Here is a 71,373-nt window from a genome sequence, read left to right on the forward strand (position 1 = left end):
GAACAAAAATGTTCGTTTTGGAGATCAAGGAAGAGAGCAAATCAAACGAGGACTGGCACGAAATCATCGCGTTCCAGTGCGGACAAATATTCAAGGGGAAACCAGATGCCAGAGCGCAGTGTAGCCTATCAGCGTCGTCAAAGGCCTCATCCTGGCGATAAACCAGTCTGCGGTGAAACGTATCTCGTACACCCAGCACAAGCTTGACATTGCCGGTGAGTGCATAACAGCACAGTGGTGGATAAACCTGAGTGAATCAAGTTTGTCATAGCTAGATGACACGTAGCACTTATCCTGAGCAAGAATACATGGAACAAGTTGAACTTTATTAAAAGAGCGACATAGTAGAAACCATTGACGACATTGACTTGTATGGAGGCCTCGGATGCATATGAGGGTTTGTCTATGAGGCTGCACTCAAAGACAATGTCGATATTGGCGAGAACAGGGCACCCAGGAAAGTGCCTTCTGCCCTCATAGATGACGCACAAAAAAAGAGCTGTACAGCATGCAACGAGGGGGAATTATCAGAAAAAACAGTAATCCAACTACATAATGCAGTTAAATGGTGATTATAAAATGAAGAAGCAAGCTGAGAAATTGTTTGCACCCAACATACTTGAACAAGGTCTTGATGAGAAGACACTTTCCACAACACTGCAAGAAACCGCAGCTTAAGTTAGTGTAACCAAAGTATTCACATTGCTTCACCTAAGAATTTCTAAGTATTTCTGCCTTCTCAGTGTCTGAGAAGGCAGAAACCTAGCAATTAGTACACTATGGTGGAGACACATTTTCGTTTGTGTTACATTCGGAATTGCGGCAGCGCCTTAAATATTCCAAAAGTAATCACAGAACTCTGGAATGCTATCACTAACGTTACTTACTAAATTGTAGTGGCGACGAGGGCTAAAACAGTTCTTTTCATATGTTACTTTGCAGTTAATGTTGCTATGCCGTAAAAAATCATTTACGACTAGCCACAAAACAGTTCTTGTGACGCTGTGAAGAAAATTGTTGTGAATTGATTACATATAGTTATTTACGAACAGTTTCTGTCCTATCTTGTTTTCGCTCCTTCTTGGGTTCCAAATGGAGGCTGCAGACGGCGCAAATGCTAAGACCGGGAAGTCTAGGGCCTGTGTTTTGTGCACTCCTTCTATAAAGCGTTGCTGCTTCGTTGATACAGAATAACACATGTTCACTGTTTCAAGAGGTGACCCAGACATCTGCGAATCCAACACGTTGTATGCATGTGAATTGCATGGAGGTTCACCGCTAAGAACGATGCAGTTTAAATTAGGGCTGTAAACGCCGACTAGTAAACTTTCAGCTTGTCCCGCGGTGTGACACTTTAAATGTGCTGATTAACTTGGTTTCATCAAGCTCTTTCGCGCTCATCGAAGAGTACAACAAAACAGGGGCGGATAACGTCGCACTGTTCGTTTCTTTATGCAGTGTTCCACGGTGGTTGCATATTGTATAATGAACCTGATGCCACATTGCGTGGGCAATGTTATAAGTATCACGTGACGATAGCATCTTGTTTACTTGGGAGCGAAGTCACATAAAAACTGCAAGGCATGCTGTTTTTTTTTTTCTTTCAATGTGTTGTCTCTTTCGATGTGGACAACAGACAAGTCAATGTTTGTATTGTGCTTTGAAATTGATGCTCCCTACGCCATGGTAAACAACGTGCACCAGAATTGAAAACTGAGAAAGTTTGTATGAATTCCTCTTGAGATTTGTTCAGTGCTCACCAAAGTTCAAACAATAGTAAAGGAAGTGTGTGTACTTCACTTTCTTCACTGTCGTTTCGTGTTTTCCGAGTCCTGCGCAAATCTCAAGATAAAACATGCAACCGAGGAAATGGCGAAATGGATGCTGCACGTCTTTGTGGTATGGCAACTCGGGGAGGAACAGCAGGGCGAAATTTTCTGTTTCTCAGTGAACGAGATGTAGGCACACTTTTTGTACAGTAGTTATAAAGGAAACAAGCGCGGTTCTTATCAAAACAGCTGCAGGAAGAACCGAAGGACCTTTCGTGGCTTCATTCTAGTGAATATCGCTTTGGTTTGGCACGGCACATTTTACTGCGGTATTGTAAGAAACTCAAGATACCTGTTGGCAGGTGCTCATGAGCCGATTGGTGCTAGCTGACGCGCAGATAGAAATATTGCTGCATTGTATGTTAGCGGTTGGTCGTCACTTTTTCCACGAATAGATAACTTGCAATTTATATTTACTGAAAGTATTTGAATGCTTGTTGGACAAACTCGTTACGCTAACGAACATTCCGCTGACCAGTTTTTTCTTGAGACGCTACCAGTTTTCAATGTTCATACACACAGCAGAAGCCCTCCACCCCCCCCCCCCCCCCAGAAAAAATGTATTACGTAGCAGTCACCATTTACGTTTCGAATTAAAACAAGAAGTTGGAGCCACCTGAGTGAGTACCAAGGTGCGCTTCACATATCAACCGGCACCTAGACTGAGATCATCTTTTCATCGCTTCTTTCTACTCTCACCTTTGGTCCACGCTGTATTTTACGAACTTTCCATGTGTCACAAATGGCGAAACTAGGCTAAAGGGGAGATATGGCTGGTCTTACGTGAGAGCAGGTGTACAGTGTTGTCCACTTCTAGAGTGAACACGCGAGCGCCTGGCCGCGCTCCGCGGGGCGCCACTGCAGCCAGCGCGGCCGCACGTCGAACCAAACCTGCGCAGGGGCGGCAATTCCTGTAGGCGTGGCTTTGTGTCATCAGCTACACTTCTCGGGCTCTTGGGTGCGTCGAGCTGACTATATGATCAACGTTTTCATAAAATTGCATTCCTAATTTTTACCTACGCCCGTAACTCCATTCTGGACTTAGGTCAAACTTCTCCCATCGTACAATTGATGTTAAAGGCCCCAAATGAGGACACACTGCCTTTTGTTGGACTAAAAGTTTTTTTTTCATGGCTTTTTTTAAATTTACTCAGCGTGTTCAGCATATAAGGAAGGTTAAGGCCTCCGAAACATTTTTCTTTCATTAGGTATTTGCCTGAATTCATCTAGCGGGTAGCAGCCAGTGGCCTCTGTTCTGTAAGTATCCGGCGCGCCATCACACCGACCAGCCTGGGACCCTTAGATAGGATTGAAAGCAGGTTCACCGCTGACATGTAATGCTCAGTCTTGGACGATGTCATGTTGCCATATCTTCTGGATGGACCCTGTGCAAGTTGCTGACAGACATCTTGTCGAAATTTGTCGTTGCAACCATTGACTGAAAAGGGTCTATTGGACCTTCGCCTCTTGCTCGTCATCAGCGTGATAGTGTGAAGGCTCTCATCAAATGTTAGCATGCGAGCGGACTGGACAAGAGACTTTGAACAGTCTTGGACCGTGCAAGTTTTTCACCACTATATTCATCTTCATAATTAACGTCTTCTATATGCTATCCTTCTACACCCCTTCACCTTCCCCCAACGCCAAGTAGCAGGTCAGAACATTGATGTAGGCCGGCCTCTCAGCTTTTCTCTCATAATAAACATATCTCCCTCTTTCTTGACGGCAACTTTATTTAGCAGCATGGCCACTCCCCTATTCACAAGTTGGGGCGTTTTTGAAGTGTGGGCAAGTGCGAAGTTCTGGAGTGGCCTGCACAATCTCTGGACGTCACTATTATTGAGACGCTATGGGCCGCTGTCGAAGAAGGATGGGAACGGATTAGAGCCAACTGCTGCCTCTGTGAGTTCCTACACAGCGCTCTGCCAGGCAGGATATGGACTGTCATTGACAGTGCCGGAGAAGCCACCCATTACTAAAATTGAATGACCACTCAAGGACCTATTTCCCACAAAGCCGCGAACCGTCTCGTGTTCACTTTGCCGCGGGAAAAAAGCAGGGACGGCATCTTGTCTAACTTCCCTCAGCACCTAGGTCGAGTCGACAGCGGATACTTTTCACTGAAGCAAAAGTGACGACGTCCACACGAAGTATATGTAGCGTCAGTATATTTTAATTTAGTTTTAGCCAGGAAAATTCTTCGCCATTTCCGTTCTTCAATAAACTTCAACATCAGTATACTTCGCTGGACCTCTGTCTATCTATTCTCCTTTGTAATATCTTGCTCCAGTGTGCCATTGTATTTTTCACATGAGAAAAACTACATACTGGCTATAAAACACGTAAATAAAATGTATATTTCAGTTAGTTACACGCAAGGCAGCTTTTTTATAGTTATTGATCTCCACATATCAAAGTAAACATTCGGAGCTACGACTCTTTAGATTAGCGGCTGATGCCGCTCACGCCGTCGCACGCCTGCCGTCAAAGCCGCAATAGAACGGCCTAGGAACTCCCCTTAACACGTTCCCTGTAAAAATACACACGCAGCTCCCACACTCACTGTGCTCAGTAGAGCCTACGAGAAAATGTTCATGCTAACGTTGCCTTGCTGATTTTTCTTACGAAACGAAGAATTAACTAAACCTGCTTATACGAAATAAAGTTTTTTTAATACTGTCGATTCATAGCTACGAAATTCTCCTTTTCTTAAGAATTTACATTGCGTTACGAAGTTCACTCCGGTTAGCAGGGTAAATCTACCGGTCTCCAAGTTGCGACACTAAAACGAAAGGTTGTCTTCGCGTCACCAAATACATGACCGAGCAAGCAATGTTTGTTTCCCGGCAATGCAAACTGGACGCGCCCAAGAGCGCGAGCAATGTATAGCAGACAACGCGAAGCCACGCTTGCAGGCAATGCCGCGCCTGCGCAGGTTCGTTTCGATGCGCGGCCGCGTTGGCTACAGTGGCTCTCCGCGAAGCGCGGCCAGGCGCTCGCGTGTTCACCGGACGACACTCCACTACAACGGCTACCACATCTTCTCGGACCACTTCAAAGAAAGGGACTACGCTGTCCAGGCCAAAACAAGATGGTTGTGGTTGGCTGGGCCGACTCTTGCAGTGGAAGAGGAGTCCCTGATCGATGCAGGTAAGGAGAAGAAGTTATTACTGGTTGCGAATCTGTGCTTCTGTAGTTCATTATTTTCGCACAGAAACCAATTGACAGGCCATGACGCAAGGCACGGCGAGCGCTGTCTTTTCCATGCCGTCTTACGGCGCCGGGAGCCATGTGACATTGCGCAGCGAAATTTGTTCCGCATGCGCCAAGACACAGCGTGCTTGCCAGTTTCCTTTTATCAGCTGCTCATCTGCGGTGCATGATGTTCCCGATTATAGACTAAACTAAAAATCCGAACAGCTTTCGCTGACAATGAGCGAAATTCAGACCGCAAAAGTCACGCCGCGCTTGGCGCTACAGAAGACGATACGGTGAAGCCAGTTCTTGCCACGCGCTACCGTGTTCTCCTTAAGTTTGGTAGCCGCTGTAAAGCACAAATTCTACTGAAGCAAGGATTACAGTGCTCAGTTACCTAGCAGCTTTAAACCATTGAACGTCAGTTTTCCTCTTATCGGTATTTTGCCGCAAAATGAACCCAAAATAAATAAAATGCTCAATTATGTAATCTCTGAGAAGATGAATCAAAAACATTCATTGATCACGAAAACTAGTTCCAAAAAACTGTTGCTAGTTTTCGCAGCGAGCTATTCAGAAACAAGCAATGCTTAACATGCTACACTAACATACAGTAGCTCTAAAACATCCAATTAAATTTTGGAGGCGTATGCCTATTCGTAATCCTGCAAAAAACTGTAACCAGAACGGACTACCATGACTTCAAAAGCACTATTTCACGAAAACAGCTCCGAGGTCGGTTCAAGCAGTTGTGCAATATGCAAGCTTCAGTGCTACGTATTTCGTCCGCATTTCTAGAAAGCGGCCCAAGCACAGCCGTCTCCCTCTCCCCTGAATCGCTGTCTGGTCCGTCTAAGGATAATTGTAAGGATAAATGTAAGGTTCGTTAGCAATGTGTGATATATAGCATACCATTATTTTGCAAATCTGCAAGTAATGAACGAGTATTGCTTGGTTTTCGCTACTCCGGGACCTTCACTCCGCATTCCTCGTGTACTGTTTTTTTTTTTTTTTGTGGGTGTAGCGGAATCAACTACAACAAAAAGCGTCCCAAGATTTAAGTTCCTTATCTACTGAGGAAGAAAAAGTTGCGAATATGGGGATTCAGTGCACAGCTATAACCAGCCTTTGTTTCAAGAGAAGAGGGAAGTTTTCATACTTGGTCAATAGTTCACATAGGAACTCGGTCTGCATTCACTTCACGTAATCGGCACACTTACTGCAAGTTTTGCACTTGTTGTTTGCATGCATGATGGTGGTGTTGACTCGAGCCATTGCGTCTCATGTGAGCAAATATAAATACCTGGCGCTCTATATTCTGTATTTTTATAGACTCCACCCAGAGCCCAGTTCGCCTTCCTTCCCCGTTGCCAGTACCATCTATCGATGCTGCAGACGGCAGTGTGGAGATGCGTTTGGCGTCTCCGGAAGCATTTGACCAGGAAAGACCACGTAAGTACACCAGTTTCGTCGATCGTTTTTCATGGATCTGTCAATATTGTTTGCTATTTGTATTTGTAACATAAAATGTAGGCTCATCTGTCCTGTTTTAAAAAGAATATTAGGTTATTATTTACAAAATAAAGTCATTCATGCAACGGTATCACATGTCATATGTGGAATAGCTTGCACATATGTGGTGATGTAATGCGTTAACAGTGAATGAAAATATGCGATATGCCAGCCCTGAACCTCTCATGCTACTTTTGATAAAATGAGCGATAGCATTAAGTGCTGTCTATATCACCGCTGGTTTTAATGATGAGTACAGCTACCTGCATCTATAGCTAAGCGTAAAGTTCTAAGAAGTACCTGAACAGCATATAAAGAGCGTTTTTTTGTCTCATGTGCTAGAAATTTTATAATCAATGGCCGTTTCACGTCGTGTTTGCATAAATGGTACGCATTTGTAATATGGTACGCATTTGTCACCAATGTAATTCGCTTTACACAGGAACATGACACTTAAAGATAGACAGGATGCTGCACTTGTCCTGTGTGCCTGTGTGTGTATTCGTCCTTTACACAACGCACAAATTGGGCGAAGATTTACCAACTATCCCATCAAGATGTTGTAGTGATGCATCTGTCTCTACAGGTTCTACACCGCCGCAGCGAAGCCCTGCGCGGAAAATATACATACCCAAAACCGCAGCCGTCATCCAACGACTGAAGAAGGATACGCAAATGTAAAAAGAGCCGCCTGAAGATTACCACGCAGAAAGCGCCGGAGAAAGAAGTTGGGGTATCATCTGATCCCAGGGTTCTACAAACTCTTGGGCAGCTAGGTGGCACTCCATTGTCGCAAAAGCAAGGGAAGCGCATGAAGATATGTTTTCTGGAGCAGCTTCTCGTGGTCGGGCACTCGAGCGGTGTGGCTACTGTGTGAAAGATAAGCTAAACAGCAGTCTACAATAAGAACTCTTCCACTCTGAACAGTGTGTATTGAATGCAGCCGATTTGAGTTACTTTTAAAAATATTTCTCCATGTCCCGAAGTGCGCGTTCATTAATACTCTGTGCATCACTGTCCTTGCCCACCCTCATCTGATGATAAACCGCCGATTGACACATGCTTCTGCATTTACTGTTCCTTGACAAAAAACAAAAGTCGGTGCCATTTGTTGTCAGTTGTCTTCTAAATGTGCCATTTATGCCTAGATTATGAAAGGACAAACTAAGTACATTACACATTTCAAGAAACATCTGCAATATGCTTGTGAGCAATCTCGTAATAAAACCTTGTTACCAATGTTGCCACTCTAAATGAAGCTCTACTGTTCTTGCATGTATGGCGAAGCCAAACCAAAAATGAAAAAAAAGTCCTTTTCAATATAATTTGCTAAATAGTTTACGGCAAGTTAGCACAAGGAGCTATGCGGTAAATATACTAGGTATAACATGTTTTTTGGACTAGCAAGTATATCCATTGTATGGAATAAAAAGAGCAAGTTGGTTTTACTGGTATGCGAAAGATGGTGATGTGATGCCCTTGATAATCGTGTTATTAATCAGAAATTACTGTTGCGACGAAAATTGCTTTGGTAGAGTTGTGTTCTGCACAGCAAATGAACATGGTTAGTGCAGCAATATTTTTCTGTCTGAGAAATTGAAATGTGTCTCATGGATGATTGTAGTACAGAATGTTTCCATTTGTACTGAATAATGGGATACTGAATTCAACAATATTGTGTTTTGGATTAAATGTCTTGCTGTGCGATAGCTTCCCAATAAAATCAGTCAATCGACCACATCTTCATTCGTACTGATATTTTGCGAAAACCAAATATACGCACGCCATATTTGCATAATGCATAAGTTGTCACAGAAACGCCTTTCGCACATGCAAGTGCGACACAAAATTAAAAGCTGAAAGCTGTTGTAAACAAGATGTGTAAGAACAAAACGATCTGAAAAAATAAATGCGAGTGGTGTTGGCTTCCGTTTGCGCCTGTAGACATAACAGACCACAAGTGGAATTGCGTTTCCATCTCGCGTATCAACAAAAGCGTGGCCAAGGCAGCATGCCTGATTTATTTTTTTTTGTCTCGGAAGTTACATCTACCAAGCACCAGGGGAGAGATTGGCGCTGGTGGCGCAATTCCCGTTTACCTGGGGGTATACCAGCTGACATAGCCGTGGCTGTACCACCACAAACCAGGAGCCCTGGCGCGCGAAGTGTCCACAGAAAGTGACGGTGATCGAGATTAAGTGTACTTGCTATAAACGCTGTGTGGCAGAATAAAATGTTCTATGCTACACTTCTAACCAGGGCTGTGCGCAGAATGCTTCTATAACGCCGTAGTACTAAATTCAATAGACCACCACTGCGTGTTCCCGTCAGGCACACGCTTTCCTTTGCCTCAGATGACAAGGTTATACGACAATAGCAGCAGCAGTAGTAGTACATGCTTAGTTGTCGAAATATAACTCGCACTGCAAATAAAACTTCTTTACCTGCAGCAGTTCCACGCTGATGTCCATTTCGGAGACAAACGCAGTTGACAGAGTCCATCAGCAGGTATTATGTTTTTTTTTTGTCTCTACCCGCTAACATGTTATTATTCTTGAACACACGTCAAGTCGCGTGATTTGTCACATATTTGATCATTCATAATTTGACGAAGAAATAGGACACGCTGCACCCAGTAACTGGGTGCAACGTGTTGATGACCTGTGCAGCACTTTAGTGCAGCTGAAGACCTACAATATTTCACAACAGCCAAATCATTGAAACAGCGTGGCGTACTTGTGGAGACACCCGATGCTATTGTTTTGATATTTGGAGTGAAATCGACTGAGTTAAGCAGAAATGTTGATTTATTCAATAATTGACAGGGGCTATCACAGACAGCCCAGTAAAATGTTAAAAGTAAATGTCCACCCCTGGTTGTTTTTTTCATACGGTCGCGTTGATATTTCGTACCTAAGGGAGTGGCCAACGCTGCTGAAAAGTAAGTACGCGATCTTAAAAAAGGCAGTTAAATTATGACATTTTACGCGCCAAAATCACGAGAGGATTGCGAGGCAAGCCGTATAGAGGATTCCGGATTAACTTTGATCAACTGGGGTTCCTTAGCATGCACCTAAATCTAAGTACACGAGTGTTTCTGCAATTCACCCCCATCGATATGCGGCCGCCGCAGCCAGGACCGAACCGACGACTTCGACCTCAGTAGTGCAACGCCATTGCCCGTAAGTTAGTGCGGCGGGTGACACCGCGACCTCTTGCTTAAGAACAGAATACCCTAGCCACTTAGCCACTGAGTTTTTTTGAGCAAGGAGGGTCAACAGCATGTGTCCGAGCCATTGAGACAGGGTTTCAACATCTGTCGCTTTGTTTTGGCGCTCGTATTACTCAGGCTACCGTCATGAACACGGCGATGCTTGTGTTTATATGCTTGTATTTTCATTGACGCGCTTACGCGCACACGGGTGATAAATACGACTGGCTGAAACTAGGCATACAAAGCTGCATTTCATTTCTAAGAAATATAAAACGTACGTGGTGCCCACGATACCTTAACAATACACAATAACTATTTCCTATCACTCCTCCCCCCACACCCATACGCGAAGTACCACGTTATTAGTTTGGCCATTTGCACTGACTGCTCACCGCTTTCCCGGAATGGCCGCTTTCCTTTTGCGCTCTGAAATGCTAGATGACATTGTACGTTGAAGGACAAGCACTTCAGGAATATAAATACATGCATGACTTGAATCGATATTTTGCACCTATTTTAGTTTGCGTTCCCATGTCCTTGCGCTGGAGGTGTTCCTTGCTAGGGGACCATTAAGTACGGAAAACGGTCAGCATTATTTCTGACGTACGCCGGAGCTGTATTCTTAGCGTCGCAACTTGCCAAGGGTGGGCTGTCATCAAAGTAACGCCCGCTCTTTCGGAGGCCATTTATGTACTCTATGTCTCTTTTTTCAGCAAAATCGCCCCACCGTATGCCGTCGTCCCTTTGTGCCGCGGTGAGTTTCACCTGCAAACAGGAAAATCAGAACAAGTGTTTCACTTCAGACACAGTATCGCAGTAATGCACAGCACGAAAAAGCAATATTTTGTGCGTGAATACCGCAATAATTGGTTGAAATTGCTTACAGCAAAAGAAAAAATTCCAGCACCTACACGGACAAAAATTGCGCTACGTCCCGTGCCGCGTAGAGCGTGAACGCACTCCGCGGCGTGCGTATACGTTGCCTTATTTGATTATTGCACAACTGCAATGCCTTAGGGAAGGAGAGAGTCACTGTATCTTGTCATCATAAGTCGCACTTGCGCATGAAGCGATTAAGAGCGAATACAAATACATTTCTATAAATGTTAACCTAACCGATTCTGCAGAAAACCTGGTTGAGGCATTTCGCGAATAGAACGTATGTAAGAGTTACCGCAATTACAAAATAATAAAGCCACAGGTGTACTTTAGGGAGCGCAAGGTGACGAGTTCAATTCCCCCTCGCACGTATTGAGGTCGCATTCGGGCTAACCGGAAAGTCATTATTATTATTTCGCTGCTAAGGCTTACACAACGACAATACAACGAGCACAGAAACATACGGCATATACCTAGTAGACCAACATATGGCATTATAAAACTTGTTGTTGAGCTAGTTGGTACATTCTTCGTACAACGATAGGACGCAACACATCAAGGAAAAAAATACAGGTGAAAGGAAAAAGCGTCACTCGCAACTAACTTTATTCCGAGAAAGCATCGGAATATATAGCTGAGCTAACACATGCGCGGCAAGGTTCCACGTATCACCCCACCCAGATGAGTCAATAAGAATCATGTGCTAGTTTAAAAAGCATCTAAAAAATTGAAACTCGGTGCCGCGCAACACCACTGACGTATCGCTAATGTAGGTGTGAGTGAGTGAGTGAAATAACTTTATTGAGGTCCAGAGAAGACGCAGGGGACACGCCGCGCCGCCGCTAATGCAGGTATCTTTTTTTCTTTTTATGCCTCGAGCATTTCTCGTGCCAGCACCTCGTTGCTTCTACCCAGAATGTTGATCTCCTTAAATCTTGCGTTACATTTACATGCTTTGCAGTGCGCAGGTAAATGTGTCGAAAGGTTATTCTTAAGGGAAAGTGCGTGCTCTCTCGCTCTGTCGTTAACACATCGACCCGTTTGGCCGATGTAAACCCGGCCACAGCTGAGCGGAATTTCGTAAACCACACCCACCGCACAGGTGACGTCGGGAATTACATGCCCCTTGCCACATATAGGCGGCTGGGGTGCTTTGGAAATCCGCGGGCACAGGCCTGAAAGCTTCCTTGGTGCAGAGAGGACCACTGGGACATTGTACCTATTCGCTACGTTCTTAAGGTTGTGCGCAACCTTATGTACGTAGGGTACAACTATTGGCCTTGTTTTCATCGGTTGCCTTTCCTTCTTTTTTCCATTTAATTTTGAAAAAAGAAGGCATGTAAATCCCGACGTCACCTGTGCGGTGGGTGTGGTTTACGAAATTCCGCTCAGCTGTGGCAGGGTTTACATCGGCCCACGGGTCGATGTGTTAACGGCAGAGCGAGAGAGCACGCACTTTCCCTTAAGAATAACCTTTCGACACATTTACCTGCGCACTGCAAAGCATGCAAATGTAACGCAAGATGTAAGGAGATCAGCATTCTGGGTAGAAGCAACGAGGTGCTGGCACGAGAAATGCTCTAGGCATAAAAAGAAAAAAAGATATCTGCATTAGCGATACGTCAGTGGTGTTGCGCGGCGCCGAGTTTGAATTTTTTAGATGCTTTTTAAACTAGCACATGATTCCTATTGACTCATATGGGTGGGGTGATACGTGGAACCTTGCCGCGCACGTGTTAGCTCAGCTATATATTGCGATGCTTTCTCGGAATAAAGTTAGTTGCGAGTGACGCTCTTTCCTTTCACCTGTATTTTTTTTTTCCTTGATGTGTCTCGTCCTATCGTTGTATGACCAAGATATGGCGTTCGAGTCTGCGCATGTTGTCTTTCTGTAAGCCTTAGGAATGCAACATTTTTTTTATTGATAAGTTTCCCTACACGGCAACTCTGGTTTAATAGGGACAGCAAGCCGTAGGTTCCGGCATAAAATATTTCGTCGAAGTTTACCCCCCTTTCAAAAAATATATCGAACCGCAGTATAGCATTCTTAGACTAGATATTATATCCTGTGCGGTGAAACAAATGACTTAAATGGAATTAAACATGTAACTAAAGGCTTTAAAATACGTTTATTTTATACAAAAAAGGAAATAATTGTGTGGTAGCATGGGCAACGCTTACAATGTGAATGTCGCCCCGCCATTTGTTGCAGTGCGAATGGCAATCCGGGTTGTCGTAAGGCGATTGGGTTCCACGCCGATTCCTTCCAATTTACAGAGGACTGCTGTAATGATAGCTGCTCTCCATGAGACTAGATAGTTTAATGAAACAATTCTGGATTTTACGTTCCAAAACCACGATATGATTGTTAGTAATAGCGTAGTATGGGACCGCGGGCTAATTCTGACCACGTGGGGTTCTTTAACTTGCCCCTAAATCTAATCACGCGCGGCAGCGTGGGCCCTATCTTGAAAGCGGCTGCGACAGGGACGGAGCCAGCCGTGCGCTGTGTGTTCGCTGTTTGCGTAGAGTTAGAATACAATTCTAGAGGAAAAGCTTGGCGAAAAAATGAGAACCGCAAAGGCGCCGCCATGTTGCTACGACTAATTTTTGTGGCACAAAAAATATTCAAAAATTTCTGAAAAAGCAAGCACTTACACGTAGCACGTAGGCACGGACAACGTTTGGAGTTGATTCCGTCTATTGTTAGAAAGATCAGATGGCTATACTAAAAATTTTTATTTAAAATTTACAGTATGTAAAAGGCTGCGTTTGCAGGCGCCTTAACTATAGATGGCGCTACCATACTGACGCAGGCTCGGGATCGCGTAGATTGCGCGCCTCGTCTGAATCACATCTCGGCGTCTGCGCCTGCGCGCCTGCATAGGGTAGCAACATGGCAGCGCCCTTGCGGTTTCCGATTTCAATACATGGGCGCTATGGGGAGCTTTTCCTCTAGAATTGTTATATTAAGTTGTTTAGTACGCGTTGAAGCGAGAGATGGCACAAAAGGTCAATTGTGGTCAAGCGAGGTCAAAAGTTCAAGCGAGAGGTAGGACAAGAAGTTATCCACAAACCTATAAACCTGACTTCCTGATATTTATTGACTGCACCGATGACGCTTTCCAACCTGCTGCGTCTGGAGTTTTCGAGATCTTTAAAAAAGAGCTGCAGCCTCTGGAACTTACGCACGAGCTTCCCATGGATAATTCCTTGCGTTTTCTAGATCTCAGGCTTTGCCTTTCTAACAAAAGTATGTGCTGGTTTTTCGAACTGAGGAGTAGAAAGCCACTCTTGCCCATTATCTCGGCACACTCAAAGCTCGTTAAACGAGGTATTATACATTTATGCATTGTTAATAGCCTCAATAAATCATGCCCGCACAGCGTGCAACATAGTTCTGCCGCACTGGTTGGTCGCGTTTCTTGTGCTTTATACTCTATGGCCTTAATTTCTGCCATAGCAGAACAGCTTCTTAAGCGCACCAATGGTGATGAGCCCGCTCAGTCACGGAGCCTGCCGGTTGAAAGGCGCCGGTTGGCAGTGCTCCCATATGTTCATGATGTCTCCCATAGGCTAAAAAAGATCGAGCAGCGTGCAGGAATCACTGGTTTTCTCAGCCCCGGAAAAGCTGACAAGGCTCTGTAAACGGGTCAATGCGCTTACATCACACCACAGCTGTTGCTCTGTCACGCACAAAAAAAAAACGTTTTGTGACATGCGCAACTAATGTGGTTTACCAGATTCCCCTGTTTTGCGCCAGTATATATGTTGGACAGACCAGCAGGTGATTAAATGATCGCTTAAGAGAGCCCTACAACAACGTTCATAATAATGTACAGTTCTCACGGATTGAAATAGGACACTCGGAGCACGTGGCCGCTGATACATGCAGCGCCGCCCGTGGGTGCCCATGGAACCAAGGTGTTGCATGGTGGTATAGCGCGAGGGGGAGAGCATCTACGGCGCAGAATTGCTCCTTCCGGTCGTCAACGAGCCGGCCCGTAGTTCACCACACGGCCAGCGTGGCGTGACGTGCAAGCAACGCACGTCTTGTGCTCGCAATATATAACGACCTGTGGCTCCGCTTCTGCTGACGTCAGTACTACCAACAATGCCGGGAGTTATCATATCGAGGCTGAAATAAAGAAGACGCTTTCTTGTCGGCCGATCCACAGGTGTTCGGTGTTCGCACAAAGTAAACTTTCCGTTCTTTTGTGCAGATGTTATCATGTGTACGAAATCACGTAAGGCGCAATCTCGTAGCTGAATCCTGTGTCTTACTTGCACAGCCTGCGTGCCGCATCGCCAAAGCGCGTGTAACGAGAGCGTCGTGCGCTCGCGCAGCCGCGCAAGCAGACGGCGCCGCAGTATGGGCGGTGCGCACCGCCGAGCCATTTCGGTCGGCATCCGCAGGCGCTCAAGCCTTGCAGCGCCACGCTAGCAGTGTGGTGCACTACAGGCCGGCTCGCTGGCGACCGGAAGAGCAATCCGTAGATGTTCTCCCCCTCGTGCTATACCACAATGCAACATCTTGGTTTCATGAGAACCCACGGGCGGCGCTGCATGTACCCGCGGCCACGCGCTCCGAGTGTCCTATTTCAATCCGTGAGTACTGTACAGGGCCACTTGGGCATCCATTGCCGGGATTGCGGCTGCGTCGGCTGCGAACCCCTCTTTGAAGATACGGAGGTCTTAGCGAGACACAGCTTACAACTCACGCGGGAAATAGTAGAAGCAGATTTCATTAGGAAACTGGGTAGTTTGTGTGTTAGTGCCCCCTCTATCGCGCTGACACCTAGTGAAGTCATATATCTGAACATATAGTCATAGTAATGTGCCTTTTTTTTTCACGTGACCACATACTAAGTAACAATGAGTTGCTGTTAGAGCACCCCTTTTTTGATTGCGTTTCATTTTCTGCGCATGCCGCCTCTTCTATATATACACGTGATGTGGCAACGGCAACAAAATATTCTTGGAAGTCGGCGCAGTGTTTGTCGTCTCACTCGGTCCTTGTCCTTCGCGCTGTACGTCATTTTTACCATGAATTACGAACTAGGCCAAGCAACCACCTATGTTTGACAATGTCTCCTTTTGTTGTAACTTCTCAGAGAACCAGTGAAATCTAGGCCAACTATTTTTAATTGATTCCCAAATTGATTCCCATCTGATTACCCAAAATTTGGTTCTTATACGAGTCAGTTAATCAAGCACTCGGCCCTGAAAATCTGCCCGAGTACATGTGGAATTATTAGTGTCTTAAGTCATTTCTTCCAGGTAATATGATCGGGTACTACTGGTCAAACGTCATATATGTGCCTACTGAAGGTGACCATTAGGTCTCAATATGCACTTTTTTTTCTTGGAACGCTTGGCACCCGCGTATTCTCTGCGCATTCGCTTGCTTGCTGAATGTTTTGCAATTTTGTTGCAAGATCAACGTTTTGTTGTGACCAAATAAGACGAGCCTCGGCGCTATCCATTTATTCTACTGATAGTAGACCGTTGACCTCGTCTCGTGGGACATTATTGACGAACCTTCCTATTGCTAGAGTCCCCAATGAAATGCAGCCACCACGGCCGGGATCGGACCGACGACTTCGAGTTCGGGATGGACCGCCACAGCCACTAAGCTGCCGCACGGGTATATACCTATTACCACCAACTTCTTACACTACATGAACGTCTAAAAATCGCCTATGGCGGATAGCACTACTAAATTCACTTCACCTGACTTATATGAGCAGGTATACTTGCGCGACTAATCACAAAGCTTAATTAACTACATAAAAAATATGTTAAACATTTTAAATAATACTTTTACGTCCTTAAAATCGGCAAATTGGAGCAACTGAGTGGTGAAACCACTTTCACATGAATGCTAGACTTCCTGCGGTTTCATTAGATTCGTCTTGCACCTTTCGCGAATGAACGCACATTATGAAAATGAATGCTCTCGTCATTCCAAATGTTGCACCGAATTATAAGATGTTTTAGAGCTTCGTAGCTACTTACACGTGGACGAGAATTTTTTTTTCATTAAACTTGCGCCATGTAGCAGATTCTTGCCGAACTAATTATTTTCAGAATTCACGTTTCACAACAGGGACATTCTTTAAATCCTTCCTTGCGGTGATTGGTACAAAATTGATAGAAACGCCACAGTATTCAGTAACATAGTTTGAAGAGATCAAACAAAGGGACGCTCTTAAAATTACGGTTTAAAAATTTCCTTGTTTTGATTGTTTCCAGTGCCTCAAAACTTTTCAAAGAAATTAGGATGCTGAATCATTACTGCAGTCATTTTTTACATTAGGAACAGCTGTGTAGCGAAAATGTAGAAAAGGAGAAGCTAGGCATTCTCAACTTTTATCAGGTGAATCGTGCGACCGAGAGCATAGTATACCTGAATCCCATGAGCGTCAAAGCACCACGAGCAGTGCCAGCCAGCGTAACGAGGCCACGATCCGGTGATGGTCCAGTGCCACTGGGACGTTCCCGTGTAGGGAAGGCGCTTAGAGATGTAAGCCTCTGCTTTGCGGACTCTTGCCGTGTCATTGTCATACACGTAGCGCAAGAACGCCACCGTGCAGGCGAAACCAACTTCGGTCGGTCGCGCGTTCTCCCAGAAGAAGCCGTAAAGGAACCAGCGCAGACTGACTCCCACCGGCTCGCCAAACCCGTCGTGGTGCTTGAGGAAGAGCAAGACGTCACGGGTTGGTATTTCGTCGGCGTCTGCTAGCATGAATAGGTCGTCGTCGCGGAGGTTCTTCAGGTGGCCCTGGCCTTCGAGCCATATGTACCTGCGGAAGAAGCTCTCAGGTGCCCACGGGTCGGCATCGGTGAAGTTGTACATTCCTATGGTGAGTAGGATGATCTTGTGTGCATGCTCGCGCAGGAATCCGGTGCTGAGGTTGGACCGCAGGTGAAGTTGTTTCGGTGTTCCAAAGAAAGTGTAGTTTGACTCGCACACAATGTAGTGATCGACGGAGTCACCCAGCTCGTTGATACGGATCTCCAGGAGGTCTAGTTCGTGGTTGAGCACAACACCGTTGATGATGGCGCGTGGTTTCGAGCGGCGCGTGATACGACCTTGGGAGTACCAAACTCGGAACATCCTTGTGTTCCACACGGCGTCGGGAACGGAACACTCGGCTCCGTTCCAACCCCTGCGACAAACGCACATGGTCGTCGAGGAACCAGTAACCGTTCCCTCCGGAAAGCACCCCAGTGAATCTTTGGCATTCGTGATGACGGCCTTCGCAGTGACGGCCATATGCCGTGTAGTTGATATCTTCGATGTTTTGGAAATACCCGCGTTCGCACGGTCCGGGACTATACGACGACTGAGTTTAGTTGCCCCATCAGGGAGCACTGCGCTGCTAAGCTTCAAACGCTTCGTTTCTCGAGACCATTTCATATGGATGGCACAAAAAAACACTGCACCTAGAACCATTCCTATTACGAACAAGAAAAACGCACCCCTACGAAGTCTTCGCGACATGGCACTGCAAACGTGCGAAGGGACATGAACAGAATTGTGCCAGTGATCCTTTCTGCTCACAAGGGGCTCCAGGAACACATTGTGAAACAGCTGCTGCACTTCACCAGTGTTTGCGTTTAGTTGTGACTGCTCCCAGCAGCTGTTTCGAGTACACCGCTTCCGCTCATGCCAGCACTCAGTAAAAAAAAAAAAAAAAAAATGCGCAGTTTTATGACCATGCGGCAGCGTACATTCCTAATCTGAAAATTTAAACAGAAAGGCATGCCAAGTTCCTTGCACCATTCAGACGTCGGGTTTCATCTGCTTCGTGACATGCTCTTTTCACGCCCAATCTGTAAATTACCCCATCTCTGTAACTTTACTACTGCGGCATTTATGTAGCGTGGCATAGTGCTTTCACGGACACGCCCTCGAATTTTGGCAGTCTGAGATAGGCGGTTATCAGTAGGAGAAAACCAACACCATAATATTCTGTGCGCAAGTTTGCACGTTTATAAAACTTATTTGAAAGCAATGCTCATAAAGTTAAGCTTTGCAGGATGATTTGCGTGTGATTTTTATGCGAGAGCATTAGTGCCTCACTGTGCGACCCCGCCGTCATCAGAAAGGCTTGGTAGAAAAACGGCACACAAATTAGGTTATCTTCATCTAACTAAAAAAGAAAAGTGGCCACGGTGAGAATCCGATCATCTGCCCCACCGCCACTGCTCCACTCCGTAGCTGAGCGCGCTAACCACTGCGCCACCGTTACAATTTTTTGAACATGGTATTTATTACAATGAATGAAATGTTTTATCTACAGAACTATTTACAATAATATGAGCACCAGGTGGATATAAGTAATCAAACTTCAACGAGCAGTCCATATGAAGAAAACGTCACACACAGCAGCACCGTCCTTCACTGCAAAAAACTTTTAAGGGGAAGTTAAACACCTAATCAAAAGTGGATACCAAGCTGGCTGACATTCTTCTTGGTAGTAAATATCCTTTAAGTGCATGATCATCTGGACGAAATGGAATCTTGAGGAAGTTGTTTTTTCTGCACTTCGGTCTTGCATACGAGATTTCCATAGGCTATGCAGGCCTATCAGTAAAAACATATCGAATGGAACATCTTCATGCGGAGCAACAAGATATCGGACAGTGTGAGAATTTAGATAAAAATATTTTTTGCAAATTTCTATGGATAACATCCCAAAATAAAATGGCATCTTTACAAACAATAAAACCGCGTTCAATGGTTTCAGGCACGTCACATAGGCGACAGTTAACTGACGAAAGGAAAATAGTCTTTTTATGCAGCCATGTTCTAACGGACAACAGGCGATAGAGATGAACATCTTCAAGCCTGTGCACGTTTTACGGCTCTGCCTGTCGATCGATACACTAGATGGCAGAGCGAGCGCCTGCAGATCGAGCTCGGCGCTCGCTCGGCGAGCTGCAGCTGCTCGCCCTGCCTTTCGCGTTGTCGGTGAGCTGCAGACGTCGTTGCCGGAACCAATGGTCGACGACGACGACAACGAATAAGAAAGATACAACACGTTTGGGGTGCCCGTCGGATGACGACTACGACATCCCCCCAGAGTTTTGTGCTCGAACGTTTTGTGCTTTCGCAGTAACTGATGCGTTGTGGCAGTAATGACGTATAAGGCTCAATTTCGTATCTTCGGAAAGGGCATAAATGCATGCTGTAGAGTTTTACAGACGCGCAGGCCAATTGGGCTTGCGGCTGTTGTGTTTTGATCGACAGTGAGACGCTTCACCTTCTTGGCATTTATTAGCAACCTTCATATGCACAAGACATTCAATAGACAAGAGAATGATGCGGAGGTACAGAAGTCGTGCATACAGTCCAAATATATGATTTCTTGCGGAACACATACTTGTAATCTCCCTCCCCGCACCTGCGGGAACTCATCGCGTCTTTACTCTCTCTCTCTCATTATTTTATTGGCCTCTTCCCGTCCCTCACGGTAGGGTAGCCTACGAAACGCCTTTCTGGTTAACATGCCTTCCTTCATTTCTTTCCTCCTGCTCCTTTCCACCGTACAAGTGAAAATTTCAATAAGAGCCTTGTTTTATTGGCCCTCCATCAATTTCTACCAAAATAATTTATTTGAGTAGCCGAATTATGCTAAATATATATGAAACATGGAGTTCGGCTTGTTTAAATGCTGCAGTAGCTCAACCGCGCACATTTTATAAGCAAACGGTCAGTAATGAAGTTTGCGGATCAGTTAATTTTGCGCATACTGCGGCGCCGATGCAAAAGTATGTCGTAAGCATGTTGAAAGATATCCTCCTCCATGTCCTTTAAAGCCTTAAACAAAAGTGCTGAATGCAGCGTCAAAATGCCTAAGAGTCCTAATGGCACGTGACTTGACTGAAGCGCGGCTAAAGTTAAGTGGCAAAATTAGAATGCCACTGCTCAATGTGAATGACTTGCAGATGAGCCTCGCTGTTTCACAAGCAATAGTCGACGTCTGTGATCTACTTAGAGCAGACGTATGCGATCCACTTTGCAAACTGCTTCCCACTGATCCCCGCCAGGTCTAAACTACTGGAACACTTCCGTCTTGTGCCGGGCCTGCGGGAGAAAAAAACGCATGATATCAATAGCATCTGCAGACAGTTTAAAGGTCAGTACAGGAAAAGAGTTCAGGCGAAGCTGAAGTCATATGAGCATTTCCACACACTTTGCGCAGTGAGCACGTTATTCACTGCTGGTGTTTCAAGTACAGCAAACTGCTCATTTCTTTTAGAGGTCGACGCAACTACCTACACTGTAGTTCGACTTTCTTTCGTGTCTATTGTGGTTAGGAATTTCAGTGGCCGAAGCTGCTTAAAGTAAAACAAAAAGAAAATCGCAACAACATTTGGAGAAGATCCAGTACCTCAACGCAGCATAGAGTGCATCCGTAAAATTCGTTTTTCATTTGTTTACCCTAAAAACAATAAAATATGGGGCTTGACGTGCCAAACCTGCGATTTTATTCAAAGGTACGCCGTAATAAGGGACTCCGGACGAATTTTGACCACCTGGGGTTCTTTAACGTGCACCCAATGCACGGTACACGGTCGTGTTAGCATTTCGCCCCCATCAAAATATAGTGCTCCCGGCCGGGATTTGGCACCGTGACCTCGGTCTTAGCAGCGAAACGCCAAACCCAATTAGCAAACACGGCGGCTCAATTTGTTTATTCTCTACTAAAATGAGCTGGATGCTCCTAATTCTAAGAAAACTTATCGGCTTTTGTTCGACCGAGCAGCTACACGCAACTTGTCACTTTAATCTACTCGATATCAGTATATACCGATTGGCAATGTATACCAAAGAAGGGCACACAAACGCATCTATAACGCAACGTCTCTTATGACGTCATTTATCTGTTCCAGTGAGTTCAGCGCTGATATCCTTTTCCTAATGGGTAAAAAATCTTCGCTTACTGTTTGTCCACACGAAGTAAAACAAGCGTAAAAAACGTACGCCTGCTTCGACCCATGATCACGCACAAAAGAGGGCACTCTAGTACGCCTTTTTTTTGCTTTTTCCGTACTGTCTATTAGAAACACTTGATGATAATGTAGCGGCCGGCGCCACAGATGCAGGTAACGTGTCTGACAAAATTGATAAAATGGCGAGCATGCCCCCTTCTGGCGTGGCAACTAAAGCTGCCAGAATACTCAAAGAAACACGCCGATAAAGGACAGCGCTGGATAAACTTTGTGACCGCATTCAAATTTACATTCTTTCAAGGCATTATTCTTTATGGGAAAAATACAAAGTATACAGGCAACCGTATCCAGTAAAACAAGGAGAGAGCAAGCGAGACAGGAAAGGCAGGGAGGTTAACCAGAAGTCAGTTTCCGGTTTGCTACCCTACACTGGGGTGGGGGGTAAAGGGGTTGGAGAGAGTGCAAAGAGAGAGAGAGAGAGCGAAAAAAATAGAAAAAAAACACAGGCATTGGTAACAAAGAAGGCGTTCCAGTCACAGACGTTCACACAGGCCAGTGGACTTCAGGAACCGCAGGAGCGCTTGCACGGCCTTCTGATGCGATGTTGAGTCACGTCGATGTTGCAGAATTGTTTCTTCCGATAACGGCTGGTCATCCAACTGGTTCAGCAGGACGGAGAGCGATTGTCTCTGCACACTGTATTGTGGGCACTGACAAAGAACATGACGAATCGTTTCCGCGTCTCCACAATTGTCACATGCTGCACTGTCGGCCATCCCTATGCGGAACGCGTAGGCATTGGTGAACGCGACGCCCAACCATAGCCTACACAGAAGGGTCGCATCTCTTCGGGGAAGTCTTGTTGGAAGTCTAAGGCTTAAAGTTGGGTCCAAGGTGTATAATCGGGCGTGCATAAAATGTGGTTTATTCCAGTCCGATGAAGTGCATTGGCATGCAAGCAGGCGGAGCATCCTTGCAGCATCTGTCCTAGACAGCGGGATCGATAGGCGGTTGTCTTGTTCATGAGCTGAACGAGCAGCTTGATCGGCACGTTCATTGCCAATAATTCCACAGTGACTTGGCAGCCACTGAAAGATTATTTCGTGTCCTTTTTCAGTCAGGTGGTGTATGGCCTCTGTGATTTCGAAAACCAGTTGTTCCTGTGGACCGCGCCGTAAGGCTGACAGTAAGCTCTGCAGTGCCGTCTTCGAGTCGCAGAAAACGGACCATTTGTGTGCTGGTTCATTATTAATAAAATGTAGTGCGACTCGAAGCGCTGCCAGTTCTGCTGCCGTCGACGTTGTCAAGTGAGATGTTTTCATCTTGATAGTGGTGGCTTTTTCTGGAATAACGACAGCGGCGGTAGAGCTGTTCTGCAAGACGGAACCGTCGGTGTATATGTGGGTGTAATTCCGGTACTTTTCATATAATAGGAGTAAGGTAAGCTGTTTAAGAGCCGGCGATGACATATCTGCTTTTTTCCGGACGCCAGGTACTGTCAGGATGATCGTCGGCTGAATGAGGCACCAAGGAGGAGTGGAAGGTCTCGCGGCAGGTGTGAAGCAAGATGGTATAGCCTCACGATGTGCGGATACCATTCGGCAGAACGAGGCGTGTGGTCTCTCCGCAGGTAGAGAGGCTAGATGGTGGCAAGGAGTCCGTGCAAGGTGCCTTACGTGCATTCGTATTGCTTCAACTGCGATGTGGGTCTTTATGAGGTGGTCTCTGGCGATTGCAATAGTTGCCGCCGTTGACGCACTTCGAGGAAGACCTAGACAAATCCGGAGCGCCTGGGCCTGCACACTTTGTATAGTACGTAGGCTTGTTGTACTTGCGTTAGTCAATGCTGGCAAGCTGTACCGCAAGAAGCCGAGAAAAAGTACTCTATATAATCGAAGCATAGCGCTTGTCGACATTCCCCAGGTCTTTCCAGCGAAGAATTTCAAAAGGTGACAGACGCCTGTCAACCGTTTTTTCATGTACAATACATGGGGGCTCCATGAAACGTCTCTGTCAATTATGACACCCAGGAATTTATATGACCGTACAAATGGTATCATCTGACCATTGATTAACACACTGTAATGCGTCATAGGCTTACGCGTAAATGCCACAAGTGCACATTTGTCAGATGAAATCTCCAGGCCTTGATTTCGGAGATAGTGTGCAGTCTGAGTGGCAGCTTTTTGGAGCCTGGCACGCAGCTGTAGGCGTGTCACTCCGGACGCCCAAACGCATATGTCATCCGCGTACATTGATAATTTAACTGTGTTTGGAAGGTGATGAAGGAGACCAATCAGCGTAAGGTTAAACAACGTAGGGCTCAGTACGCCACCTTGGGGGACGCCACAGTAGGTGTAATGCAAAGAAGTGCGGCCGTCCTCGGTGCTCACAAAGAAAGATCGCATAGCGAGATAGCTATGAATCCATCGGAACATCCGACCACCGAGGCCTATCTCTTCGAGAGCGGCGAGGATGGATTCATCTGTAACGTTGTCGTACGCACCTTTGACGTCGAGGAACAAAGAAGCGCACAGACGTTTACACCCTTTTTGGTGCTGAACATAGGTAACCAGGTCGACGACATTATCAATCGACGAGCGGCCGCGTCGGAATCCTGCCATGGCATCTGGGTAGACGTTGTGGTATTCTAAATACCACTCCAAGCATCCGAGGATCATCCGCTCCATCACTTTTCCCACACAGCTCTCCAATGCAATCGGGCGATACGAAGAAAGCTCCAACGGAGACTTTCCAGCCTTCAGTAACGGAACTATGCGACTAGTCTTCCAGCTTGTGGGAAGTGTGCCAGCTCGCCAGCATTCATTATAGATCTCAAGAAGAACACTCCTCGCCCGCTCACCCAGATGACACAGAGCTCTGTAAGAAATTCCGTCAGGTCCGGGTGACGACGTGTGTCTGCACAAAGCTAGCGCCGCCTTGAGTTCATGGATTGAAAATGGAAGATCCATGTGGGGGTCACGTGGTGGCGGGAAGCTGCTGAAACGTGAGAAGTTGTTGGAAGCTGTGTGCTGCCCGGATAATCTGGCACAGAAGTCTTCTGCGACATCAATATCTGGTCGTTGTTGGAAGAGGGCCAGAGCCTTGAATGGAGACTGTTGTACGGGTGGCGTCCTGAGCCCTCGCACCGTCCTCCATAAGTGCGATAGGGGCTTGCGAGGGTCCAACGATTCACAGAAAGCAGTCCAGCGTTGTGACTCTAGCTTATCTAACCGGCGCTGGATCTTCTTTTGTAGGCGTCTAGCGGTCCGTAGATCGTCCATTGACTTCGTGCGTCGGTATCTACGTTCGGCACGTCGCCGTATAGCTCGAAGTCGCTCTAATTCTACGTCAAATTCAGTGAATTTCGAAGAGCGCATTAGAGTACGTGTACTGTCTTGCACTGTGGTTTTGATTATTTCTTCCAAATTATGTAATAAATTACCTTGACATTGGTCTTCAATAACAGCCTGGAATTTGGGCCAGTCCACTCTTCGGATGGTATCACTTGATTTCGACGACGACAGTCCTCTGATCTTGACATATGTGGGAATATGGTCACTCCCGTGCGTTTCAATGTCCGTAAACCATCCTGTACGCCTGACGAGACTTCGTGATACGAAGGCCAAGTCAAGACAGCTGCTGTATGTGCAGCCGCGTAAAAAAGTAGGACTGCCGTCATTTAAAACCCAGAGCTCGCTGTCGGAGGCGAATGATACCAAGGCTCTGCCTTTCGCGTTGATTTTCGTACTTCCCCAGATTGTATGATGTGCGTTGAAGTCCCCGATGATAATCCATGGATCAGGCGTTGCTGACAGGATATCTCGTAATCTGTTGGAGTCAAATCTACTTGATGGTGATAGGTACGCACCAACAACAGTGACGGTAAGTCTTTTCTTCTTTACTGTGAAGCATACGTATTGGTTATCGTCATGAGGTGGCACAGGTTGAAGAATGTAAGTGAGGTCACGGCGAATAAACACCATAACCTTGCTTTTTTCACCACTAGTTGATGACATAAATGATTCATAGCCGGATAGCCTGATTGAGTTCGATAAATTCGGCTCACAGATGATGATGATGGGAAACCTGTTGGCGTACACGAACCGTCGGAAATCGGCGATGCGCGATCGTAGTCCCCGGGCATTCCACTGGAAGATTGCTGCTTTTCGGACCTCCTCTCGAAAAGACAGCTGCTGGTGAGCCATGATTTACTCAAGGGCTGCCAGCACCGGACTTAGTGTGTCCAGTACTTGCAGTGCACTTTTGGCTGACGTTGTGTGCATGTTGCTCAGCAACACGCGAATGGCATTCATTAAGGATCGCAGTAGCGATACCACTTGCTGATCTGTATGTCGCACCTCATCCGATGGAGCAGCTTGCTGTACTGGATGAGGCACTTGCTGCTCCTTATCAATAGGTCGTGTACTTGGAAGCGGTGGCCATTCATCTGTAGGGAGACGTCTCGTAGTTTTCTGTCGTCCTGTGTCAGCGTTTGCTGCGCTGGGAACTGCAGGTGACTTTGTTACTGGAAGAGGTAACGCATTTTTCGAAGCTGGCGCAGTCCTACGTGAGGACCGTCGGCGGCGGCGGCGTCTACGTCGCACTGTTTCAGCGGCCTCCTTGTGGGTGGAACTGTCCCGAACCATTTGTTTGAGCACAGAACATTCCTTCCTAATCTTGGGGCAGTCTTTGGATGAAGCACTGTGAGCGCCTTGACAGTTAGGGCACTTCAAAACAGTCGCATTACAGTTTTGTTCTGAGTGTGGCTCGGCGCATCGGGGACATGTGGCTGAATTCGTGCAAACGCCCTTCACATGGCCGATCCTCTGGCAGTTATAACATTGCAGCGGTTTTGGAACAAGTGGTCGAACCGGGTGGCGGAAGTGGCCAACCTTCACGTAGGAAGGAAGGCAATCACCCTTGAACGTTAATTTCACACAACGTGTCTTGCCAAGACGGCCAACGTGCACAATAACGTTGCTCTCACTTGCTGGTTTTATGAGCACTGGAAGGTCTGTGTCAGGGATCTCAATGTCAATGTCATAAATGACTCCTGCAATGATGGTACCATCCGCTGGGACAATGGATCGAACCCTTATGTTGCCCAGCTGCGTTATACGCTGCAGAGGGCTCAGCGCACTCGTGGTCATCACGTCGACGGCTAAGATGTTTTTCCGCGTGTTTATCCTCACATCCTTGATCTCATTTGGTACAGTGTTCTCAAGAAACAAAGACAGTGCTTGCCTGTTGAGGACGCGCAGATTGTCTGTCGAGTGCTCTGGCACAAACAGGACGGTATGAGGCCATCGTTGAGGTGCAGTTTTTACGGTGAACGAACTTGACACCGAAGGTGCATTGACGATCCTTCGCTTGGCTTTACGGTGCAAGACAGGTTCAAAGCCGTCTTGCGATGACTCGTCAGCAGATGCGGAGTACAGTTCAGTGTACTCGCTGTCGCTAGATGTATTTCCGCGCTTCCTCGAAGCGATTCCCGTTGATGAACCGGAACCGGACGGGGCCTCGGGAGGTTGCACAGCCATCACCGCGAGATGTGGGGCGGCAGGCCCCACAAAACCAGTGAAAAGTGCAGAAAAGCAGAGAGACGGGCAGGTTGTGTTCCACAAAAGAAGCACTTCGTCGTCGTCCTCCAGTAAAACAAGCTTGTTCAATTGGATACCACGAGGCTAAGTGTCGCGATTAGAAGTTAGAACTCGCTCAAAAGAAGCATCAAATCATGTTTCATAATATTGATGGGACAAAAGATAGAGAAAACGAAAGCTGCGCTCTCGAAAGGTTGGGCCACGATGGTAATATACCAGGAGGTGCCACGTCAGTAGTGCGTAAGCTGCGCGCAGAAACCTTATTTCGCCAAAGCGTTACACAGTAAAACAATACTTGATTCAATAGATCACCACCAAAAAACCCCCAAATACTTGTAATAACTTAACATGCTCTACAAAAAGGGCCTGAGCCGCTATTCTGGACATGCCGCCATTTTCTTCGAGGCATGACGCTTACAAAATGGCGCCGATAGCCCCAATTTGCTTTCGCAACGTCAGGCAAATTTGACGTTTCGCCCAAGGCCGGTATTTTGTAGCGATGCCTTTAAAGTAATAATCCCTTTTCGCGCTTATCGCGCTTTGTCAGTGCTCGGAGCGACGGTCCGCTCGCGTTATCAACTGGATCTGCCAGCCGTGAGCGGTGGATGATAAGACTAGAGTAGAATAACTCACAATGCCTCGCTACAAAATCGCGGCCCAAGAAACTAATGTAGCCATTGAACCTAGCGTTCTTGATAAAGCAAAGCAGTTTTCCTCCCCAGTAAAAATAAAGTAGCATGCTCAAAGCGTACGATTATTCCATCAAAATTGTTTCTCGCTTCCGTCGTCTGCATGCGCACAAGCTGTCGTCTGCTGCATTTGCTAAGATGCGTGTCCTCGGGAAACGCAATGAGTCATCGTATATTGGCGCCCACGCGCTTGCTTTCTAGCTTGAGACAACATACGCGACATACCAGTGATGATGAGCGCATGCTCTAGGCCGCGTTATCGCTATCTCGTGAAACGCAAGTGATTCAGCCCGACTCGTCCGGCTGAGAAGTGGCCGAATATTCTCGATAGCGTCGCGCGCACCACAGGTATCCGCTTGCGCGACGCAAGCGCCGGCACTGGCATCTCTTGTGCACTTTGCTGCTTACTCGCACCGCGACAGAAAACTTCAAGGTGCTGCCTTGCGTACATTTCTTTTTATAAATTAAAGTCACCGTTGTCGTAGCCTTCGACGATGCGAAAGTCATTAATATTGATCACCATACAAACGCAATAGTGAAATGAGCAAAATGTCGCAGAAAGGTTGCTAGTTTCAACCAATATTACTTCCAATAAACGTGTTTTTAATAAAAAAATGTCGCAGTTTCCCCCGAAAGGCAAAGCATCAATTGCGGTAGCAAATTAGTAGAGAGCTATTCGGAGTAGGGATTATAGTTTTATCGGCTGCATAAACTTGGACACATTCGCTTACTAACTGAATTAACAAGCGTGGTGTCAGCCCGCACAAGCAAACATGAATAGAACAAACTCAATGACCGCAGACAACCACTGTCAAAACGCTGGCAGCAAGTGCAGCCGCCGCAGCAAGCGAAGGTTTGTGCGGTCTATCGCTTCAACGGAAACTGAGCGGCGAATGCACAGCGCATACAAAGGTCAGAGCCGTGTGGAGATCGCTTTTAAGAGACGGTGCGGGTGACCGCCGCAGTCGGGCAACGTACAAGCGTGGTTGTTGGCAAAGTAGAAGCTGCCAGCCCCCCCCCCCCCTCCCTGCCGCGCTGCCTACCAACTTTCCTCCTTTCGCGTGGGAGATTGAGCGGCGAGTTCCCCTTGCGCCCAGTTGCAAGATACGCATTTGGTGCTGCAGCACAGCGTCGCCCCGCCTCCATACCTCCCATACCCCCACGGCCTTTCGCGCGACGGAAGTCGCGTTTGCTTTCCGCCGTGCGTTCGATGTCCGCCATAGCGCGCGTCCTTCGCGCGCTTTCACTCGTGCATACTGCGCGCGGCGACGATTTTATAGCCCTTGGATTTTATACGGAACCTCACGGCGACGCCGACGGCAGAAATCAGCTTGAAGCGTCCATATAATTGCTATCGCAATAAAATGATGGTTCAAAACACAAATTCCAACACCACCCGACAGCGTCAAATGCTATGAGCAAGCGTTGTGAACAAAAGTTTTTCATGGCCCAAAACGACACAGGGAATATGCGGCTATACGCATGCCTCACGACCGCCATTGCATATCGCCGCTCATTACCATAATTCGCGCGGCTCGTCGCACCAAAAATTATGGCGGAAAATCTCTGCAATGGCAGTCCAGCGCAACGTCACGCAACGTCAAATTGACATTCACGAAACAGCCCTACTTGTGACGCTCCCTCACGGGATATTCCTTCAGACAATGAACAAGCTGACATGCCGGCTATCTTGGAACGCCACCACATATACGCGAAATTTCAGATGCATTGCATGGGCTTCTGCACGCCACCGTCTTTCTTTTTAAAGCGCTAAAGTCGCAATATAGGTGTCAAGGATCAAAGAAAAATATTAGTCCATAAAATTTGCAGATGCACGTCACGTTTTGTCATTCTGATGAAAACGCAAAATTGCATTTTGCAAAACTTCCGTTTCCCGGCACAAATTTGAAAACAAGTGACCTCTGGACCGCCAATGAGACAGCTAAGATGGCGGACAATGGTGGCCGTGCAGCCGCCATGCGTGTCGAGAATAGGGCTCTGGTCTGGATGCCAAAATGCATCGTACTACCATGCCTGCCGGTCGTTTCCACAAGCGCGTTGTATCGGCAATAAGCAGGCATCCATAAAGATCTCATGTTATACGTCGCCGCATTTTTGCGCACACAAAAATTTAATAAAAATGACACATTTTGTTCTAAACTCAATTTAAACACCTCCGATGGTTTCTAATGTACGGCGAAAATTCGAAACATATCGTGCAACAAGCGACACCCCTGCGACACCCACTGGCCGCGCCGCGCACAGTTCACAACCGGCCGCCATTTATGATTTTTGCAGCCGCCATACGCGCATGACTGAATTCTTACGAAAACGCGCACTGGCTTTAAGTGTTCTATTTGTTTATATTTTTACAGCGTAATCTGTTATGGGCTCATTCCAATAGCCGTTTCTGGTCGCGATGATGCTGCCGCCGCCGCCCCCGTAACTGCTATCACCGGAAATGCGAAATAAAGTGCCCACTCTCCGCCGGGATTGAACCCAGGCCCGCTGTGTGGGAGTCGAATACTTTACCACTGAGCCACGCAAGCGCTTGCTATCAGGAAAAAGAAAAATTCGCTTTATACGCGCTCTATAGGCACGCGCGCAGGCGCAGACCACCCGAGCCTCCGCCAGTAAGGTGGAGCCATCTAGTTAACGTGCCTGCAACCACTGCGTGCGACGAGACGCGTCAGAAGAGGCGCGCAATCAACGCTATCCCGATGTTAGATGTGCGCCACGTATTCTGGGTACCTCTTCGGTGCACGTTATGACGTCTCCTCGCAAGCTACGAACCGCTGGTGAAGAAGCGAATCGTAGAGCTACGTCCACGGCTACAACCAGGCATCATCGGGCTCAGCAGACTGCTGTGCAGAGAGCATTGCAAGCCGCAGTTCGCCGACTACGCCGACGCCTGGCGGACAGTTCAGATCGTTCTCGTCAAAATCGAGGCGAAGACACTTTGCCGCAGAGACCTTGTTGTGCGTGGTGCCGAAATTGGAGCTACTTTTGCGCCGCTCAACCAGCTTACGCTGTGACTGTGCTGCGTGTGCCACGCAGGCCTGTGACTTTTTTTTTCAGCTGACGGCACTCTGGACATAGAGAAAGAAAGTCAACAAGAGGGGAGATTCGTCGAGAACTGGCAACATGAAACACGTCCTGTTATAGTATTGACGCAATCCGATAGCTGCCACCAGCATCGACAAAAAACGTGAAAAGAAGTTAGCAGACATTGTTTTATTTTTTAAAATTCTTTGCCGCGAAAAGTAAGAAGTTTTGCGCATAAATGAACTTACACTTTGCGAGTTATTTTTCTTGAGTTACCTAGCGACAGACCAATGACGCGCCAGATCCACGCGTCATGCGCCAGACACGCCACCGAAGCGAGCGAGGACGGCTGCGCGTGTGAGCGCTCGCCTGTTCAGCGACCCGTCTGTCTCCTTTTTTTTTAAATGTAGCGTGCTTTCTTGGGCTCCCGGCGTATTCTTGCGTTCGTTCTGCACTTGCACATGGCACCACTGCACCATTGGACTACGGCAAGGTGAAAAATTTTGTTGCACAGTCTCCGACGCAATTTGGCTTACGGCACGGGACCGAGACCTATGACGCAGTATGCGAAAAACAGCTCAGCCGTCCTGGTACTGTTAATTTGAGTTAATTAATCATGCTGGAACATGTTTCCGACGCTTCCTAGGGGATTATTGTAACCTTTTCTGTACTTTTGAGGCAGACTGGCGGCACAGTGCGCTGTGACGCAGTCTCCGAGAACCAACTTGGCCGTGATGCGTATAGTGTAGTGCATCTTAAGAAGTTTGTGCCGCTTTCTCTGACGCCAGACATTACTGAAAAGTAATGTCGTAACTTTGTGGGGTACTATTGAGGCACGCTGGCTGCACAGGGCGCTGTGATGCAATTAGCGATAAGCAGTTTGGCCGTGGTGACAAAGAGTTTGGCGTGTACTGAATCTTAGCACAAGTTTGTGATGTTTTGTGAGTTTCTGACAGCATATACCTTCTTTCGGTACTCACGCTTGTCGAAAATGCAATTGCCAAGAGTGATAACATGGGAGTGTGTTGCTTGCGCCGGCAGAACGCGCAAAAGATAACACCGAGGAACATATCAGAAACTTGTAATTCGAAAATTCCGTCTTCTAAAGGACAAAACAGGCTTGGCACCCACGCATATGATTGAGTGCGAGTAGAAGGCATTCTGCGAGCGTCTAGCATGGTCGGGCTGGGAGCCTCAGTTGCGTCTGTGTACGTAGCGTACCATCGCGTCGCCTGAGGCCAAGTTTTGGAAACGCGAAGTCGCCCCTGTATTTGTGCTAATAATGTGCAGGAAATAATGCCCGGGAATGGGGGAATGCTTGGAAATAGGTTTTCATAATTTATGGTATTGTTTGCGATGAGTCGATTATTTTCTACGCCAAGTATGCAAAAACGAATTGGTTTTGTTTGTAATTCCGCCCATTCACCGCTGTTGCACGTTTCACCTTTACAGGCAATATTCCTATGTTTGACGGTACTCCAAACATGGCTCAGTCGCACATGTTCGAGAGATTTCTAGAGTACCTTCAAGTATTTACAGATGCATCTGTACACAGTGACCGTCAAGGCGCCTCTGCAGCTTTTTTCGGCCCTTCAACTCAAGTACGACGTATATTTCGTATACCCCATACCAAAATGACAAATGCTTGTAATTTAATTTTTTTTCAGCTGATACCGTCTGGTGGATCTTCGTACAGGAACTACTGCTTACCCGGGGCCACAACGTTGGATGAATGCTCAAACAGCCCGGACCGAGTATTTATATAGAGCAAAATAAACATTTCCTCATTTGACACGGCGTCTTGCGCCTACTTTGTGGCACGTGGCGCGGATTCGCTGGGGCTTGTTAAGATCGGTCACAATAATTTTTGCCAAATATTAAAACGATTCCGCACCAATACCACACGCGGTTTAGCAATGAAAAATAAAGACAGCCGATGCGCGCAGCCGGCGTTCAAAACGCGTGCGTCCAAAAACGAAACCGGAAATGTGGTTCAAGTATTGATTACGACCGCTTTGCGCGCTGCAGTCAATTCGGCCGCTGGGCTCTATGGGAGTGTCGCTCTTGTTGAATTCCTTTCTCTATGCTCTGGCAGTTCATTTTTTCTTGGAGGTAGATGAATAGAGAACACTTATTATTTTTTTAAAGCTGCCCCTATGTCCTGGACCCTTCCACTTGCATTTCTTGGCGCTTTGCTCAAGTTGTGGCTTACAGCGTCTTGATATACTATTCCTGAAATACCATCACACGCATTTTTAGATTGCCTGCGTTCCCCCTTTTCGAATGGCTGTCAAGCTGCTGGGTGCTGTTATGTCAGTCGCTATATCGGCTGATATTTTCTGGATTTACACGCAAGGATTCCATGTGTGCCAAATAAAAAGTGCCAGTGAATGGGCTGATATAACGCTTGTATGCTGACCAATTACGCGCACCTCGGTATTGTGTCCCACAAAAAATTAACTTCCTACATAAGACCTGAACACAAAAAAGGCGAAAGTGTGCACTAGGCCGCGCAAAGCTCAAGACACAGCGAAGCTGGCCAATCCGCCTTTTTCATGGCCCGACGGCGCATGCGCCCTGCCCTGGCGGATTAGTGGCGAAACGTTTTGGAAGGGTAGCGCGCGCTGCCGTGCGGCCCCATCTCGGGGAAACGTCCCCCCCCCCCCCCCCCCAAAATAAAAGCGCTCGGACGAGCTCTACTGACAACTCATGCCGTGTACCGCGTTGAAACTCGACTGGTAGCTCCACGTCAGTGCAGTACTGAAAGTGTGCGTAGCGTAAGACTGACTTTGGCACTGCGACGAGCTTTCTTGTCGACGGCACCGATAAAATCACCGTGCCTATACCATCGTTCGAACGAAACCCGCGCGATAGGCCGTCGAACTGATAACGCGATAGCCGCAACGCCTTCGTTGGTATATAGAAATAATCGCGCTCAAATTGAGTCAAAACATACTTACGAAGTTGATAGGTTGAAATGCGCAATTCTTCGACCCTCTCAAGCCGTGCACATGAAGTTTGAGCCAATGTTGATTTCAGCGAAGCTTAGGCCTGGCTCCGTCGAGTTCGTGCACCCGCTACCGGCGGACCTGTACTGAAAAGTAAGCAAGTTAGGACGAAGGAAACTGCTTTTATAGTTCAGTTCTGGCCTTAGCGATTTGAAATAAAGTACTCTTCGCTTCGCACGGCGCGTACACAATCATATGCAAGCGGCGACACAGCGCTGTGCCCAACGGCTGTGCCAACATCTGTAGGTCACCGGTCCCGTATAAAATCCCTATATAAGAAAAGTACCGCCATCCTTTGATAAACGCCGCTTCTCTCTCTCCCGTATCTCCGATTGGACGATGATAGCGCGGGCTTTTCACTTCCTTATATTTTCTTTTTTTCCGCCTCAGAGCCATGTTGAAAGTCCTCTGCGCAGCCGCAGTCGCCGGCGGCGGCGCGCGCCCGGCCTGAAAGCTTCAACTTGGACTTTCTAGGTGCGCCACCGCGACTTGGCTTTCGCAAGCAAAAAGTAAAGAAAAAAGCAAGCGCTTTAGGAGAGGAGGAGGCGGAGGAAAGAGTAGATGGCGGTACTTTTCTTATGGCGTATTCGGTTGGCCGCTCTGGTCCTCTGGCTCAGAGTCTGCAGATGCGAGCGAGCCCGCAATCTGAGCGGGAGACGCAGTGTACCAACCGAATGCATGAGCGATCTCGGAGCAGCGCGCCGGTGGCGCCACTGCGCAGGCAGCGCGGGAAGCCGCCGTGTAAACATTCTTGTGCGACAGTGACAAATGGCGTCGTCCAGTTCAGATGTGCTTGACCGCAGCGACGGCTCTCTCAGCCCAGCGCAGTCACTCTTCCTCACCATGTATGACGGTAAGTTGAGCGGAAGCTTTCGAAAGAAGTTTTTTGTTCGTCAAGTGTTTGGAACTGTGCTGCAGCCCCTTCGCGCGTGTTGTACAAGGAGCGCGCCGCTAGTGAAACTTTGTACCGGCACCTTGCTTTTTAGGCGCCTGTATATCTCGCTAACATGAATTCCAGTTTATAATATTAGGGTACACTAACAGCTTTAGCTCGGAAGCTTCATGTACTAGCAGTAGGCGTAACACCCGCTGTGTGTGTTATCTGCTGCTCCTGTAAGGCGCGTGCGCTGGTTTTCAGCACTGCTTACATTTCATTCGAAGTCGTCTGCTAGTGTGTTTCGCCGATTAAGCCTTCTTCAGTAATGGATGCCATGAGTGACACTGGCGTTTTCGCATGTATCGCCACTGCTACACCACCAGCACGGAAAGAAAACTGCGACAGTTGGAATTGAACTTCGTCTGCGTAATTGAGCAGCTTATAATTCATTTTCCGCTGAGTGTATGCGCTTCGTAGAACGCGTCCTGTGTAGGAACACGCGTTTACATCAGATGCTCGTGACTCCTAATAATTATTAATACCGTGTCATTCAACTATCTTTTATCACAGGTAACGCACCAAGCCCAGTCTTGCTTGGGGAAGCCACCACTGCTGCCAGCGAGAACAGCCCGTCTTCCGGTAGGTGTAATGACGTTGCAACGCTTTTTCTTTCTCATTGTTGTAGGCTGAATTCAAACAGCCAGGCCTTGTGAACCTAATGTCACAAGGTTTTGCTTACTGTTCTCCTGCAGTGACAATTATTAAAATGCTTGCATGTCCATTTACTCCCCTCACTTGCTTTGCTAGTACATAAAAATATTCGAGCATTTGCAAAAATATTACTAATGTTATAACCCGGCTTTTCTTTTTCTCCTGTAAACAGGACCATGGGGAGAAGGCGAGACAAGGCTGTTATTAAACCTTTATGCACACTACTCAACCAAAGTAGGCCCCATGAAAAAATTCCGCTGCAAGCGTGCTATGTACGAGTATATTTCTAAGGAAATTCTTCAGATCCTGAATATTTACAGGACTCCGACACAGTGCGAGTCACGATTCAAGACAATTGCAAAGCGAAAGAAAGATGAAGACACTAATAACAAAACATCAGGCCATTCCCGCTGCCAGGTGTCGTATGAAGAAGAATTTGCGGCAATAAGGGCAGCAGATGACAGCATACAGCCCGAAGTTCTTCGTGGTGTGCACTCCGTGACATACAAGACATCTCAATCTGCTCAAGGTGCCAAGGATCCCGCCAACATTCTTACAGGTGCTGCCAACATTCCTATAGGAGCTGACTGTGCTGACCTGTCAGGCAACTCTGAATTTCTCGACGCCCCTTCAAGCGTAGTTACCGACTCTGCACCAAAAAGAAAGGGAACACACAAGACAGGCCGTCCTAATGCAGGTCGAATGATGCACATGAAGTATTTCTTTGAGCACATGCAAAAAATAAATGAAGAGCGAGAAGCAAAAAGGGAAGAGAGAGAGAAAAGACGAGAGGAAAGGCATCAAGAGCTGCTCAAACTCCACAGGGAGCACATCGCTGCATTGAAAGACCTTGCAGCAAAAGAAGACAACATGTGAAGCGTGGCATATACAAGTTCATGCCTCTGTATGTCATGTGCAATAAAATTTGTCTTTGCTATGACATCAATTTGTGTGAAACTTGCACACTTCAGAAAAGAGAAAAAATGTTTCAGGATTAGTAAACCGAGTAAAGCACTAACATTCTTTCTGGTTCAAGATAAATGACCAACAATTCCTTTATTTTCTCCCTCGTTACCTACAGCTGCCCCACCAAAGCATTTCTTTTCAATTCACCCAGACGGCGAAGCACACTTTCACGGTCAGTCTGTGGCTGCCTGTTAGCAGCCAACTCTGCGCGGTCCTGTCTGATGCGCAGCAGTGTATCCTGGCTTCTTTCTTCCCTCTCTTCGTCGGTCAACAGATCCTCCACATCTATGTCGCCATTGTCGAGGCATATGTTGTGGAGCACGCAGCATCCTACAATGAACTGTGTTATTTTGTCAACTGTGGTGAATTCGATGTAGCGAAGCTGACGAAACCTCTGCTTTAATAAGGCGAATGCATTTTCAATGACTACCCTTGTAGATGCATGGCAAGTATTGTACTTGCTCTTTGCTTGCGTCATGTTGCCATAATTCTTAAACGGCGTAAGAAGGTGTTCCCTAATTGGGTAGGCGGCATCTCCAAGGATGTGATACCTGTTCACCTGGCAAAGTGTGGGCAAATCTTGCTGAACAGTTGATAGTTTCAGCACACGACCATCATGAACCTTGCTTGGTGGGCCAGTAAAGACGTCTTGGAACCTGCCTTTGGAGTTGCAGATGCCCTGCATTGTTAATGACACCTGGTCATGCCTGTTTATATAGGTAGACCTTGTCTTGTTCACTGGGCAGCGCATGGGAATATAGGTGCCATCGATACACCCTATTACATTCGGAAACCCTGCAAGCTGCAAAAAGAAAAGGTCATTGCGAAGTCAGAATAAACCATAAAGAACATACATAATAAAGGCTAGAAAAATATTTTACAACAGCACATTAGTTCCCGCTGTCAATCTAATGGTAATGCACTAATTAGAAGTGAGAATTAGTGCTTATCATTGAAGCCATGTCATTTTGCAATTATATCTCGTGCATTGGTCATTTTGCACAAGTTGGTGTACAGTCCCTTTTATTATTATTGCTGTTTACAACTTGTCAACAAAAAAAGGAGTTCTGTATTATTTCGAAAGGCGTGCTTCTTCATGCATATTTGATTGTTTTCCCTTAACATACTTCATGTTGAAATGCAGATAAAAAATATAAGAAGGCAAAATAACAGCTCACATTCTCGAATTCCCTGGCTAATGCCTCTTTGTCCATTCCAAAGTATATGACGTCTGGGGCAATGGCACAAAGAAAGCCGAGCACCCTATCAATCACAGCAAACTGCGTAGACTCTGCCATGTTGAAAAGCACAGCAACCTCCCTCATTGAGGCCTTGTTGACAGCATACCTAGAAAATATTTTCATATGAGTTGTTATGCTTGACCATTACATGGAAAGATTGTCATGCTTAATTTACATGAAAGTACGGAGAGCAGCTACTTGCAGAAAGAAGTGCCCTGCATCTAATATAGTTCTACATGTGGTAACAAACAGGAGCTACTCCATGTGTGTGCAAACTCCACAGCTGACTTATTTGGCCTCTATTGAGACCACAGCGGGCGCCTATATATGAAGTTAGGAAATTCGCAGGCGCAAGTTGGAATCAGCTAGCGCAAGACAGGGGTAATTGGAGATCGCAGGGAGAGGCCTTGGTCCTGCAGTGGACATAAATATAGGCTGATGATGATATATAGTGCAGGTAAACCAAGATTTGGTCCCATTATTGAACAACTAAAATAAGACAATTTAAAACTGCAAGCACAAATCGCATGATCTTTACATGCCTCTGTATTCGAGTGTGCATTACATGGGTCTGGAACCAGCCCATTGCTACTCGATTTGTGCTGTGTTGTCGTTTGGAGTATGACGAGTATTTCTGTATGCCATTACGTGCATCAACAGAACATAAAACAGCACGTGTTTGCATTGTTATCAATAAGGTAAAGCAGCGTCTGCTCAAACTGATTAAAACAGCAAATTAGAATAAGGATCGCCATATGCTTAATAGGCACCAGGCTCGACATGCTTGTTAGCCGCCTTGTTGAACATCTACTGGAAAGCGAAGAGCTTCTTCTGTCTTTTTTTATATTAACTACTTTTTTCACGATGAATGGAGACAGTGATGATCCTACTCCAAACAAAAAGTTCAGAGAAGCTTGCTGATTATATTGCTGCTTGTACTACACTGGATCTTCAACTCAACATACAAATCAGAAATGCGGTTCATTCACCAGAGAAATGAGAGAATGTGCTCCTCTGCCGATTTGACGGGCACACCGCCATGGTTCCTGTCAGACGGAAAACATTCCGACGCTTCGAACTGTTTGACCAGCTGGTTACAGGCTGATCGCGGGAGGCGGAAGTTGCTGCGAAACTGTAGAAGAACATTAGGTGAGTTCACTTTGCCTTGCGGCCGAACTTAATGTTACCTGTTTGTCGGAATAATCGCTGACTACCTTCTGAACATAGCCTTTGACCTTCGGCACTTCAAGATGCTCGGCGAACAACTCGGCGAACTTGTTTGCATAAATGTGGCGGTCGTCGTCGTCGTCGTCGGAGCTGCTAGCTTCAAGGCCCTCGGTTGCGAGGTGCTCTAAAAGCATCACTGATGATTCTTGCGCCTTTCGTAGCCGCCTTCGTTTCGACATGGTGCAATTATGCTTTCCTGGATATAAATTGACGGGAGCGACACACGAAAACACCACGAACACAACGCAACAAACCCGCACGACGCTCCGAAACTCCCGACGGCGAAAATGTGCGCCGGTGCTGTCACCTGTCGGCAACCGCGTCAAACCGCGGCGGTTAGTATCACGTGACACTGCTCTCGGCCAGATCGCGCCAACGTTCTCTCTAGCAAGTCAGAGCGGTTGGGAGCGCTCTGAGTCAGAGGCTGGCGCTCTGAAAGAACCATCCGAACGTAGTCCGAGCGCTCGACTTCTACCACCCGAACGCGTGGCCACTTTTCAGAGCCCTCTAGAGCGCTCGAAAACGACCATCCGAATACACCATTATATCCCTCTTTTTTTATAGTCCCGTAGGCTGCCGCTCGTATTCGCAACGTAGATGGGTCGGTTTGTACGTGTTGGTATGCTCACGCATTTCAGAATTCCTGAGATGTACTGTTTATCTCTGCGTCAAACGCGAAACAAGACACGGTACATTGGGTACAGCAGCATAAACAGCCGCCTCGCTCAGTTATATACCAACGGTGTCAGCGATGGCATCCGCGTTTTTGCGGGAGAACAACACGGCCTTTAAATGAGCGCTTATGTGAGCACATTTTTGTTTAATAATGCGTTATGACACGCGCAAACTATGTATGACGAAGTTAAAGAAAAGCGAGAATCAGTAATAAATTGACAGCCCGATATTTGTAACTGGATATCAAAGTCGCCGTTGAGTAGCTCAGGCGCTCATGCTGATTCGTCTCACGGTGGAATAACGCGGCTCATATGAGCAGGTATGTGTTTTATTCGACGTTATGACATTTTTTTTCATATCAGCGATGCACCTTTTTTGCAATTTTTGACGCTAACAACGATCTGTGGCTGTAGATGTCGATGTAAACAATCGCACCGCTTTGCTAAATCCGACGCGTAAGGCTACGCGCTCGAAAACTTCTTATTTATGCAAAATGTCTAAAGTATGTGCCTGAAGAATTGAAAGAAAAGCGAGGTGCAAGAGCACGAGTGAGCGACAACAAACCAAAGCAGCCGCGCCGACTGAGGGAACTAAGCGTACATTTATAGGCCACACTATAAACAAAACAGCGCTATCACGCCTGCTCACCCTATATATATACAGGGTGTTTCCGCGAACACTTTCAAAATTTATTTAAGGTTGCCTGTGGCAGATAGCCCAATTCTAGTTCATGAGCTGGTCTACTCGAAGAGGCGGACATTATTTGCACAAAAAATTGAAATACATAATCGACTAATCAACTAAAATTCACTAATTAAGTTTTTTACTAATTACCTGATGGCCCATATTGCAATTTACAAATTGTAGCCGTGGAGTTAGCAAGGCGGACCCACTTGAAATTAATTCTCAGGTTGATACCGGTTTCGAGATAATAATTCCCGAACTTTGCGGAAATATGCATTGGCGTTCGAGTTAAGTTTGTTTTTCAATGCAGAAAGCGACTTTTTGTCAAGAAACTAACTGGAACGCCAATGCATTCCTCCGCAAAGTTCGGGAAATAATATCTCGAAACCGGTGTCAACCTAAGAATTAATTTCAAGTGGATCCGCCTTGCTAACTCCACGGCTACATTTTGTAAATTGCAATATGGGCCATCAGGTAATTAGTTAAAAACTTAATTAGTGAATTTTTGTTATTCATTTGATTATGCATTTCAATTTCTTGTGCAAGTAATGTCCGCCTCTTCGAGTAGACCAGCTCATGAACTATAATTGGGCTATCTGCCACAGGCAACCTTTAAGAATTTTTGAAAGTGTTCGCTGAAACACCCTGTATATAAGTTGGTGAGTGCTACAGGGCTTCCAGGAACGACATGCTGCCCCGCAGAAGCCATTAATAATTCTTCGCGATCCACGAAATGCACAACCAATGCGCACTCAATAAGGGCGCAGGTTCACAAATCAACCGGCGAAAGCCCAGGCACCCTACCAAAACGTTTCCGGTGGCGTGCGGCAGAGGGCAGCACAGGAAAATGAAAAAGGCGGATTGATCGCGTCTCTTGGTTGGAGCTAGGTTATCTCTCTGTTTCTTTCTCTCGCCTTCTTTCTTTCTCTCTCTCTGTCTCTCGCTCTCATTTTCTCTTTCTCTCTCCCAAAGAAGTTGTGTTGCAATCGTCAGTACAATGCAACCATATGGTTCCCATAAATGTACAGCTTGGTCCACTCTTAGAGGGAACACGCGAGCGCGTAGCCAGCGCAGTCCCCATATAAGAAAAGTACCGCCATCCTTTGATAAACGCCGCTTCTCTCTCTCCTGTATCTCCGATTGGACGATGATAGCACGCGCTTTTCACTTCTTTATATTTTCTTTTTTTCCGCCTCAGAGCCATGTTGAAAGTCCTCTGCGCAGCCGCAGTCGCCGGCGGCGGCGGCGGCGCGCGCCCTGCCTGAAAGCTTCAACATGGACTTTCTAGGTGCGCCACCGTCGACTTGGCTTTCGCAAGCAAAAAGTAAAGAAAAAAATGTCACAGTTTCGCCCTAAGGGCGAAGCAATGAATGCGATAGCAACACAGCAATGCCATACGAAGTAAGGTGAGCGGCTTTGGTAGCAATATGAATTGTAGTAAACATGAGCTGGATTAAGTAAGTGGGTGTGCTGCGGCGTAAGTAGACCGACATGAAGAGATACTCGATGACCACGAGAAGGCACGTGTGAAGGGTGGTGTTGATGAGAAGCGCTTCCCGTGGACAGCGCGTGCGAAGGGACACACCTGTAGCGCTGCACTGCCGATCCGGGCAGCATTGCATGTGTAGCGTGCGTTGGAAAATGTGACCCGACTATTACTAACTGAATGAACAAGCGTGGTGTGAGCGCGCACAAACAAACATGAATAGATAACACTGAGTGACTGCCGACAACGACTGTCAAAACGCTGGCAGCAAGCGCATACGCCGCAGCGGGCGAAGGTACGTGCGGTCTATGTCTTCAACGGAAAGTGAGCGGCGAATGCACAGCGCATAAAGGTCAGAGCCGTGTGGAGATAAGAAACGGTGCGGGCGAGCGACGAGCGCGGTTGTTGGCAGAGTAGAAGTGCGCTCCGCGCCCCCCCCCCTCCCACCCGCTCCCTCCGGCGCTGGCTTCCCGCTTCCTTGCTTGCGCGTGGGAGATTGAGTGCGTTCGCTCTCCGTGAGAGCGCGCGTCCCCGCACGCTTCCGCTCGGGCATACGGCGCGCGGCGAAGATTTTATCTATACGGAACCTCACGGTGACGGCGATGTCGACGGCAGAAATCCGGTTGAAGTGTCCATATAATTGCTATCGCAATAAAAGCAAGCGCTTTAGGAGAGGAGGCGGCGGAGGAAAGAGTAGATGGCGGTACTTTTCTTATATAGGGACTTTAGGCCAGCGGCCCGCGCGGCGCTAGCTGGCGGCAAGATTTGTAAACGCGGCGCATGCGCATAGAGTCGTAAGGGCGGCGCGTGCCCCGCTTCGTCTGCTACTTCTCCGCCCCTGTGCTCGACAAGCGCTGGGGAGCGCATCCATTTTTCCGCGGTGGGATTTATCTAGCCGCAACTCTGCCTGCTGCTCATCGGGTAATAAGCAAGCAGAAAAAAAGGTGTTTGTCGCTGCAGTTTCTCGTGAGTTTTAACTCGACTCGCTTCTTGCTCGTTAAAGCAGCGTCAACAGAAACTCCACAGTTATGATATTTGCGATATCGATTGGACATGCAGTTTTATGAAAATTCTGTTACACCCACACGTGCGCGCAGTGACCTAAGGTGTGCTTGGAACAACACGTGAAAGTAAACGTGGACGAGAAAATTTATTCATTATATTTCTGCGACAGAGGGTCTATGGGGACAGAACTAGTCACACGACTTTAAAAGGATGCAAAGCTGGTAGTTTGTTGGCACAAGTCCATACTCTGTAAAACGCAAAAAAATGCACAAGTGTGCAAGGGAAATAGGACCAAGCGGTGCTCACAGCTAAGAAAGTTTACCCGAATAATGGTTGTGGAGCAACCCGTAACTGTGGAATTCTGCAAAAGTGATAACGAAGCCTGTCACTTCCGCAACCTTGTGTCAATGCTAACCGATAAGCTAGTCGTATGTTTTTTCACGTACTGCTCGCAGCAGCTGCCGACTTTTCATAAGAGACGAAACAATTGAAGCCCGATGCTGCAAGCATACCAAGTTTGCTCATCCAACCACATAATGTCCGCCTATGCAACAAGCGGGAGGCAGGGTTGGTATCAGTGCTTCACAGTGTGAGTGAGTGAGTGAGTGAGTGAACTTTATTGGGTCCACAATAGACGCGAGTAAACTCGACGTCACCTGGCTAGGCCCACTCGGGGACCATCAGGTCAAACCTGATGGCCCTCTCGCGGGCCCTCTGGACTGCCAGGATTTGAGAGGTCTGATTCTGGGCCTTAATAAGCATCATCATTTCCTCTTGGGTGAAAGGGGGACCGGCAAATGCGCAGCCCCACAGGACATGCTCGAAGTCCGCATAACCACCACACAGGGGGCAGTCCGGGCTTGGGAACCGTTCGGGGTACATTGTGTGCAGTGCTGCAGGGCTTGGGTAAGTGCTGGTTTGTAGAAGTCTGAGAGTCACTGCCTGGGCCCTGCACAGTGAGGAGTGCGGCAGAGGCAGAAGTCTTCTTGATAGGTAATTGTGTTTGCATATCTCGTTGTATGAGCAGAGAGGCTCGGGTCGCCCTAGAGAGGACGCATTACCCGGCGCACGGTCAGTCAAACCTCGTGCAGCCGAGTGTGCCTCCTCGTTGGGGTTGAGCGAGGCACCTTCAATGTTTCCAAGGTGCGCAGGGAACCAGGCCAATGAGTGATCTTTGAGGTCTTTGGCGTTTTGGATGATACGTAGGGCCTGGGGAGCCACCATTCCCAACTGAAAGGCCCTGATAGCGGTCTTGGAGTCTGAATAAATTGTGTCATGTATATCGTCCGTCAATGCAAGAGCGATGGCAACCTGTTCTGCAACGCTGGAACTAGAAGTGCGGATGGTAGCACAGCTGATGATTTTCGAATCACAGTTGATGACCACTGAGGAGAAGGCTTGTTCTTGAGCGTACGAAGCAGCGTCTACGAAGCATGTTCGATCCTTGTCCAAGCGGGCACTGGCGAGCAAAGCTTTACCCCTGACTCGTCTTCGTCCTTCGTTGTAGGTCGGATGCATATTGCGTGGCATCCGGTGTATGGAAATCTTAGATCTTATGTCGTTGGGCAGCTTCACAGCGTCGGGACCAACGACCGTGGGGTTACGTCCCAGCATGCCAAGTATGGCTCGGCCCGCTGGGGTGCCGGACAGTCTGACAAACTGAGAAAACTCTTGGGCTTCAACAATTTCTTCGAACGTGTTGTGGATGCCCAACTTGAGGAGGTCTTCTGTGTGCGTTCGGACGGGAAAGCCAAGGGCAAGCTTGAATACTCTTCTGATTAGGGCATTGATCTTGTTGCGCTCCGACACCAGCCAGTTGTGCATAGCCGCCGAATAAGCGAGGTGACATAGCAAAAATGCGTGGATAATCCGGATCAGATTGTCCTCCCTGATTCCGCGGTACCTGTTGGCGATTCTTCGGATCAGTCCGAGGGCGCTTTCGGTCTTGGAACAAATGCGTTTGACAGCGGCTCCATTGGCCCCGTTAGACTCGATAAACATTCCTAGGATCCTGATAGTGTCCACCCGCGGAACTGGGGAGCCGTTACCAGTGAATAACGCAATGTGGCTCTCCGTTGCTGGCTTCCAGGACCGGTGAGAACCACCTCTGGGCCTCTTCTTGTAGAGTAAGAGCTCGGATTTGGTGGGCGAGCACCTTAGCCCAGTGGGGATGAGATACCGCTCCGTCACATCGATGGTCTCTTGCAAAGCACCCTCGATCTGACCCTCACATCCGCTGGGACACCAGATGGTGATGTCGTCCGCGTAGATCGTGTGGTTAATGTTAGGGATCTTGTTCAAGGCCTTCGACAGGTTGATCATGGAGATGTTGAACAGCGTCGGGGAGATCACCGCTCCTTGATGTGTTCCCTTTGGCCCAAGCTGAATTTCGTGGGTCAAAAACTCGTCAATCCTGAGTCTAGTGGACCTCGAGGAAAGGAAGGAGCGCACGAAATTGTACGCCCGCTTGCCGACGTCAAGCTCTGTCAGGCTCTTGAGAATAAAGGCGTGCGATATGTTGTCAAAGGCCTTTTCTAAATCCAAGCCGAGAATTGCCTTAGTGTCCGCGGAGGTGGAGTCAATGATCTGATGCTTGATCAGCCTCATGGCGTCCTGAGTCGAGAGCCCCGACCGAAAGCCAATCATGTTGTTAGTATAGCATTCGTTAGACTCGAGGTGGTCAGTGAGGCGGTTAAGCATGACGTGCTCGGCCATCTTCCCTACGCATGACGTCAGGGAGATGGGCCTTAGATTGTCGATGCTCGGCGCCTTGCCTGGCTTGGGTATGAGTACTGTGTAGGCTGCTTTCCAGCTCTTGGGAATGTGGCCGCTCCGCCAGATTTCATTCATCCTGTCTGTAAGAAACTCGATTGAGTCGTCGTCGAGATGCTTCAGCATTTTGTTGGTTACCCCGTCGGGCCCAGGGGCAGATCTGCCGTTGAGGGATGCGAGAACCCGCTTGACCTCAGCCACGGTAAAATCCTGGTCCATCGATGGCGCGTCGCGCCCTTCGTACTCGGGAAATTGGGGGGGGGGGGCATTGGATCGTCCGTGGCCGCCAGGTACTTGTCTATGAGATGCTCCGTGACCGCCTCATCTGGAGTCGAGTCGGTGGCCAAATGGACAGCTTTCACCAAAGCTCTCTTCTGATTGGACTTGGTGTTGCCATCGTGCAGTAGGTGCCTGAGGAGTCGCCAGCTTTTACCCGTCTTGAGGTGGCCCTCCATCGAGTCGCACAGCTCGTCCCATTGCTGCTTGCATAGCACCTTGCAATGAGCCTCTATCGTACTGTTGATTTCGGAAATTTTCTTGCGTAGTCTTCTGTTATGGCGCTGAGTCTTCCATCGCGCGAGCAGTGCCTGCTTGGCTTCCAACAGATGCGCGAGCCTACTGTCCATCCTGTCCACCTCCAGATCGGTTGTCACCTCCTTGGCGGCTCTAGCCACATCCTCTTTTATCCCGTCGCACCAAGAGTCTAGGTCCGTATCCTGGGTGAGGACGCGCTCGGAGCGGTTGGCTCGGAACAAGTCCCAGTCAGTGAACTTAAAGGTCCTCGTCTTGTTACGGGCAACCTTGATGACCACTTCGATGATGCAATGATCGCTACCGAGGTCCATGGCTGTGTTGGTCCATTTGACGTTTTCCAGGTTCTTGACAAAGGTGAGATCCGGAGTCGTATCTCGGCACACCGAGTTCCCTCTCCTTGTCGGAAAGTCTTTATCGGTTACCAGCGTAAGATCTTCCTCCGTTGCCGTATGCCATATGTCTCTACCCTTCTTCGTATTGGTGCGATAGCCCCACGCCTGATGCTGGGCATTGAAATCCCCCATGACAACTAGAGGTTGACAGCCGGCAAAATGAACAGCCTTCTTAAGAATACCACCAACCCTGGCTCTGTGAACGCTAGGTCTGCAGTAAACATTGAGTATGAAGATACTATTTCTTCTTAAGCGCCGCTTAGGGGGGTTGACAAGGAGTTCGGTCATGACGTACTCGACCCCATTGTCCGCAGGACCGAGGTCTCGCTGAATGCACGTGAACTTTTTATTGGCCAGAGTAGCGACCCCCCTTCCCCCTTCAGTGGAAGCCACCGTTAGGAAACCGGGGAGCTTGATGGGTGATGATGTGATCGTTTCTTGCAAGGCGATTATTTGGGGTTTATCCTTTACGCTTTTTAGGTATTGCCGCAGGGTCGCCCGTTTGCTGACAAACCCTGCGCAATTCCACTGCCACATTGTTATGACGTTAGTTCCGTTATCCATGATTGGGCTTGGGGATGGATTGCGAAAGTGCCGCCTCCAGGATGGCACCCTTCGTCGGTGGGGCAATAACGCTGTGCAAGTTTGAGACCTGTGCTGTCGATGTGCTTGGCAAAAATCGGTGGCTTGTCCCCTCCAGCCTAAGTATTCTCGCGCTGAGGGCGACCAGGCCTAGCTGGGGGTGCGCGATCATTTCTTGTACGTGAGAGAGACCTGTCTGTATGTTGGAGATGGCATTCTTGAGCTCCGAAAGGAGTTCTACCGTCTCGTCTCCCCTCGAGTCATCCAGGGCGCGACGCTTCACTGCAACTGTCTTGGGCGGGGCCTCCGCCGTGTCCATAGCGGCGGGCTGAGGAGCTGGCGGTGTTAGCGCCAATCTTCGTATTTCGGCCATCTCGGCGGCTAGCCGACTGATTTCACGCTTGAACTGAGCGTTTTCTTTCCTAAGACTATCATTGGCACGCCTAAGCTCTTCGAGCTCGTTCGTGAGACGCGGGTCATGCGAGTCCTGGGAGTTGGACGCCTGCGTTTGGTTGCCACGGGCCCTATCGGCCCACGTTAGAGAGGACTTGCCTTTACCGCCGGTGGGGGTCTTGGATCGTGGCCTGTTGGACGAGTCGCTCCCGGTGCCGGACTTGGAGCGGCCTCTAGAGCTGGAGCGCGCTGGAGAATGCGACATGGGTCGCGATCTTGAGGCAGAGCGACTTCTGGAGACCCGTCGGCTTGTGGATCGGCCTCTCGAGCGCGAGCGTCTTCTGCCCCTAACGCTGGGGCTGGATGAGGCCCGCGGATCGGAGGATCGAACAATCGATGGCGTTGGGAGCTGCTCTTGCTGTCTGGCACGCTCGAAGCGTCGTCGACGAACGATGTACGGCGTCTTAAATCTATGCGCACATTCTTTACCCGCTGTAAGGTGCGGAACGCCGCAGATCTTGCATTTTGGGGTGCATTGGTGCTGCTCATCGGGGTTTGGCATTCCGCATCCCCGGCAGACGACGTCGCTCGGTGTTGGACAGACATCGGCGCGATGCCCGAGTCTTCCGCAGGCGTGGCATACGTCCACTTGCTTTACATATAGGGAACATTTCATCAAGAGCGTTCCGTACCTTCGGTACCCGGTGCCCGTCAGAGGCGATGATGACGGTCCCGGTCTGAGCGATTCTCTTGGCTGCCAGTGCTAGAGGATTCTTCTGGTTAACAATCTTGCCATCTATCGTCGCTGGGTTGTCTTGTAACGGTATACCACGTATTACCCCCTTGCTCGTGGAGTGCGGGGCTGTCTCGTACGCGCAGAGTTCGTGGACCTTGCCTGAGATGAGGATTTGCTTGATACGGCCGTATCGGTCGGCATTCTCCCGTCTAGGAGTGCTGGCCACCATGATGTTTTGCTGTAAGTTCGGGCACAGAGTGTCTTGTGAGAGCTCATCCTAGCTGAGGCCGGCGGCTGCAAGTATTGCGTCAGCCACCGTAGCCGCTCCAATTTTGGAAATATCCAGTCCACCTCTTGGTCTAATAACAATCATCATGTCTTCTTTGGGAAGAATCGGCATTCGGCTTGCCCTAATAATCTTGGACTTCAGCGCCGCGCCACTAGACTTGTTGCTACGGGGAGCCGAAGGTGTTGCCACGGCGTTCGGGTAAGCTGCCTGCGATTTGGCGCCAGCTCTTCTGGCGCCCGCAGTTTGCCATCCCTGGTCTTGAGTAACTTCCTCCGGGAGAATATTTTCTCCCTCTACTTGATATTGCATCATGGTAGCGGACGAGTGGTGCCAAGCCGCCCCGGAGGCCGCCTGGGTGGCCTAGATGAGCTAAGCAATGGCGTTGTCTCCGGAAGCCCAGGAATGTCCGTAAATTGGTGAAAAGTCACTCACTGTGGCAAAAGAGGGTATCCTCGTGGCCCTTACAACTTCACTGAAAATATTTGCACAAATAAACATGGACACGCGACGATTAAATACTAGAAAAAGTTGGAAAATGCAGGAACCGAAGCGAACGCGTCTCGACTCGCCACAGTGCGAAAAAAAAAGAAAGAAAGCCGGATGGGCCAGTGCTTGCTAGCGCTGGGGCGGAGAAGTAGCAGACGACGCAGGGCACGCACCGTCCGAATGGATCGATGCGCATGCTCCGTGGTTCGAAATCTCGCTAGCAGTTTGCGCTCCGTGGACCGCTGGCCATGCGCTCACGTGTTCCCTCTAAGAGTGGACCGAGCTCTACGTTCTGCAAGCGTGGGTGTATAGCGCAGAACTTTTTTCTTTAACTTACATTCGGCAACCCTTCCTGTCAAAACCTGGTTAGAAAAAAGGGGCTGTTTCGTGCCGTGGTCTACAAACTGCCGTTTGTGTCCGCATGCTGAAACGATTGATCACTGTTTTGTCGATTGTAGGGATGCCGTGTTCTTCTGGGACATTCTCCAAAGAACACTTAAAAAAGATTTAGACATCACACCATACACAATTCGCTTCTTACCTTTTAAAGATTCCTGTGACCCACCATATGACATGTTCATAGTACTTGGTCTACATAGTCTTTGGCGCAGTAGAATGTGTGACAGGCACGCTGAACCACCGCGAAGCACTCGGTCGTTTTTTCGGGAATCTGCTGCCTACGTCCGCAGTGTGTACGCTGCTCAAGAAACAGCGCCGGACTGGTTGCCTTTATTGGACGCGTGCACATGCTTGCCTGACTTTTGAATATGTACCTGTAGCGCCTTGTTTCTTGTGTTGCTGAAGAGTCTGCTCCCATGTAATAAAGAAAAAAAAAGTGGGTGTATAGCGCAGTGGTTATGATGCTCGCCTTCGGAGCGTGGGTACCCGGGTTCGATTGCTACCTTGCCACTTGCCAGGAACGTTTATTTTCTTTATTTTATTTCTCTCGGGCGGCGAGCGCAGACGCTCCAAGATGACGTCACGGCGCATGTGCAGTAGCGCGCAGCTACAGGTGCAGCTACTACACAACGGAGCCGTGTCTGTGTGGAATCGCCTGGTTGCCATGGCTACGGCGCGGCAGTTTAGTGCCAGACACACAAATCACGGCTGGCTTAAACTGCGGGAGAAGAAGACGCTCGAGCCAATGCTGCTGATGATAATTTCGTGGCACACGCACACATTCCGGCTGGCTTAATATGTCGGCTCACGGGCACTTCTAAAGCGCCCCACTCTGTTAATAGCATCGTAATTTTAATTTGACGGATGATTTCATTTCAATATTTTCTTTAATTCGGCCACTGGGGGTGCACCCGTTCTTGGCCGATCCTCCGGAATGGGTATGCTACACTGTGGCACAGAAACTTAAATGTTGCTTGGTACGTGTCATGATTTTCTGTGGGTCCCCACCCTTCCTTCAACGAGCATCATACACCACCTTCGTCCTGGCGACGTTGCTGCGCATTCGCATAATTTGGTGCTTGTGAGCAACGTTGTACATAAACATGAAAATTGCATGACAATGGACTTGTGTCCTTTGTGGTGCCGAACGTAACCGATACATGAAATTGCATAGAGATTACATGAGATTACACGTTGCCTTCCTGCCTCCTCTGTCTATATGTATGCGCTGATGGGAAGAAACATTATTATTGTTGTTGTTGTTGTTGTTGAATAGCATTTCAATACCCGCTTCGATCAAGTTCCACTTCACATAGATTCCAACACATGCGTTGGAGTTGCATATTTCTTTTTCCAAGTCCTGTTTGCACGGAACAACGACAGAGTACTATTGGTAGTTCATTTCCCGAAATTCGCGTATCTGGTCGCTGTTGCCATAAAATGGATGATTGCGCCATCATTCACGTGATGGAGCGGTTCAGTGTGTAAACTGCCAGGTCCCTGTCTACCCATTAGGTCTCTTCAATTTGGCTACGCTTTGAAACCAGTTCTCGAAAGTGAGAAAGTGGCGCTGACAAGGTTGCGTCGTGTAAGTGCAGCACTGCACTCACGTACCTTGTTGCACTTCCAATGGTCATCTCCCTTTCGTAAACAGCATCACGTCATGGGACGTGCGCAATGCGAGGCGTGCGCGACGACCTGGTGGGCAAAACTTTTCCCTGCCGCCATGGTTATTGTGGCAATCTGCTGCGACCGAATGGTTTCGGTGTACGTGTTGCTCGCTGCGAGAAGCTGCCCTTCAGCGGTGCGTCGAGAAGCTGTTCGCCTGCGGCGATCAGTAGCCTGATCATTTCGCTATAGACAGCTGGAAAAACATTATGGTTTATCCCTCTTTCATAGGAATCGGCAGAACATGAAAGTGAAACGTTTCTTTACAGAAGCTCGTGCATGTTTATTGTATGTGAGGAATTAAATTACAAGTAGCCTTCAGCGGCGCCCTACCACTACACAGAAATCCTCTACAATTGCCACACTAGCGAAAGTTGTCGAACGACTCGCTATCAGGAAACATCCCCTGGAGACACTACATTGTACGTCCCGAAGCAATGCGGAAATCCGCCGTAAACCACCGGTGTTGTCATACCGTAGAAGCGAAACCAAACGGGTTTTTAGTAAATCGCTTCGTGAACACATGGTCCGCTGCAGCGAAAGGTGCATAAGTTGCGGGTCGGCGACAGTTTTGCTTCGCGCGCGGCGTCCTGCTACCGAGTCGCACCGCCGAAGATACGAGCATTAGACAGTCAGTTGAGTTGCGACACGCTCAGCTTCAGGAATACGAGCGGCAGAGTTCGCAGCGTGCGCCGCCAACGCGCGAAGGCGTTCTGCTTCATGCTGGCGTGTCTCGCCGGACTAAAGCGGGATTTGGCGCTCGACTTTGTTGCCTTTTAGCGCCGCTTAGCGCAGCAGTTTTCTTAATTGGTGCTACCGCAAGCGAAGCACTAGGCGGCGTGTATGCAGTGCTTATGCATGCTGAAGCTGCACTCCGTAGGCGACGAGGCGTCACAGGTTAATTCGACGCTAATGACAAACCATTGACGGAAACTGCGTAGCCACCTCAGCAGAATCCCGAGTTGGAGCCTCCGCTGCGCTGAGACTGCTGAAGCGCTCACTGTCGGCGCTTGTTAGTGTCATGATGCAATACTTCGCTTCACCACTCCTAGATGGCGGCACCATAACTGTCAATGATTCATATTTTACGCGTTCGCCGCGTACATCCCATCCGTTACAAGAAGTTTATCCTGCACCCCGGCATAAAACAGTTTCGTGTTAAAACAGACCGAAGTGTTCGGCGGACGTTCGGCGACATATATTTTTAACTCGCGTTAACCCGCCTGAACTTGCCCACCGTGGTGGCTCAGTACCTGTGGCATTGCGCTGTTGTTTCACTGACGTTACGCTCACGAGGTCATCAAATCATATCTTGGTGGCGGCAGCCGCTTTTAGATCGAGGTGAAGTGCAAAAACGCCTATATACCGTGCACTGCGTTCTCTTTAAAGATCCTCAGTTGGTCAGAATAATCCTGAATCCCCCACTACCGCATGCCTCATAACCAGAGCGATGCTTTGGCACGTAAAACCCCACAGTCTTAACGCGTGGACCAGGCACTACAGGAACGGTTACATCATTCCACTCGCTCAAGCTTACGGCCTCGTCATGGAGTACATGTGCGGACATTTGGTTGAGTTCACTGAGCATTGAAGGTGCATCTGATTCACATCTACGATGGCGATCAAGATTGATCACAGTAGAACGAATGTGGAGCAAGCAAAATTGCGATCAAAATGCCCGTGCAGCAGTGTTCTATACGCAAGGATCTGGCTCGGCTTCGATCGAAATTGCCCGTGCGACAGGGGCATCAATCGATGCGGCAGGAGGTTTAAATCCTTGGTCGGTATAGTAAAAAATCTTTCTTGACACTAATATAATAAATACGTAACGCAGAGAGCGTGCGTGTCATGTGCTATTTTCATCACGTAAACGCGAGCTCGACAGCATTTGTCCCTGCGCTTGCCTCCTCTGTTCGCGCTCACCATTAGCATTAAAGGATCGCTTGTCGGCCGTTTGGATAAGATATCAAAGCGTGCTTCTCGTTTTTTCTTACCCTTTTTATTTTTTCAATAGCATTGGAATAAAAATGTCTAAATTAGCATCGTCCAGCATGAAAGCAATAGCACACTGCTCAGACAGAAACAGCCTAGTTCGTGTTTTCGAGAAACGCACGTCAACTCCTCAAATTCTGTAACCATCTGGCGGCGGATATCTCGAGCTACCGCTCCTGGTGGTCCCCTACGCTCTACGATCCCTGTCTCCTTTAAGGAAAGCCTCGTGGTCCGGGAGGCGATACCATTCAATGGATCTTGGGGACCATGCCCGCGGGTCCCATGACCACAACGAGGACGACGGGAACCCTGACCCCACCCCTGGGCAGGAACTCCAGCCGACTCATGTGGGCGACACCGTCACGGTGTACTTCCCTATGCCACACAGGTTCCGGTGCTGCTAGGAGAGCTGCCAAGCTGCTTACGGTGCTGCCCAATAGACAGTACGGCAGCAGTCTCTCCAGATGCACCTGGAACAACAGCACCGTACCAGAATCCGACGCAACATCAACAACTGCACCATATGAGGCGAGACACTCGTGCGGAAACCGGCCTCCCAGGCACGCCTGGCCACCTCCAGTGCTAGCGCACCACCTGGTGCCCGGCCACCCCAGTGTGGTCAATGCTCAATGTCCTTGGCTACAAGGTGGGGCTTGAGCAGCCATGGTCAGTGGCACAGGAGGGAAGCGGCCCTAGCAGCCAGGCAGAACCTCGCTGCTGGTGCCACTGCTACCAGCAACGATCGTGCACCGGTGTAGGATGACTGTGCCCCGCACCCCCTTTAGCAGGACAGCACCCAGGGCTCACCAGGACGAGCAGGAGAGGCGGCCGAGCAGGTCGCTGACCAGGAGCTGCTCTCCGAGGCATCTCCTGTACCACTCGAGCTGGGCAGCGATAACGAACTGGTGGAGGACTTTTCGCGGCAGGTATCAATGCTGGCCGAACCAACCACGGCCAGCAGTACTCCTGAGATGCCTGCAACGCCGACTAGCCGGCGCAGCCCCGGGAGCCCAATGGTAGACGCGGAGGGGCCAGCAGCAAGTCGAGAGCCTACTCCGGAGGTGGCAGGATCGCAGAACATGGATGGAGACAACCAGGGCTTTGTAACGAAGGAGGAGAGTGCTGGGACTATGGGAACAGAGGAGAGCGCCTGGATACTAGCGGCGGAGACGCTGGAGCTGCGGTCATTGAGCTAGTTGCCTGAGTTTGCTGACGATTGGGCATGGTTCGAAAACATCCTCGAGTGGCCCATCGCGGCCGCCACTAAACATATGCTGCTGGCAGAAGGGGGCTCGCGCCCATCTCGGAGGCGCGAGGTTAACCGAGACAATCCTCAGCAGATACAGACCCTGTATAGGCGGAACCAGCGCCGGGCGGTGCAGATATTCACCGAAGGCCCATCGCAGCCCTGCCCCATCGATCCAGGCGCACTCCGAGACCACTACACGAGCCTCTGGTCGCCGGCAGCAGTTGACGCAGGCATCCTATCGTCCAGGACACCCAAAATTGAGGAACTCGATTTGTGCCCCTTCTCACCGGACGAAGTCGCAGCCAAAGTCTGAAAGTGCGAGAGTACATCTCCAGGGGAGGACTACCTGACGTACCACCACTGCACGCAGGTGGCCCCTAAGGGCAGGTTCCTGGCGGCGGTATTCAACGTCTGCCTCCTGTACCACTACACGCTGCTGAGCTGGAAGTCGACGAGGACTATCCTGATACACAAGAAGGGCGACCGCGCGGAACACACCAACTGGCGACCCATTTCCCTTGGTCTTTAAATTGCCAAACTGTATGCCGGGTGTCTTGCCACCCGGCTGGAGAGGTGGTTGGACAACCTAGCGGTACTGTCCAGGTGACAGAAGGGCTTCCTATCGCACGATGGGGAATTTTAACACAACCTTGTGCTGCAGGGACGCTTGGATAATGCCAGGACCGGAGGTGGGGAGCTATGCGCGTAGTTCCTCGACTTCACCAGCGCCTTCGGGTCGGTCGCCCATTAGGCCATCGCCGACGCTGTCTGGGGCACCGGCGCGGGGGAGGCCTTCGCCAACATCGTGGAGAAGCTCTACCACCCCAACAACACCTGCGTCGTGGCAGCAGCAGATACTACAGAGCCCATCGCCAGTGCAGCTGGGCTAAGACAGGTCTGTCATCTGAGTGGCCTGCTGTTCAAATTGGTGGTGGACGTGGTCATCCGTGCAGTGCAGGAAGGCGACAGGCAGCATGACATCCTTGCCTACGCTGATGACCTGACGCTGCTCGCCGCGGATCCCACCACATTCCAGCGCCGCTTGGATACAGTGGCTTCCCTCTCGGCCCGGCTAGGACTGCAACTGAACGCCGTCAAGTGCAGGTCTTTACACCTCTCCGGTCGCCACCCCGTGGGCAGGCAGTCCACCGCCTTCACTGTTGGTGGCGACCTGATTCCAGCACTTGGAGACTTCGAGGGGCACAAGTCCCTGTGCCGGCCTGTGGGATTAAGGGTGCTGCCTGACAACACCACAGTCGACGAGGCCATTTACCTGGGCAAACTGCGGCCCTGCTCCATGCTCGACCGGCTATGCCACTGCATGTGGCAGAGCCAGGCAATGACGGAGTGCCACAACGCCATCGTTGGCCGAGTAAAAAATTTTGCCCAGGTAAAGTTCACCGTGATAGCGGAAAACCAGGTCGTCGGCAATACTTCTCTCAAGCCCGACCAGGTGTTGGCCCGTGGAGAGGAGGCACTCACCCTGTAGCTCTGCTGCCCGTTCGAAAACGGGTTGCAGGCATTCCAAGACACCTGGAAGGCCGAGGAGAAGTAGGCCTCTGTACAGTGACAGTTCCAGCGCGTGACGGTAGACGCCATCTAGGTTGGCTGCCTGGGCACCTGCGATCCCGTCAACGATCATGTCATCCGCAGGATCTGCAGCCGACAGTACCTGCAGACGATGAAAAGACTGTGTGAGTGACACGACCTGCTCTTCGACGCGTACTTAAAAAACCCAAAATGACCCTTCTTAATGTGTTTTATTGTTTTTTAGAGAAGCGTTATTATACACCTTTACAGTCTTAGCCTTTTATATTACTAACGCCACTAACTACAGTTTTTAGCCATTTTTGTTTTAATTTTATTGTTTACACTTTCATCCTGTTCGCTTTTGTTTTTTCAACTCTATGACTATGTTGTTCTGCAACTTTCATAATAAAAAACTCTAAATTAACATCATCCAGCATAAAAGCAGTAGCACACTGCTAAGGCAGAAAAAGCTTAGTTCGTGTTTTCGAAAAAAGCGCAAGTGAACTCCACCAATTCTGTAAGCGCCTGGCGGCTGATATTTCTCGCGTTCAACTCACAGCAGCCACGTTTATCGCCGCTCTTCGTTCCAGGTAAAGGGAAAAAATTATGGTAGAAATCATCTTTGATGATTATCTATGCGATGCTAAGCATTTATGAGAGTTCTATACCTTTTCGTCGGGCGAGGAGGAAAGGAAGCGCAGCAAGCCTTTCCTTCTCTTTGGCTCTTGCGAGCCGGCGCGGCGCTGCTTGTATGTGTTCCTGTCGCGTGCTGCGAAACAAAACGAACCACTCCGAAACGAACCAGCTACGCTTAAACAGCAGCTTTCTCAGAGCATAGGCAAACGCCGGTGGACCACACAATAGCTCAACACACAGAAAATACAAACAGCAGAGATGACAAGAAGTTCGAAACCCTACACACGCAAATGCAGCACGTGAACGCGGCAATGCCACAGTTAAAGTTATACATCAACAACTCACTCATGATGCTCCTAGCCAGCAAGCGCAAACGACGCGGACAAAGACCTGGCGAACGCTGTCACAAGCTACCACAAACTACGGACAGCGAGAGCACAATAGATGGATAATCCCCAAGAACGCAATACCGACCATCTGGAGGTCAGGTAATAGAATTGTCGGTGCATAAAAAACAAAGCAGCAGCCTTACAGGAACACACGAATATGCGCCTGTCGCAACCGACTTCATGTGCTTACAAGAGGTGGGGAAAAACGTGCTAGGCTATAAATTACTTCTACACCGCGACACGCGCGACGTGGCAACACTCGTACGCAAAGACTTCGCGGTATAAGTTGAGCAACTTCCGGTGTTAACCCGATCGCATCATCTCATTAGGGTCTAGCCATGTAAAGGCGACAAAGCCAGAAAAGGGCCAAACCCAGCATAACTCCCAATGCAAATGTATACAGCTCTCCGCACGAACCTAATACCGACTTCTCCGTCTTAATGGACGAAATGCTAGCAGCAGCAAGCAACAAAGACATCATTCTCGTATTAGGCGATTTTCAAGGCTCCTCACTCGGACTAGAGCGGCATACGGGAAACGGCAAAATGGCGAAATCTCCTGTACTCCATAAGGAAGTAACAGGTCATCCTACTAACTCCCCCAGCATCACCAACAGGGCAAGGAACGAGCACGGATCTCGCATTCACGAACAGAGACAGAGGTGTCAGCTGGACAAACTTGGGGAACACTTAGGAAATGGCCACGGCATTATCCGCATTGCGCTTACGGGAGCTAAGTTTCGGTGGCCACTAGGAACGGCACGTCTCACAGACTGAGAAAGTTCCGACAGAGACACGAAGAGAGTACCCTCGAAGGATAGATGACGTTCATCATCGACGCGCACAAAGAAATCGCCAAGAACATAACAACCTACCAAGAGACACCAGCGGTGTACTACAACATCCTCCACCTATGGGAGGCATGGAGAGGACTCACCAAAAGGTGGACGATGCAAACGCCACAACCGTAAGCTTGGGAAGCGCATAGAACAACTAATGGCGGAAGCAAACGCATACGCTCAGTTCCTTGTCAACACCAAGTGGTTGAGAGCTGCGACTCCCTGTGAGCAATGTCTATTTGTGGCGACACATCTCTACCGGCGAGTGGAGCAATGAGGTGCCGGGTCAATAGCGGCGAGGGAGCGGGCGCATCGGCGACGAACTCTGCGAACTTGGGCGGCGTCGCGTACCCTTACAAGCATTCATGCATCGTACTTGTAACTCACAATGCTATGAAAGCTAAAGTATATGTTATAAACAAAGCAGGAGATATTTAATCCGCGCACCATGAGGAAACAAGCGCTGCGCTATGTCGTCTGCTACCTAGTGCTTGCAAGACGCTTGCACTTTCAAAATATATTGGGTGAAGGAGAACTCATGATTAACTCAGCTCGGGTGAAGTCCAGTGGGAGCGTGCTGGCGGTGCTGGCTGTGCGCAGTGCACAGTCAAATCGAGGACTAATCAGTGGCACCCCATGAACAGACAGTGCAGAGAGTGCAGCCAAATTGAAGGTAGTGTAGTGCCCACCGACGCTGCGCAGCGGGGACGCTTAGGTCGGCGCTCTTGGCCGCCGCCTTGGGGCCAGCTGCGAATGACGACGACAATAAAGTTGGGAGTCTTCGCCACACGAAGACTGCCACGCAGTCGTTCTTGCCACCTGGCTGCTGCTTTGACCACGCCCATCTTGATTTGGTTGGACCAATTCCTCACTCTCACGACTGCCACTACATCCTAACAATGATAGACCGCTTCACCCGTTGGCCCGAAGCCGTGCCCATTCCGGACATCATTACGGAAACGGTCGCCAAAGCCTTCATTTCAGCATGGGTTTCCTGCTTCGGCTGCCCCAGCATTGTGACAACTGATCGCGGCCGGCAATTTGACTGTACACTCTTCACTTCGCTGAACCGCATGCTTGGCACTAAGCACTGTCGTACCACTGTGCCAACGGCATGTTTGAGGGGCTCCGTCGCCAGCTCAAGGCTGCCCTTACTGCGCGCCTTGATCGAGACCACTGGGTCGACCACCTTCCTTTGGTGTTTCTCGGCCTACGTTCCATCCTTCGTCATGACCTTAACTGTTCAGGCGCACCCCTGCGGCTACCTGGAGACTTGTTCGTTCCTTCGGCCCCCTCGCCCCAGCCGCTACAGTACCTCCAACGCCAAAGGACTGCATTCAACAACTGCGCCCCGTACCGCCTCGATTATCGGACCACATCATCTTTGTGCACCCGGACCTTGCGTCTTCGTCACACGTGTTCCTCAGACGAGACGCTGTAAAGTCGCCTCTTACACCATCCTACGACGGACCATACCGTGTCCTCCACAAGACGCTGAAGTCCGCCACCATCCTATTGAATGGTCGCGAAGACGTCGTTTCGTTAGACCGCCTCAAACCGGCCTACGTCGAGACGCCTCCCAAGGAGCACCACGTGGACGTCACGGGCGCACCCGTCGATCTGCTTGCAACTAAGACTGAGACAGCCTCTTCTCTGCCTCGTCGACGAGTACATTTCTCCGTCCCGTCTGCGTGCGGGACCCTGTAGCGCCCACCGACGCTGCTCAGCGGAGACGCTTAGGTCGGCGGTCTTGGCCGGCGCCTTGGGGCCGGCTACGAATGACGACGGCAATAAAGTTGGGTGGCGCGTGCTAACGGCGCAAGCACGGCACGCGCTAGTCCGTTATGAAAACCTGCTGAACTGCTGCTCTTGCTCTGGCGCTCCACTGCGACCCCTCGGTTCCCGACAGTAGTAATTTTCTTATTGCAATCTGTCTAGCATCTTACACTCACTGAGTAACCCCAGTTGTCTACTAGTTTGAACCACTATAAATATGTGCTCGGGGTTGTGATGCCGTGGTGGTCATTGCACCGTCGTCATTTCAAAAGCTTCACACACGACTTTCATCACGCCTTCGTCGTCAGGATATCGTAGCCACGCTGTTATCGTATCATCCTGAATATTTGTGGAACGTCATTTAATTGTCGCCGTGCCATTGTCCTCATACTACCTTCATCCTTCTATCTTAATCAGGCTGTCGTCATTCAATCGTCAATAAGAAGCCATTGTCATGCCATGGTTATTATTCTGTCGCTATCGTACATTCGTCGTCATGCATTCGTTTCCATATCGTCGTCATGATGCTGTTGTCGTCCTTCCATCGTCGTCATATAACTCTTCAAAATAAAGCTTATGAATAGCTGGTAAATGCATGGATTTATTAGATTACTATGTATTTTACTGCCTCCTCCCTAGTTCCGTATTTGCCAGCAGCTAGCAAGCCTTTACTAGCCAAAAAGGGTTTTTAGTAGTTTTTACGAAGTAACTACAAAGCCCCTACTACCTCGTCTGACTGTAGTCTATTATACTGTAATTACGACACTCTTATACGAAATTTAAATAAACCTGACCTTTGTTCATTGTGAGGGACTAACAGTTATGTGCGACGTCGTAGCATACCTATATGCAGACAGTAGGCTATAGAAATTTGAGTGCAAACCTTTGACGATTTATTCAAATACGTGGGTGCAACATGTGTTCCCAAAAACCAGGGCTTTAAATACTCTTCAACTTTCTCTTCCAGTACATGTCGAGTAGCACCTCTGGGGTTTTTCTGTATCTGTGTTCTTGTATATCGTTGCTTTATGGAGTAATGCGTTGCAGAAATAAATATATTTACAATATTCACATGTTGTATACTCGTATACAGGAAGGCAAAACAGTAGGATATGCAGTCGTGAGCTGTACGGGCCAGCTTGCTTCGGGGACACTTCGCCTGGCGTCAGCGTTGACCCTCCTTTAACAACTCAGCACTCGCACGACAGTATCGCGCTCTCGTGTCCCCTCTCCCTAGGTCAAACCGACCCTCTACCCGAAAAAAGAACTTAGCTGTGGTAACATATTCTTGGTTTAAGCGTGAATGAACACAAACACTAGGGAGCTTAGCTGCCGCTCCCACGTCTCAACCGGTTCACTGGCTCCAGTCGGGCACGCAGAGAACGTTTGCTCGCAAGTCACATTGCCGCCTCCCTTTTACTCAATTGTGTGGTCAAATTGAGCAGGCATACAACGTACCTTACATTACCAGAATGTGTGTATCGCCCCAAATAGGTAACATAGTCACGGTGGACGCATACGGAACGTTCTACGCGAAGCCCCGTGCAGTGCGGAGTAGGGCTTGACTCGGCTATGTTGACTGGCCAACTTGGCACGAATAACTTAAGCAAATATATATATACAAACGCGGACAAGCGCTACTGCTAACTGTTTATTCCTGTCAACACGGTACCGATCTTTAAGCGTTTTCAAGCTAATGCGTCATGCCACTTCTTTAGGCGAAAGTGCGAAGACATGTCAGAACCATCGCACGTGTCAGATGCAATCCTTCAGAAAACCAAGCTCGTCCTCGTGAACTTATAGTAGACGCCTCGCTTATACTTTTTAGTGGTTCTAGTAGAATGCTTGTTAAAGCAGAGAGCTTCCTAAGCAAACCGAGCCGTGTTATTTTCAGATCTGCCTAATTTCTTGTCTAACCAAACTGCACCTCGCATCCACACACCATAACATGGGTGACCAAATGCGTAAACGTGTGGTCTCTCTTCCTCCCTAAACAGTGGGTGGACAGTTGTGCTAATTTTGGTGTTGACAGTAAAACGTCGCGTGTTCCTGGTAGCCAAAGAAGAATTCACTAACATCTTTCATCCTAAACAATAATAAAATTATGCATTTATCTGTAGAAACAAAATATGCTCTCACCTATTTTCTTTTTTGGCACTCTATATATGTATTTAGCCGCTTAATTTGTTGGTATTGTTCGTGTATATAAAGCACTGCGCTACGGAGGTCCTGTAAATCAATCGACTATATTATGTGACACAAAGGGAGCCCTACAGTCATTCTTATAAGCTCGGTGCCGAAGCCCACATGAACAATTGGTAGCAGAGATTCGATTACGCTACGATCAAGCGGTGTACAGAGGCCACGACGTTGTATTCAGTGGCTACCTGGGCACTGAAACATCACTGGCAATGAATGTGCCAACAAATCTGCTCGTGAGGCACATGAATAATGTGAAAGATGCTCAATATCATTGTCAAAAACGGATGCAGCGTGGCACCTCAGTAGTCTTGCCCATATTATAACTCAGAAAATAGAATACACCAGTGTTCACGAACCGGCGTCTATATGCCATAGACCCACAGACGCAATTACACTGATACCGGGTTTTAACCGACGAGAAAAAACATTAATGTGCCGCCTGGGAATAGCGGTTTCTTCTACAAACTCCTACTCAATCCTCATTTGAATGGCGCACAGTGCCAACTGCAGCACATATAGTGTTGAGGAAAACACCAGGCATCTATTCTGTGGCTGCCCCAGATACTAAGAGGAGAGGAGTGCTCTTCGGGCGTCCTTGGGGCACTTAGACGACAGGCCCTTTACGGAGGAGAAGATCTTGTGCCCGTGGCCTCGTGCGTCTGCTATGTGCAGGGCTACAAAGCCACTGCTGCATGCACCCTTGTATGATTGTATACAGTGACCCTCTAGCATCGTAGGTCATCATATGGCATCAATCACTCATGCACGTGATTGAGTGCCAGGCACGGAAGCTCCATGAGCACCTACAGGGGTTCATAATCATGACCACGCATGTCGCTGTCGCGTAACAAAGCTAGCTTCATAGCGTCGCTTAGAAACCAGATAACAATTTGCAATATTTGGCCCTCCAGAACGGAGGAAAAAATCTTATATAAGCCTGTGGTGGATGCTCTCTGGGATAAGGCTGTAACCACTCTTTATCCAGAATGTTGCGACAAATTCTTTGCTCTGACCGGTGTACTCGCACTCAGAGACTACCGCAAGTGATTGGAAAAATGATAACCTTGTTACAAAGTAGCTTGTTACAGCGAAGCTATTTATGACTAGGCTTCTTTGCGTTTTTCGCGTGCGTGTGCAAAAATGTGGGCCGAAGCTGATGATAGTGCAGAAGGGGTCCAAGCGCAATGCCACATGGCAATGGTAATGGCGCAATGGCAATGGCGAAATGGCTCCACCTGGTGGGCATCGGGACCTGTAACGCACCTTTGAAGGACCCATGTCACACCTGGGACTCAAAGCGGTCTAAGCAGCAAGGGTAACAACAGATCGTTAGCAGGTTTCTAAGCGAAGCTATGATTCTAGCTTTGTTAAGCGACATCGACATGCGTGGTCATTATTCTGAATCCCTGTAGCTGCTCATGGGGCCTCCGTGCGTGGTACTCAATCACGTGCATGTATGATTGATGCCATATGATGACCTACGATGCTAATGGGTCCTTTGTACGATGGGATTTTAGCCCAAAAGGCTGACCCGCGTCGGCAATGTCTATGTTCGCACCACCCTATATTTGTCGGCGTCCCATCCGCTTGCGTGCCTAGTTTCCTGCGGCTCTCCCGCGGCGGCGGCACCGTCGCGCTTCTATATAGGACAAGGTGCCGTTCTTCATCTTGAATCTCACTTTTTTCGTCGTAACGGGGAGCCCGCGTTTAGTGCGCTCTCCTGGCGACGACTGTATTCTAGTCTCTGTTCCTGCCATCGCTCTTCGTAGGCGCGTTGCTCCTCGGGAGTCTGTTCTATACGCAGCCTCCCTATACTGTGTCAACTCTGTGTCGTGTGCTAAACGGTTTCGCGGGTCATCCAGCTTGACAGAGCGGAAGGGCTCATCATTTTTTTTATTTGCGCTGTAGCTCGCTTTATGTCGCGAGCAGCTTTAACGCGTCAGCAGCACAAATATACCCGCTGTTCATTCCCAACCGACGCTTTACGGCAAGTTGATGTACGGTACGAGCCCGTATCCGGTTTCCCATGGCGTTTTCATCCGCACGTGGCTAAAAACAACGGTGTAGGTAACCACGATTGACCTTCTACGAGCGTATACGCAGAACTGACTTCTTTATGACGGGTGCAGCAGCGCGATAAAGCTCTTTCATTAGGTGACAATATGTGCGTTTTGCGAAGGAGGGCGAGAAAACTATCCACCCCAAACGCATATACCTTAAAGTGTCGTCGTGTCTATGACCTCCCAGGTAACTCTTCTCCATTACGAAACAATGTGCCATGAAATTATTTTCCTGGTTTCCACCAATGACATGCGCGATACATTTTGTCACCATAGTTATAAGTGCGTGTCTGAGTTATCTCCTTCTTGATGATTGTACTCATGTGCATAACTTTCTTGATTGGATTATTGTTCGTTGTTGCCAAACCAACATTTTATTGCACAACACGAAGTGTGTGTACATTTGCAAATAATGAACGTTGTGCACTGCCTTCGCGTATCGGGGGAACGTTCACCCCGCTACGACCGCCAACCCTCACTGCTGTTACTCGCCCTCCCTACATCGTCTGGTTTGCCCTGACGTGTAATAACAAGGCCCCCTGCAATGGGGGCACGAGAGGGGGAGAGTGCCCGGATGGCGGAGGGTATCAGAAAGCCAGCAAGTCGCCACGTGGAGAACACTTTTGCATTGCCCTAGCGTGCAGGAGCCTGCACGCTGAAGGTTTCTTGTATGTTTTCTTTGGAACACACCGCTCACCCGTAACTATGTTTTAAACTTCTGTTATTTGTTTTCACGTTGCCTAGTCTTCCCTGCCGGACCCTCTCCGATGGTCACCCTGGTTCTAGCTCCAAGCAGACGCTAATGAAGGTTCACTAAACCCCGCCCCGTAACAGCGGGGCGCCTGGCAAAAGATAACTCCTAGGAGCTCAAATACCAGGAATGTCTTTTTTTAAGGTGAAAGCCTTAGGTTCCTATGTAGGTGGTGCCCTTGGCCTCACCTTCGCCAAACTGCGCCATGGCAAAAGTGGCCGACGCCGTTAAATAAAGAGCTTGGTTTGAGGTCACATTTCTCAGGGGGGTTCCTGTAAACAAAGTAAATTACTGGCTTCGAAAATACAATTTCGTACATTTCGGTCTGGATGGGAATCGAAAGAGGACCTCACGGGTGTGAGATGAGCACGCTTCCCTGAAGCCACGGCTGCGCCACGATTTTGGCTTAAGTGCGTGCGTAACTGCACACGTCGCAGCCATCTCGCTTCCTAAAGGTGTGGCCTAGTGCTTGCACTAACATGCTGCACTTTAGGTACTGCGTTAAGCGTTCAAATGTGGCGTTCAGGAGGTCGCCTTATTGCCACACGTGTACTTCCCATTGCGGCTGGTTACGTCTTGCAAGAAGTCTACCCCGATTGTGTAACTTAATGCGTTCCCAATGTGTCTTACAAAGAAGTCTAACCCCAATTGTATAACTTCATGTATTACCAAATGTGCGTCAGGCTTTCGCCTTCTCGTGTTGCACGAGTGTAACAGCCGCCGAACTTTTTTAGCGCCAGTATGGCCCTATGGCATAAACTAAATAAAAACATATAGGTCTGTTTCCTGGTGGAAGTCCAGGAAAGGATCATGCATCCAGCGCGTTAGGTGAGGGGGTCGAGCGGGGTGGCAGCCAAGGCCGCACAGCTGGCGGGTGCGGGCCTCGTGAAGGCCCGTACAGTCTAGTGCAATTTGAAGGTTATCGCGCGAGTGTAGACCGGCCTAGCGGCACGTTTCGGAACAGTGAAAATCAAGATTTCGGATTCTTCTCTCCCTCGTAGGCTGTTCCATCCTACAGCAATCACCCCGAGAAAAACTCTCCACCCTTTCTGTCTATTTCAAACTATCCATTTGTTGCGATCAAGCGTAGACTTGGTCGGTTTCCCTCTTCGCGGACGATAACATGAGCGTCCAATGCGGAGCGGCCGCTTCCTGATAATATCGAATAATAAGCTACCAACACTGCCTGTTTCCTGAAGCAAAAAAAAATGAGATGAAAGAGCGCCTTCCTCGGACGGGAGTCACCGCAGCTTAAGGAACGGCAAAAATCACGAGTCCTTCCCCTGTCGAGAAAAGGGGGGTAAGCGAAGCTTGTCGTGTGTGTATTTGACCTTCGTGGTGATTTCCTTTATTTCTCTCTCTTCCTTTCTCTCTTTATTTATTTGCCTTTTTCTATATCTCTCTCTTTCTCTCTGACCTTCGTGTTGATTTTCTTTCTTTCTCTCTCTTTCTTTTTTTCTTTCTCTTTCTCTCTCTATTTCTTTCTTTCTTTCTTTCTTTCTTTGTCTGACCTTCATTGTGATTTTCTATACTTCTATCTCTCTTTCTCATCATCTTTCTCTCGGTCTTTCTCTCTCTCTCTTTCTCTCTTCCTGTTTTGTCCCTGGTATGTGCCATTGAGCTTGTACCCTTTCTGCACCATTGCCAGGATCGGCCCACTGTTCAGCGTGACACCACCGCCGCCACCACCACCACCTCCGACGCTTGTGAGCCTATAAAACTTTGCTTAAAAGAGTGAGGGAAGCTGGCCTGATACCTCCCTCTCCTCGAAAGGGGATTCTGTTTTTGTTCTTCGTCGGCGCTCGCGCGATAACCTTCAAATGGCGCCAGACTGTACACGCCCCCAATAGGTGATCCAGTGTTGCCTCTGTGGCTGGGGCAGTCAAAAAAGGGGGAGACTAGTTGGGGAGCTTGTACATCTGACATTTATGTGGCCCGAATCGCAGGAGTCAAGGCGGTGCCCACGCGGATCCTCCTAAGCACAATATCCTCTCGGCGAGTTTTTGCCGCCGGGAAGGTCCGACCCACGTGAAGGGATGAGTGCACGCGTGGAGCACCGGAGTGATGCTTTGTGCAGGAGCGTCAAGAGCGCGCCTCGACGGAAGAGAGCGCGCGAAAAGGAACACATTCGGCCGCGTTAGGGCGCCATGTGTTGCGTGAGGAGAGAGCGCATCGCCACGACGCCACGCCCCCCCCCCCCCCCCTCACTATCTCTCTCGAAAACCTGTGTTATCCGCGCGTTCCTTGCTACGCAAGCTACCCCCTGCGTTCTAACTTCACCCCGGTAATCGCCCATGAAGAAATTAATTTATAAATAACAGAACAAATTCGAAAGGAAAAAACGATGACGGTAAGGCGAGTGTCTTACCCACTGGGCTAAACCAGCACCTCCTAGATAGCAGGCCTCTGCACTCTGCTTCATGACATCATGCTACATGGACAAATTTCCATTGCAAAGCCCGGCGTGACGAGAGCAGTGACGCCAGAATCAGCACGGCTCACTCAGGAGCGTCCTCATTCGATTCTATGGCAGCCGGGCAAGGTAGCATTACGTCACGGATCGAACTGCACCGGCCTTGTGTTATGTAGGAGGCGCTGGCCAAGCATCTAAGCGAGCTCGCTTGTCTGCGAGAAGTTCATAACTCGAAGGATCCGCTCAGCTGCGTTAAATGGGAGATTAATGCTTTTGCATTGCCAACTCATAAGTGCTTAGGTGTCCTCGGATGTTTGATAATGCTACCGGGACTACTAAGATCCAATGCAGTAATTTTATCAACAAAGCATGGACACAAACGTTACTGCGATATCCCTGATCAGCCACATTATCAGTTACCTGCGCCCCTAACCTCCCCCCCCCCCGCCCCATTCAAAGCAATTTCGTGGGGAAGTTCAGCCCCTCTAATAGAAAGATTCCATGCGTGAATGGCCCAGGGGCACATTTTCCGCACATGCTGATGTGTGCAAAATTGCAATTAAGACGGCGCCATGTAAAATGGGCTTAGAATATGGGACAGGTTCCTTCCACAAAGTGCAAAAAGGGGAAGGTGACAAGGATGATTTCTGCAACCAAAAGCTATGCTCACATGCTCTTGTAATAAGCAAAGGTTTTTGTTGCCAAGATATTGTTGCGATACAACATACACTCCAAGACATATAATTTACCATGCGTAGCAGTGCTGAGGCCAATTAGATAAGGAATACAAAATACAAAACCATCAATTTGTGAGAACAGTGTTAAACATGTTTATTCCTGATGTTTCTTCCGAGGATAGACTAACAGCTATCTTTCAACGCTTGCTTCGGCATCCCATATATGACACACCAATTGCAACACATCAACAAGACTGCCTTGGAAGTGCATATAATTTTTCGATGGCTCCAAAACGTTTGTGCTGTTATCTTCAAGAAGCAGAACTAAATGCTAAAAATGCAAGCAGCCCTGGTCTCATCCTTACAAACAAACATCAAAATGCCATCATGACCATAATAAAAAATGCTTTTAACTCAGCAAAAGGCCGGGAAATAACAGGAAGGTACTTAGGATGATCAAGGACTTGCAGATTTAGTTATTCCCTTTCTTTTTCTAATGCTAATGTCAACAGGGAAACACAAAAATGAGTACACCTGCATATTTCTATATGAGTGATACCACAAATATCGGTGAACTGCCACCTTATTACAGCAATTGAGTCACAGCCGTACAACATGGAAAATGACGAGTGATTCTATGATAGTTTGGCTGGTTCCCTGATGGATAGGCAAAAGTGTCCAGCCTACACATACAGTACTGACACAAGTAATCCCAGATGCAGCTGCTGTCCTTCCAAAATCTCTATCATTAGAGATGCTATTCCACAAAGTTAACTTTTGAAGGCAAGGGCTTCTTTAGGGAGCACAGATAAATTTGGAATACGTGAAATCAAGCTATATAATCACTTCCATCTGATCAAGTAGACAATTTGATGCTTTATAGTTCACGTAGGACAAGGAAAAAGGACTCAATATGAAGTTAGTGTAGAGCTTTGCACGCAGCATTAGTATTCTGGATTAGCAAAAAAAAGGCCGAAATGAAACCCAGATCAATTCATTGAAACTAAAATCGCCTAAAACAGAAACCAGGGGCGCTATAACGTAAAATGATTCCAAACTGTTTTGATTCCAATTTCTGCAATCAGCCTCCACGATTGGTCAAAACATTTTCGGGCTGCTCCCAACTTCGCCTGTCTGTCACGCGACGTCACGAAAACCGCAATAGCTCCCCATCTGATATAACGCTCATATAACGTGTACACGTTGATTATGCATGATTAAACCGCACAAAAGAAAAATAATCATTCATGATTCGATGTCTTTTCACCAGTAGCTCTGTGCTATTGGTCCAATGTTTTCTGGCTACGCCCACTTCGCCTGTCTGTCACGCAACGTCACAAAAGCGGGAAAACTCACCACATCAAAGTGACGTGTACGCGAAAAAAAATGCATTAATATGCCGAACAAAACTGAAAATATTTCTGAATAGCCACGAACTGCCCCGTTCCGAAAGGAATCAAAGATGGCTGCCCGCCGATCGCTGACGCCCTCGCTACTCGCACCTGCCGGTGAGCATGTATTTATTTGCGCATGATAAACCTTTCTGCGTGGCAGTAAAACGTTATCGAACCCTTTAGGCATGCATACGACATCGTTCTGTCAACTCTTCCTTCTTGAGGATCCGTTTTAGCGGCATTCTTATCCTTCCGTTTCACACCGCCGCGATTTTCGACCAGCCACCGCTAGCTAAGTAAGGCAAAGCGGACCAATCGGAGAAGCCGGCACCACCCTCTTCATGCGGTTATCTATTTTCATTGTGCTGGCTCGGCTCCATCGAAACCCTCTCCACTAGAGCGTGCTCCTCGCCTCTTGTCAGCCAATTAGATAAGAAAAACCGCTGAGTGTAGACAATGATATTGGTTTTGAAAGCGAACAAAGGTGACATCCTATAAACGAGGAGACTGTTTTATTGGGTTGTTCAGACAACGCTGCGGGTCACCGCCCGATGCTTGCGTCGGTGGTTACGTAAATTTAACGTCAGGAGTTTGGAATCAAAACGGTTTGGAATCATTTTACGTTATAGCGCCCCATAAGTGTGGCTATGCTCGACTACCAAACGAAAACCCCAGGCGGATTCCAAAGTAGTGTAGTGAAAAAAGGAAGTAAAGGTTACGGAACAGATTGAGATATCAAAAAAAATTGGAGAGGCCTTCGTCCTACCGTGAGCATGAAAATAGGCTGCTGATGATGAAAGAGAAAATTATTTCACCTCTATTAAAAATTATCCTTCTAAATACCAAAAATGGCCATTCTTTTCCGACAAAAGGCATGGGAAGCAGAAAAGGTGCAAGAAGGCAGTTGGCAATTCCACCTTGAAGTTTACGTATCAGCTCATCGCGACGTCATGTCCGCTCTGGGCCTAGACATCATTTAGCGGTAAAAATTGAGTACATTGTGTGCTCCAATGAGACAGAGATTGAACATGGCAAGTTTAGAGAACGATTACTGAGCCAGAGCAACCATAATATGAAAAAATACTTCGAAATTTGTGACTTCACATTGATGCTCCGGCACTGGTGTTTCGGTGCGAAATTAAAATTAGAACAATGTCCTGCCTTTTTTCCTCCGATTATCATCTTATTATCATGAAATTTAAAAAAATATAGTTTTCAAAGTGTTATTTCATTAGTTGCTATAATTTAAGGTTCTATTTTAAATTCAGCAGATTTCCTTCAAATTGGTTTAGAGGATGTCTTGTGAGAACATTTTTGCGTTTTATATAAGCCGCATAGACCGCTTATAAAGTAAGTCGTTGGAGTCACGAAGATCCGCAATATAAGTGGTACGGCGCCCTATAACCAAAGGAAAATTTCCTAAAGGCTGAACATGTACCAAACTTTAGAGCAAGCAGCCACGCGTATCCCAGAATCGAAGCATGTGACCGGGATGTTTGCATCCGTTTAAATTTATGAACATTGAAAGGTTAATGTTGGGTGGACCTGCGGTTTTCGCATTAAGTAGACAAGGTGAGAGAAAAAAAGAACGATTTAGAATAACTCACTGACCAAATTTTTAGACCGCGGTGAATTTGGAATCCATCGCAGCATCGCGACCAAGTTCACAAAAAAAATGTAGAACGGCGACCGAAATTTGGTTGAACAGAACTGAAACCATTGTATGGACATGCAGGCCTATCTTACTTCAAGACAGCCGGCAAGAGCCTTCTTCCAATTATTCATGTAGTTCAATTTTGGTGAAATAACGAAGGGCAAAAGGCAGCGCAAAACAAAACAATTAAAAATTTTGTTTTCCGCTGCCTTTTGCCCTGCGTTATTTCACCGACGAAGGGATCACAGTAACAAGTCGGGCGCCAACTACCACTTGAAATTTATTCACGCAAACCATTTGCTTTTTCCTTCTACAATCTTCATTTGGTAGTTGGCATAAGTCTTGTTACTCTGGGTCCATTCTTCGTTGTATTGCTCTGCTTGTTCTCCTTTGACATAAATGACCAACTCGCTCAAAGGAAGTTAGCGCTTCGTGAAATAACATTTGTGCCTTACTTTTACATTTTCTAAGTTGCAGATGCACTTTTCTTCAGCCTGGACCTGCACCTCTTCTAACGTGCTAGCCTGAGCCACCTTTTTGACAGTGTGCTCAGCACTCCACAATTTTATCAGAGGCAGTTCTGTTCTCTTCCTGTAGTATGTAGTGGAAACTTGAGCTTGGCGGATTCATGGAATCAAACATATACTGTGTTTAGTGTATGATATCTCACAGTGCACTTTTCCGAAATCTAAGAAAAAGCAACGTTTTAATTCCAACGCTTCCCCCAATACGCTCCACACTCTACTTTTC

The 71,373-nt window shown here is 48.3% G+C and overlaps 3 protein-coding genes across 3 annotated transcripts; 1 reads left to right on the top strand and 2 right to left on the bottom strand.

The window, feature by feature from the left end:
- Positions 1 to 9,338: 9,338 nt before the first annotated feature.
- On the bottom strand, positions 9,339 to 18,272 carry LOC119448070 (beta-1,4-mannosyl-glycoprotein 4-beta-N-acetylglucosaminyltransferase). Its single transcript, XM_037711561.2, has 2 exons — positions 17,039 to 18,272; positions 9,339 to 10,515 (listed from the first exon to the last, which is right to left on the bottom strand). Exons 1-2 carry the CDS (start codon positions 18,134 to 18,136, stop codon positions 10,309 to 10,311), a joined length of 1,305 nt encoding a protein of 434 aa, XP_037567489.2. The 5' UTR covers positions 18,137 to 18,272; the 3' UTR covers positions 9,339 to 10,308.
- A 16,245-nt stretch (positions 18,273 to 34,517) lies between these two features.
- On the top strand, positions 34,518 to 36,403 carry LOC119437681 (uncharacterized). The gene is made up of 3 exons (XM_037704669.2): positions 34,518 to 34,792; positions 35,387 to 35,455; positions 35,700 to 36,403. Exons 1-3 carry the CDS (start codon positions 34,708 to 34,710, stop codon positions 36,401 to 36,403), a joined length of 858 nt encoding a protein of 285 aa, XP_037560597.1. The 5' UTR covers positions 34,518 to 34,707.
- Positions 36,404 to 36,462: 59 nt separating this feature from the next.
- LOC119437680 (putative nuclease HARBI1) lies at positions 36,463 to 39,267 on the bottom strand. The gene is made up of 4 exons (XM_037704668.2): positions 38,922 to 39,267; positions 38,724 to 38,866; positions 37,672 to 37,840; positions 36,463 to 37,295 (listed from the first exon to the last, which is right to left on the bottom strand). The coding sequence occupies exons 1-4, from the start codon at positions 39,138 to 39,140 to the stop codon at positions 36,603 to 36,605; spliced, it is 1,224 nt and encodes a 407-aa protein (XP_037560596.1). The 5' UTR covers positions 39,141 to 39,267; the 3' UTR covers positions 36,463 to 36,602.
- Positions 39,268 to 71,373: the final 32,106 nt, after the last annotated feature.

This window comes from Dermacentor silvarum, chromosome 1, assembly GCF_013339745.2.
Source record: "Dermacentor silvarum isolate Dsil-2018 chromosome 1, BIME_Dsil_1.4, whole genome shotgun sequence".
Classification (NCBI taxonomy): domain Eukaryota; kingdom Metazoa; phylum Arthropoda; class Arachnida; order Ixodida; family Ixodidae; genus Dermacentor; species Dermacentor silvarum.

What these genes read in the sequence shown, in the direction of transcription:
- LOC119437680 (XM_037704668.2), bottom strand. Translation starts at nt 39,140, where the DNA reads ATGTCGAAACGAAGGCGGCTACGAAAGGCGCAAGAATCATCAGTGATG. An exon ending in GCGATTATTCCGACAAACAG is followed by an intron (nt 38,867 to 38,921) that starts GTAACATTAAGT and finishes GTTCTTCTACAG; the next exon opens with TTTCGCAGCAACTTCCGCCT. An exon ending in TAGCCAGGGAATTCGAGAAT is followed by an intron (nt 37,296 to 37,671) that starts GTGAGCTGTTAT and finishes TTCTTTTTGCAG; the next exon opens with CTTGCAGGGTTTCCGAATGT.
- LOC119448070 (XM_037711561.2), bottom strand. Translation starts at nt 18,136, where the DNA reads ATGTCGCGAAGACTTCGTAGGGGTGCGTTTTTCTTGTTCGTAATAGGA. An exon ending in TTGACGCTCATGGGATTCAG is followed by an intron (nt 10,516 to 17,038) that starts GTATACTATGCT and finishes TCCTGTTTGCAG; the next exon opens with GTGAAACTCACCGCGGCACA.
- LOC119437681 (XM_037704669.2), top strand. Translation starts at nt 34,708, where the DNA reads ATGGCGTCGTCCAGTTCAGATGTGCTTGACCGCAGCGACGGCTCTCTC. An exon ending in CTTCCTCACCATGTATGACG is followed by an intron (nt 34,793 to 35,386) that starts GTAAGTTGAGCG and finishes CTTTTATCACAG; the next exon opens with GTAACGCACCAAGCCCAGTC. An exon ending in CGAGAACAGCCCGTCTTCCG is followed by an intron (nt 35,456 to 35,699) that starts GTAGGTGTAATG and finishes TCCTGTAAACAG; the next exon opens with GACCATGGGGAGAAGGCGAG.